Raw genomic sequence first — 72,089 nt, forward strand, 5'->3', positions numbered from 1 at the left:
TCTGTGCCAAGCACTGTGCTAAGTAACCTCATTAATCCCCAGTCAGCCCTTTGTGCTGAGGTGTATTGTCATTCTTATTTTCTGGATAAGGGAGGAGAGACGGCAGAGGCTGAGTGATGGCTGTAGGGTTGTTAGTAATTTCAAACAGGCAGAGAGGCCGTGCTGTCCAGGGAAAGAAAAGCTTGCCAGGGCCCCTTTTGGACAGGGTCCTGCCTGAACCTGTGACAGCACTAGTCATTAATTCTCTCTCCACATTTCCCTGAAGAAAGATTTGTTTTTTGTGTTCCAGTAGGACGTTGGGTGGACTTGGTGTGTGTTGAAGTACGTCAATGCCTTTACTCGTAGGTTCTTCTTAATATGGTCCTACCTCAGGGCTGTCTTGGTGAACTCTCTTTTGGGCTTAGTGGGAAAACTTGGGCCATTCTGCCAATCCCGTTTGGAATACCTGCTTGGAAAGGATTTTGGGGGTGATACCGGTGGCTAAGGAGCTCCCCATTTATCTGTTTGTAAAGAAAGAGGGATCACTCTTTTGTTTTACTTAAAAAATAGTTTAATATTTATTGTTGAGAGAGAGAGGGAGAGAGTGTCTACGAGCACATGAGCAGGGGAGAGGCAGAGAGAGAGGGAGACAGAGAATCTGAAGCAGGCTCAGGGCTGTCAGTACAAAGCCTGACGGGGTTCAAACTCAGAAACTATGAGATCTGACCTGAGCTGTAGTCAGATACTCAACTGACTGAGCCATCCAGACACCCCAGAAGGATCTTTCTAATATGTTTAAGACTGTTAACATTACTTTATAGACTCCACATGAGCATCATGGAGGTTGAAGTGCTTACCAAGGGCATCAGCAATGTCCTTGTCACTGTATTCAATGGGCACAACTAGTGCTTATACTTGACTTTAGCATAATTTGCTGCTGACTGCCATCTTTTGAATGACTCTATTCTCTTCATTTCCTGATTCTCTTCCCAGCTCTCAGGGCAGTACTTTGTCTTTCCCTGTGGGTGCTTCCAAAGATATGTTCCCTTGCCCCAGGGCACTCTCATTTTCAGAGATATTACTTCGTTATCAGGGATTCAATTAGTGGCTTCACCTGAATGGCTCCCAAGCTTCGGTCTCCAGACCAGGTATCTTCTACGGCTGGAACCCAGCTAGTGTGCAGGACTCACAGTAACCTTGAACCCAAAAGGTCTAATGCTAGACTGGTCCTCTTTACCCGAAACCCTCTTCTTGCATCCTGTCTCTGTGAAAGGTGCCATGGGGAGACTTAAGCAGGGGGACTCAGCATCATCCTTGATTCTTCCTTGTCCCACTCCCACCAAGGGCTCTTCCTTCAACCAGTTCTGTTGTTTCTAACTCTACAATGTCCTGAATCTTCTGTTTCCCCATGCTGTCACTACCACCTTAGTACATACCACCATCTTCATTAAAAATTTTTTTTAATGTTTATTTATTTTTAAAAAAACAGAGAAACAGAGTGTGAGTGGGAGAGGGGCAGAGAGAGAGGGAGACACAGAATCCAAAGCAGGCTCCAGCTCTGAGCTGTCAGCATAGAGCCCAACACGAGGCTCGAACCCACAAACTGCAAGATCATGACCTGAGCCAAAGTTCGACACTTTACTGACAGAGCCACCCAGGAGCCCAGCATCATCTTCATTTGCTGGCCGTCTGCAGTAACCTTACTGGTCTTCCCTGTGGGAATTCTTGCTCCCACCAAGCCATTCTCAGCCAGACAGCCATAGTCACTTTTCTTAACTGCAAATCTGATGATGTGACTCCCCTACATAAACCTTTTCAATGGTTGCTACTGCTCTGAGGATAAAATTTAAGTGCTTTAACATCACTTGTAAGATCCTGTATGATCTGGCCCCAGCTTTGCTATAGTCCCTCACTTCATGGTCATAATTCTCCAACTGAGCATTCTGCATCTTACCTCTATGGTCTTTAGGACATGCTAATCCGTCTGCTGGGACTATCCCCCCATGTCCTCCTATGCTTTAACTAGTGCTATGGGCTGAATCCTGTTCCCCAACCCCCCAACTCATATGCTGAAATCCTAATCCCCAGGAGTTCAGAGTGTGAGCTTATTTGAAGATCAGTCAGTTCTTTGTAGAGATGGTCAAGTTAAAGTGAAGTCATTGGGATGGGGCCCTGATCCAATATGACCAGTGTCCTTGTACAAAGAGAAATTTGGACACAGAGATGCATAGAGAAGCTGATGTGAAGATACACATGGGGAGGACGGTCATCTACAAGCCAAGGAAAAGGTCCTGGGTGCAGATCCCTACCTTGCAGCCTCACAGCCTCATAGCCTCACAGCCCTGCTGACACTGTGGTCTCAGGCTTCTGGCCTTCTGAGCTGAGAGATAATAAATTTCCCTTGTTTGAGCTACCCAGTCCCTGCTACTTTGTTATGGCAGCCCCAGCAGACTGATATACCTGGATAATTCCTGCTTATCATTGGATCTAAATCTTAGGTATCACTTGGCTGTGACCTCCTAGACTGGGCTGGATGACCCTCTTCTGTGTTTCTCTGAATCCCCTGCTCATTGGGACCTCATTCTTTCTATGAGAGCATGTGTCACTCTGTGTGAATTGTTTGTTTTTTTTTTTGTCTGTGCTGCCTAATCAACTGGGCTCTGTGACGGTGGGGACAGACATAGCTTACATATCATCATATCTCCAGAGCCTTGCGCCTAGTAGGGTAGTAGAGTCTTGTATTAGGTATGTATTGTTGAATAACGAATGACCCCACAACTTCATAGTTTTTGACAACAAACATTTATTATGTTACAGTTCTTTGTGGGTCGGGAATTCTGGAAGAGTTTAGCTGGGTGGCTCTCTTGTGAAGTTGCAGTCCGGATGTTGCCCAGTCATCAGAAGGCTTGCCTGGGGACAGGCTCCTCTTCCAAGATGGCTCCCTCACATGGCTGTTGACAGGAGGCCTTCAATATTCTGCATGTGAACTTCCCCAGATTCCTGTTTGGGTGCCCTCATGACATGGCTGCTGGTTTCCCTCTGAGGAGGTGACTCAAGAGGAAGAGCAAGTAAACTGCTATGGCTTGTATGTCCTAGTTTCAGGTGGGCCATTATTTCAGCTCTATTTGTCACCTTGTATTCATTAGAAGTGATTAAATACAGTCACACTTAATGGGAGGTGAATTAGGCTCTGGTCTCTGAAGGGAAAAGTATGAAAGAATTGTAGGTATATTTTAAAACCATCACAGGACTTGTTGAATAAGTGAAAACATTTTGAATAAATGCACCAATATAAGCTTTTCTTATTTATTGATTCAACCAGCTATTTACTGGGCTCCTTCTGATGCAGGATTTGCTCTGGGTAGAAGAAGGCTGAAAATTCCACTGAGAGAATAGAAAACATGAAAATAGAGGTCACACTGGTGCTTCATCTCTCAAACATGCATGTGACAAAGACCAAAGGGCCACTCTGCCCCAGGAGTCTTGTCATTGTGGCTCCAAGTCTGTCCCAATTCCTGGCCTTGCTTTACCTGCCTCCACTGTTTCTCTCCCACTGCCCCTGAGCTTTTCATACTAGCTCTTTTTTTGCATTTTTATTTTCTAAGGTGTATTTTGGAACCATTTTCATAATTATTTATCCATATCTCCATAGATCATCAGATCGCGGAAGACAAAGCTGAAGTATATGGTCTTTAGTGCAGAGCCTGTGCACCTTGGTCACTGAATAAGCATTAGTGGACAGTGTAGGTACAATCCGTTACATGTGAGTGCGTGCACTTCTTAATAGCTTTGGTTTATACAACGCAGGAAGCCACTGCTGCTGTCATTGCTTAGAGAGTCGAGGAATCACATGGTCCTTCTTCCCCTCCTACTTGCACTCCTCAGGCCCTGTGTGAAGTGTCAGAACCTTGGCTTCATCCTTTGATAGGCTGCTGACCTCTGACACAGACTTTTCTACCTTTATTTCCTATTAAAATTTGTTTGATGCAGGGACACCTGGGTGGCTCAGTTGGTTGGGTGTCTGACTCCTGATTTTGGCTCAGGTCATGATCTCATGGTTTGTGGGATGGAGCCCAACATCGAGCTCTGTACTGACCGCATGGAATCTGTTTGGGATTTTCTCTCTCTCCTTCAGTCTGATCCCTCCCTGGCTCGTGCCCTCTCTCTCTTTAAAAAATAGGGGCGCCTGGGTGGCTCAGTCGGTTAAGCCTCCGACTTCAGCTCAGGTCAGATCTCACATTCGTGGGTTCGAGCCCCGCGTCAGGCTCTGTGCTGACAGCTAGCTCAGAGCCTGGAGCCTGTTTCAGTTTCTGTGTCTCCTTCTCTCTCTGACCCTCCCCCTCTCATGCTCTGTCTCTTCTGTATCAAAAATAAATAAAACATTAAAAAAAAATTAAAAATAAATAAATAAATAGGGGTGCACCTGGGTGGCTCAGTCAGTTAAGCATCTGACTTCAACTCAGGTTATGATCTCATAGTTCATGAGGTCAAGCCCCGAGTTGGGCTCTGCATTGACAGCTCAGAGCCTGAAGCCTGCTTCAGATTCTGTGTCTCCCTCTCTCTCTGCTCCTCCCCCACTTGTGCTCCTCCTCTCTCAAAAATAAATAAATAAAAAATTTAAGGAAAAAAAACATAAATAAAGCAGAAACAATTTTTTTTAGTAACAAATGTTACTATTTCTAATCATCCAGATACTTTAATTTTTTTCTCTGTTTCTGCATAGAATGACACACTAAATCGCAATAAAAAGTTTTGGCCAGTTAAAATAATTGCAAAGAGGAAGTTTTTTGAAAAGTCTGTTAGAGGATATATTAACCAAAAATGGGAAGAACATTGGCGTAGATAATACCTAACATTTATTGAATGCTTATTATTTTGCAGTTGCTAATTTAAAAAACATCAATGTTTGATCTCACTTACTTCTCAGAATAGCTCTTCTATTAGCCTCATATAACGGATGAGAAAAATAATGCATGGAGAGATAAGTAACTTGCCCGCTCCTCTAATAAGCATGCATTTGATTCTGATGCAGGCACTTTGACACAAAGTCTGTGTCACTTTTATGATGCCCTTTTTCCGTGAATCTTTTTTTTATGCATATTTTTTAGTTCCAGTACCGCTGACACAATGCCCCCCTCACCTCTTTTGCCCATCTCTCCCACTGCTTCTACTTTTTATTCCTCCTTTGCAAAGATTGCCTCCTTTCATTCCCCAGCAATGCCGAAGGCTCAGAAAACTCTGATTTGAGATTTCCGGAAAATCAGAATGGAAGGACTAGAAAACATCGGTAGAACGCTGTGTGGCCAAACATTTTCAAATTCTTCTCCATTTTACTCAATGTCTTAGAGCAAGCTAGTGGCAGGTAATCAGTAGGACCTGAGGCCAGGCCGGTCTCCTGAGTCCTACCCTGTCCTCTGTTGCTCCCAGTCAACACGGAGGCATTAGAGTTTAGGTCCTGTGGGAAGACTGGGGGCAGAGGGTGGTGCTGCCACCCACTAGTCGCTGTAGGCCTCAGCTGATCATCTGTAAAATGGAGATAGTAATGGTACCTTCCTCACAGGATCACCATGAGACCTAAGTGAAACACTCCACACAGAGTTTGATATGTGCTCAGTAAATATTTTTTAAAATGTGTTGTGTGTGATTTAAAAAAATTTTTTTAATGTTTATTATTTTTGCAAGAGAGAGAGAGAGAGAAAATGTGAGCAGGGGAAGAGTAGAGAGAGAAGGAGACAGAATCTGAAGCAGGCTCCAGACTCTCAGCTGTAAGTACAGAGCCTGCTATGGGGCTTGAACTCATGAACCATGAAATCTTGACCTGAGCCAAAGTTGGACACTTAACTGACTGAGCCACCCAGGAACCCCAAGTCCTCAGTAAATATGAACAATTAATGTATCATCCTAGCCTATATTGTATTGGATACAGGGGAGGCAAATAAAAAGATTCCTTATTAGCATGTCGGTTGAGGATCTACATTTCCTCATTTTTGTATCTTAAATGAGCAACCCCAAATGTTCATTTGTTTTTATTATCTAGTATAGTGTTTTGTTTCCTGGGAATAGAAAGCTTGCAGTTTAGAAAGAGCAATTCTGACAGTTAAAGATTAAGATGTGTGTGAGTGGTGTGCACCATTTACTTGATATTTTGCAGAAAGTTCCTTACTGTCTGCTTTTGGTAATGAGACCCTGTTGGTGGAGCTATTCCGTGAAGATTGGAGAGCCCTGGCCTCTACCTAAGACAGCGGAGAGAGATGGGGGCAGTGACAGAGACAAAGAGAGGTGGATTCTTTTAGATTTTGCCTGACACTGGCAAAAACTTGGGCTGGGACAGAGGTTGGATATTTGTTGCATGAGTCATGGAGAGTGAAAGGTGAAAGAATGGGGCAAATTCTCCTTAACTATTTGGACAACTATGTGGATAAGGAGGGAAGGGAGAAGGGAATTTTTTTAAAATGTTTATTTATTTATTTTGGGGAGGAAAGGGGCAGTGAGGGAGGGAGGGCAAGCATCCCAAGCAAGCTCTGGGCTTACAGTGCGGGGCTCGGTCTCAGAACCATGAGATCAGGACCTGAGCCAAAATCAGGAGTTGGGTGCTCAACCAGACTGAGCCACCTCATCACCCTGAGAAGGGAATTTTTAGGTGGGTTTTAGCATCTGAGGAGAGATCCACAAAATAAGGCAATAATTTTCACATTTTTTTGAAGTTTCTTTGTTATGTTGCATTGACTAATGACTTTCCCTCTGCCAGAGTCTTTTTAAAATTGAGGTCAGTTAAGAATAATTTTGAGGGGACACTTGGGTGGCTCAGTCAGTTAAGTGGCCGGCTTCAGCTCAGGTCATGATCTCACGGTTCCTGGGTTCAAGCCCCGCATCGAGCTCTGTGCTGACAGCTAGCTCAGAGCCTGGAGCCTGCTTCCGGTTCTGTGTCTCCTTCTCTCTCTGCCCCTCCCCCTCTCATGCTCTGTCTCTCTCTGTATCAAAAATAAATAAAACATGAAAAAAAAAGAATAGTTTTGAGGAGACAACTTGATTACAGTTCCCTCAGATACTGATTGAAATACTGAGATTTATTTGAAGGAGGTGCACGGACCCCTGGGCAACTTTCTCTGCAGGTGATGTGTTTAGTGGGGCTGAGGTGGCTTGTGACCTTGCTGTCCCAAGGCCTTTTCTTGCGCTTCATTATCTTCCAAAGCCTTGGTGGCTTTTTCCCCTTCCCCTTTCTAATTCTTCCAAAGGGACAATTTCCTTTAGAAAATGAATTAATTCTTTTATTTTGCAGGAATGGAGTCCAATTTTCTACCTAAGCCTAGTAGCGAAACACGTAGCTAAAAATTTCCTTTGATTCTCTTATCTGCATGCAGATAATCAAAGACAGAAACTTCAGATAAGGTTCCAGGTGGCAAATGGATTATTTGAGGCATAGACCAAGTAGAAGGAGGAACTCAGGTGGCTTTATTGAACTTTAATTCCACCTTCAGTTTACCAAGGAAATGTAGAGAGGGAGCAAGGAGGGTGGGGACAGTGCTTTGTTTTTCTGCTTTTAAAAGTGCTGAAAGGCTCTTTCCCCCTCTCCTTCCCCTTTATCACTTGGCAATGACCTTTCTTTTGCAACCAAGGGTGGCCTTGCCACTCACAGTGCCTCCCAACATATGCTGCACCCCCCCACCCATCCAATAAGGGCTGTAAAGGCAAGGCCGATGTTCTTCAGAACCCCAATATGCGTATTAAGGAGTTCTTATATTGAAAGTTCCCTTGAATAACTTTAGTTGTGCTTTCCTAGCTTTTGCTTTCACTTTGTGAATCCTGGCTCTAGATTCCAGAAGTCAGATCTATCTGAATGAAGGCGCTATGGAGAATCATGGATTCTAAGAGAGGAGCAGCACGGTCTGGTGCCTAGAACTGGGGCTAGGGGCCACGCACGTGGTGCTCCCTCAGTGTTTGAAGCGACCTGGACGTGATGACCCCCCCAGACTCTGACGTGTGGGCTCGCGGCCTGGAGGCTCCGGGCATTAGTGGTTTGTTTTGCAGGTGCTCGTTGCACAGCCTTAAGATGTTCATTTCTTGACCTTTCCGCTCTGTACTTGTTCATTTTCCTTCTACTTCCTGCCCAACATCCCTGCCGCAGCTCTCCATTTTTCAGACATAAGCAGCCAAGGAGGAAGAGAATGCAGAGCTGAGAGAGCAGAGGAAACTGCTCAGAGAACACTAGCCTCCAGGGCTTAGAGTTCAGGGCGGAACACAAGAGGGCTGTTTGCTGTGTGCAGGGCACAGGAAGGGGACCTTTTTCACCATGAGAGGTGCAGAAATGTGGACTCCGCAGAAACAAGAGCCTTGTGTAAGCTCATCAATATTGTGTAAAAGCACCTCAATCGTGTGGCCTATTAGACTTTCCTCCAAAGGTGCATCCTTTTCAGAAATATGTGACCAGTCTGTACTTCCCAGGTACCAGAGAATGGCAAGGAAATGGCATTGGAGCACACGGGACAGATAAAGGACAATGCCACCCTGACACAGGTGCACACAAGTCATGCACATTTTACCAAAGCATGGAGCAGTTTTACAAAAGCAAAGAAACTGTCATACTCCAGAATCTTTAAGGAAGGATTTTTGTTTACATTTCAGTGATTTATTTTTTGTAAGCTTTGAGTTTGTGTGTTTGTTCCTGCCTCCTCCCCCAGAAGAACTGATCTTTTTCAGGGTGTGTTCATTCACTAGGTATGAACAAAATGCGTTATAAGAAAAGTCCTCTTAAGTGGCGAGGTTGAAAGATCATCTGCCTTAGAGCCATATAGACCAAAATTAGAGCTATCATTTATACTATGTGATGTTTGATAGATTTTTTTTTAAGAGAGAGGAGTAGTAGGGGCAGAGGGAGACAGAGAGAGAGTCAGAGAGAAAGAGAGAGAGAGAGAGAGAGAGAGAGAGAGAGAGAGAGAGAGAGAATCCCAATAAGCAGGCTCCACGCTCAATGTGGAGCCAGATGTGGGGCTTGATCCCATGACCCTGGGATCATGACCTAAGCCGAAATCAAGAGTCAGATGCTCAAACTACTGAGCCACCCAGGTGCCCCTCAGAACATTTTTTAACATCTGGGAGACTTGGGTCCCTATTTTAATGGAATGTGTTCTTTTGTATTTAGGTTGGTGTGTGGCATGTTCCCTAATTTTTGAAATGGAACAAACAGCATCTTCTTCAAGATTATCCCTGTGACTCAGTGGGTGAATACAAGTGCAGCGCATGGCACAGATTCTCAGCTGATCTCAGCTCCCTTTCTCTTTGTGTTTATTACACCCGACTGCAGGTGTGCCCCAGTGTACACAATAAAGGGTCATACACACTGGTTTTTATTTATGGGCTTTAGAGTAACAGTCTAAGGAACTATCAGTGAATTATTTGGCAAAGAAAAAAAATCACATTCAAAAAACCAACAGCTTCTTTTGTTCATATTCATTTTATTGATGACATGGCAAGACTTGTGAGAAATGAAGGAAACCAAGAGAGCCTCTGCCATCTGCCCTTGGTCTGTTAGAAGAACCATATGAAACTGCCATTTCTGTAGGACAAACACGATGGACTGTCAGCAGTTTCATATGGTTCAACCTGGTGGTAGGAGACAGGAAGGAGACGTTTCTAGCTGGGGATCAGGAAGGCTTAATGAGGAATGGCTGCCCGACATGACACATGGTGGAAGGTCCTTAAGTGGCCTGGCTCTGAGTACCAGGTGCCATGCACCAGGGGAGGGCCAGCACTACAGTGCACTCACAGGCTTCCTCTGGAGCTGCTTGCTGCCACTGATTTCTTGCTCTACACTTTCCTTGCTTCCAGCTCTCAGGAATGCAGCCTAGTCCTTGGGATGGGATACTCAGCTGTGTGGCATTGACCTTGGTCTTTGTCCAGCTAGCTCAGGCTCCTTCTCCTTCTGGCTGTCTTGGAAAAACAAGACTCCTGGTTGGACTGGGTCCTAGAACTCTTTCCTCAAGGTCACCCATTTGGGTGTGTGGAGTACCATTTTAGGAGCAGAGGACACTACTGCCTTCGCCAAGGTGACCCTGGGGGATTGGGAAATGGCCTGTGTGCAGCTGGGTGGCTGCGCAGAGCCCTGTCCGGGGTTAGGCCCTATGGGGATCCCTCTTTGATCCCTTATGCAGAACAGGGTTCACTCTTAGGACCCCTCCTGCCTGGTAAGATGCCTGCCCTTTGCATTGGGTCTCCTCCATGCTGACTGCACTTCCCATTGCCTGTTGCCACATCTTCTTCCTCCTGACAGAGACTGCCTCCTTCTAGCCACCACAGAGTCTGCCTCTCCCAGAGCCATGCCTGAGGAATGCCAGCTGTCCCTGCGGGAAGAGTGCCAGCCTGCTGCGTTGAGTCTCATCAGCCCAGGCCACCTCCAAACAGGATACCTAGAAGAGGAAGAGTGGAGATGGGGGGAGGCAGGGCTGTCATCCCTTCATTCAGCCATTGCCAGGTCACTGAGCTCTTCTCTGGGCCTGGTGCTAGGCTGGTTGCCATGGTGAGGAGCTCACAGTTTGGTAGGAAGCTTGGTCTGTGATCAACGTCCGGTACAGGACGCTGAGTGCTAGGAGACAGATACACACAGATGAGGGGATATCCATCTGACAGAAAGGCGAAGCTTCTAGAAGGGGAATCTGGCAGACATAGAAGGGAATTCGTTTGTTGTTCCTTGAAGCAAAGATTGGTTGTGTCAGGCAGTGTACCAGGCATGAGGGTGGGTCGGCACAGATTATGTCCTACCTTTGTGGAGTTTAGTGTCTACTGGAGGAGACAGATATCGATCAAATAAGCACAATGATAAATGAATACTTACAAGCTGGGAAGAATGGGGGAGCACGAAGAGAGCTCCTAACAGGGCACCTGGCGGCTGGGGTGGGGGGCGGGATGTGGGGGAGGAGAGGGGCAAGGGGAGTATCGTTTGAATTGAGAGTTGAACAACGGACTGGAGTTAGGTGAAATTGGCAACTAGGCCATTTTGGACAGGAGAATTATGTTGGTGAGGGCTTAGAGATTGAGGGAGCAGGGAGCAGAGCCGGAGCGCAGTGGCAGAGATGCAGGACGGCCAGGATAAGGATTTGTTTGGGCTTTATCCTAAGAATGATGGGAATCCAAGGTTGGGTTTTAAGCCAAGGGGCAGGGTGGATGCAGGGCTGGTGACAGGATCAGGTTTGAATTTAGAAAAGGCCTCTCTGGCAGCAGAATAAAGGATTACAGAGAACAAGTGCAAGGCAGGAAATCGGTGTTTATTTATTTATACATAATGGGATCCTATTGTATGGATTGTTCTGTAACTTGCTTTTTTTTCTCTTAAACTTATGTCACACTGATCTACCTCATTCATCTCAACAATGCAGCCAACCCAGTATTTTGTAGTATAAGGGGATAGGCTACGTAATGATTCAGAGTTTATTTCTAAATTAGTTCTAAGTTTTCAGTTCACAAAGTACTGGCAGGAACATCCTTGAACATGGGTGTGGCAGGTGGAATTCGGAGAGAGTCCTCCGATTCCCACTGCTGTTGCACTAGCCCAGTGTAATCCCCTCCCCCACAGTGTGGGCAAGAACCATGGAGAGGACGGATTCTAACTCCTGTGACTGAGTTAATGGACTTGGAATAGTCTAGGCAGAACTGTTTAAATTGAGAACCTCTTCAAAGTGAATCTCTAAAGGGAGAGATTTGAAATGTGAGGGGGCTGAAGGTCACATGACCCCCCCCAGGACCTGGGAATGACCTCTAGTGGTTTACAGCGGTTCACCTCGGACAGCTAGTGAGAAAACAGGACCTCCCTCATTCAACTGCAAGGAAATGAGTTCTGCTAACACCCTAAGGGAGCCTGGAAGCATATTTTTCCTGAGTTGAACTTCCAGATGAAAACACACGGGGTGACATCTTGACTTCAATCTTTTTTTTTAAATTTTTTAATGTTTTTTTAATTTATTTTTTGAGAGACAGAGACAGCGTGAGCAGGGGAGGGTCAGAGAGAGAGGGAGACACAGAATCGAAGCAGGCTCCAGGCTCTGAGCTAGCTGTCAGCACAGAACCCGACGCGGGGTTCAAACCAACGAACCGTGAGATCATGACCTGAGCCGAAGCCAGACGCTTAACGGACTAAGCCACCCAGGCGCCCCTTGACTTCAATCTTAAGAGATCCTAGGCTGAGGACCCGACAAAAATGTACCTGACTCCTGCCCTTCAAACCGTGAGATAACAATTTTGTGTTGATTTAACTTGTTTAGTTTGTGTTAACTTGTTATGCTCAGTAGAAAATCAATACCATGGGGCCCCTGGGTGGCTCATTCTGTCAAGCGTCTGACTTCAGTGGAGGTCACCATCTCACGGTTTGTGGGTTTGAGCCCTGCATCTGGCTCAGCGCTGAGCATGAAGCCAGATGGATTCTCTGTCTCCCGCTGTCCGCCCCACCCCGATTCATGTTTGCTCTCGTTCTCAAAATAAACAAATTAATAAAAAACTTTTAAAATAACTAAAAAAAAAAAAAGAAAAAGAGAAACAGTATCATGACTATTTGAATACATTTTCCAGTATTTCCATAGGACAGACTTAGAGAAACATTGCTTAGAGTTTGAAGATGTGCCCATTTAATGTTTTAATAATTATTTTCAAGTCGTTCCCAAAAGGGTCACACCAATTTCATGTTCCCCTCAGTGGAGAATAAAAGTATCTATTTTCCTATGCTCTCACTGAATTATTATCAGTTTTTTAATATTTTGTCAACCTGATGGGTAAAAATGGTACCTGTTTCTCTTAAAAAGTGTATCTTTTGAATATCTATCAATCTGTCCATCTGTCTATCTGTATTTGGCTGCTCATATCTCTTGCTTTCTATTAAGTTTGTGTGTTTCTTCTGCGAAAAACACAAAGTATGACAAGGTTCTGGTATGTGCTAAGTGCTTGATAAATGTTAAGTGATCACGAGTGATTTATAGGAGTTAAACATATAACTATTCTATTAATCTTGTATTACAACTGTTGCATATGTTTTTTTTATGTTTATGTATTTGAGAGAGAGACAGAGAGTGAGAGTGGGGGAGAGGCAGAGAAAGAGGGAGAGAGAATCCCAAGTGGGCTCTGTGCTGTCAGTGAAGAGCCCAATGCAGGGCTTGATCCCACGATCTGGAAGCTCATGACCCGAGCCAAAATCAAGAGTCAGGAACTCAACGGACTGAGCTGCCCAGGTGCCCCTCTATTGCATATATTTTATTTCAACCTGATTTTTAGGAAAAAATTCCCAGGTTTTCAATGTTGGTAACAAACTAACCAATTAAAATCCATAGGTAGAGCCAATTATGTGGGTCAAATAAAACCCCTAGTGTGCAGCCTCTATTCTCCCCCTTTCCCATTTTTTACCCACTGATACTTATCCCTGTTAAATGAGTGGGGAGCCTTTGGACTTGAACTCACGAGGTCATGACCTGAGCCAAAGTAGATACTTAACTGACTGAGCCACCCAGGCACCCCTATTGTAACAATGTCTCATCTGGCCATTAGCCTGGTCTGGTTTCCTACCTTTTTTGGAGTCAGTTTTGACATTCATATTTTCCTAAAAATTACCTTTTCATCTAGATTTGCATATGTATTGGTATAAACATTTAAATGAGGTTCTTTAACACATCTTGACTTTATTGAATCAGTCGTTATGACTCTTGTCATTCTTACTACAATTTTTCATAAAATCCTATTTTATATGTTTGTGGAAAAGTTGTTATTCATGTGATACAAAATTTAGTACACATGCAGGATATGTAGTAAAGAAAAAAAAATACAAGTACAGGGATATTCTTGTACTCCGCTGTCAAGTTCCCTTCCCAGAAACAACTGTAATTTGTTTCTTGTGCAACCTCTACCACAATTGATTTTAGAACATTTTCATCATCCCCAAAAGAAATTTTTGCGTCCCTTAGCTATCACTGCCCATTTCCCCCCAGCCCCCTCCAGTTCTCAGTAAGCACCCATCTCCTTTCTGTTTCCTGATTTGCCCGTTCTGCACATTTCATAGAAAAGGTATCGTCATTATGTGGGCTTTTGTGACTGGCCTCTTTTACCTTTGCTTCATGTTTTCAAGGTTCATTCATCCATGTTATAGCACATTTCAGTACTTCTTTTTTTTTATTGCCAAATAACATTCTACTGTGTTTACCCATTTCTCAATTGATGGATATTTGGTTCTTTCCATTTTTTGCTATTATGAATCATACTGCTCTGAACATTCTTGTACAGCTTTTTGTGTGGAATATGTTTTCAGTTCCCTGGGAGCAGAATGGCTGGGTCCTGCAGTAACTCCACGCTTACCATTTTGAGTATCCACCAAACTGTTTTCCACAGTGGCTGCACCATTGTAAATTTCTACTACCATGTGCAAGAGGACCCATTTCTTCACCTCTTTCCCAACACTTGTAATTTCCCATTTTTAAAAAAATGTTGGCAATCCTAGTGGGAATGAAGTGGCATATTATTGTGACTTTGATTTACATTTCCCTAATGAGTATGATGTTTAGCATTGACCATTTATTTGTCTATCTTCTTCGGAGAAATGTGTGCTCAGATCCTGGGCCCATTTTTCTATTGGGCTATTTTTGTCTTTTCATTGTAGCATTCCATTGCTTTCTTAGGAACTGTTTCTTACCAGTTAAGTTTCACCACCATGCTATTACCAGTTAGGTAGAACAACACTGTTCAATTGAAATGCAATGCTATATAATGCATATGTAATTTATTTATTTATTTATTTTTATTTTATTTTTTTATTTTTTTGAAATTTTATTTTATTTTATTTTTTTACTTTATAAAGTTTCATTTTTTTTAACATATGCAATTATTTTCCATCATTTACAATACAGTAGTTACAATGACACTCCAAACAGAAAAGCAAAGTAAAAAATCAAAACACCAACTTCTGTTTCATGTAATTAGACTTATACAGAAATTAGAAGGTTAAGTAACAACTGGTTAATCACCTAATTTCACAGCTATCGGAAGTGGCAATCGTTATATAGCAGCTTATCTATGATACATTCAAGATACATGATACAATATATTACTTGTTCATAAGCTACAACACAGCCTGCTTAATACCTTTCCTTAAATTCCACCTCTATACTACAATAAATGCATATGTAATTTAAAATTTTCTCTTAGCCACATTAAAAACAGCAAGAAGAAACAGATGAAATTTATTTTAATAGTAGGTTTTATTTAACAATATACATTATTTAACCCAAAACATCCAGAATAGTATCATTTCTTATGTGTATTCTATACAAAAATTATTTACATTCTTTTTTTATTTTTTAAAATGTTATTTATTTTTGAGAGAGAGAGAGAGACAGAAAATTGGGGAGGGGCAGAGAGAGAGGGAGACACAGAATCCAAAGCAGGCTCCAGGCTCTGAGCTGTCAGCTCACAAACCATGAGATCATGACCTGAGCTGAAGTTGGACACTTAACCAACTGAGCCACCCAGGCACCCCATTCTTTGTTTCCTTGTAAAAGACTTTTAAGGGTATATTTTATATTCATAGCACATGTCAATTTAGAATAGAAATAAGCCGGGGCTACCGGGTGGCTCAGTCAGTTAAACATCTATCTCTTGATTTTGGCTCAGGTCATGATCCTGTGGTTCTTGAGTTTGAGCCCCACATTGGGCTCTGCTCTGACAGCATGGAGTCTGTTTGGGATTCCCTCTCTCTCTCTCTCTCTCTCTCTCTCTATCTCTGTGTGTGTGTCTCTCCCCAACTCGTGCTCTCCCTCTCTCTCAATCAATCAATCAATCAATAAACATTAAAAAAGAGAATAGTAATAAGCCAAGTACTCAATAGCTTCAGGCAGCTATTGTACCGTGTTGTGCAGTATGTACTCAGATTGTACTATAAGGTTTACAACAGTAAAAAACTATCATTTTGCTTGCTGCCATTTCTTGTATTCCACCTTTTCATCTGTGCGCATCATATCTGGGGATAGGAAGTTGATGGAAATTCAAATCTAGTGGCCTCTTTTTGCTCTGAGCAGCATAAAGCCAGTTTAGAGATGGCATCTGGGACTGGAGGGAGCACATAGATACTAAAGAACTATTGGAGACTGGAAGGGAGGAAACTTGAACTGCCATACGTGAATGGTCGCTGCAATGAGGAAGGCGGTGATGCATGAGGAAAGAAGGGCATGGGCATATATTCCAAAGACACTGAGGCGATAACACAGAAGGGGCTCACTTGGTCAATAGGGTATGGAGAGCTAGGGAGAGGGAAGAGCCAAGAATGACTGAGGACACTGGTGAGGGTCAACAGGGGTGTGCCACCTAGAGGAACTTCCGAAGAAGGAGAGGGTTTGGGGAAGATGGTGGTGAACAGTTTGACCCCCTTGAATCTCAGATGCCTATGTGACATCAAATGGAGCAGCAGACTGGACACGAGGCCGAGGGACAGAACGACTGAGGAGGGTTTGGGACCTCTTCACAGAGACATGATAGGGGCTGCCAGGGAGGGGACGGCCAGTGCTTTGGGAATCTGCAGGGATACGAGAAAGAAGAAACAGGACAACAATCTGAAGAGAAGCAGCTGAGGAAGAAGTAGGAAATTCAAGGTAGTCTAGAGTTTAAAGAAGAAAATGAGGGATCTGTGTGAAATGCGACCGTAGGAAGTAAATAGCAACAATAATGTTGGCATTGATCACACAATGCACTGTTGCTCTTCTATGTGTGAAATCTGGGGAATGAGAAAACTCTTATTTCATGTGTAAGAAAGTGCCGATTACTGATAGAGTTTAGTAAGTTGGAAAGACAGTGTGCATTTTAAGTCTAAAAAAATTTTTTAAATTGTTTATTTTTGAGAGAGAGAGATTGTTTGAGCAGGGGAGGGGCAGAGAGAGAGGGTCAGAGGATCTGAAGCAGGCTCTGTGCTGATAGAGAGCCTGGATGCGGGGCTCGAACTAAGGAATCATGAGATCATGAACTGACTGAGCCACCCGGTGCCCCCATTTTTGGGTCTTTGAAGATAGAATTTATTGCACAGGCTGAGTCCTTGCTGTCTGGGGAATCGAAAACTTGAACACCACCCACCAATCCAAAAGCCAGTGAATGATGATAGTGAGTCCGGAGGACGCCAGTCCTGCCGGGTGGCTTCCAGGGGCCTGTGAGAGCCGTGGCGGCCTGGGGCTGACCTGCGTCTCCGGCCTCCATGCTGCCTGGGGCTCTGCACCCGGCCACACAGGAGGCCGCCTCTCCCAGGGCCTTTGCACATGCTGCTTCTTTTAAGCCTTCTCTCCTTTCTCGCCTGGCCAAGAAGACTGGATGTTTATATCACTTTCTGCTTAAAACCTTTTAATGATTTCCCATGACACACACAATAAAATGCAACCTCAGAAGCATAATCTAGAAAGCCGTGTGTTGTCTGGTCCTTGCTTATCTCTCCCACCTCAGTTCCTTCAAGCTGTCTCTTGCCCACTCAATTCTAGCCACACTGATCTTGTTCCCCTACTCCAGTAGCAGACCAGGCCATTTCCTCTGCTTGGAAAACCCTCCCCTCCACCTTATCATGGTCTCAGTTTAAACATCGGTTCCTCAGGTCTCCCTGGCCACGTGGTCACTCTGTCACAGTCCTCTGCCCATTAGCTGTTCCTCCCTCCTGGAATGTGAGTTTCTAGGGAGAGGACTGTGTGTCTTGGTCCACTGCTCTAAGCCAGTGCTCAGAGCAGCGGGAGCACATGATAAGTGCTCAATATCATCAGTTGAATGGATGGAAACACTAAGGTCACCTCTTCTAGGCTTTCTGACTCCTGCTCTACCCAGCCTGGTTTGGGCTGTGCTCTGACATGCTCACATGGAGTCTTAGTGTCTCTTGGGTCTGGTGTCTTCTACACTGGGTTGTAACTGCCTTCCTGCCTGACCACCTCACCTCTCATCTTGCCATTCTGAGTGTGTGGAAAAGCCCCCTGCCTGGAACAGGGCTGGAACTGGGGTTTGTTGGATGTTGAGTGAAGGAGGAAGGGGGAAGTGAGGGGACTCTGAGAGGGGTCCCTTATCCCGGTGAGTCTGGGGAAAACGTGCAGTTCCCGCTGAGTAGGAGGCGGCCATACTTCCAAAGTGAAGGCCCCGCCTGTGCCCCTGGGGGATGTCGCCTCCAAGTATATCTATTCCAGACAAATGCCAGTGAATCTTCCCAGGAGAACCAGGTAGTTGGCGTGTCCCTGGTGGGGTGGGCCAAGAGATACGGATTGCCCTGGAGGTTTGTCCTCTAGGGAGGAAGCTAACATCCAGACATCAGCCTCGATTTTTTATTTTTTAATGTTTTTATGTTTATTTATTACTGAAACAGAAACAGCGCATGAGTGGGGGAGGGGCAGAGAGAGAGGGAGATCTAGAATCCAAAGCAGGCTCCAGGCTCTGAGCTATCAGCACCTGAGCGGAAGTCCTACGACCAACTGACTCAGCCACCCAGGTGCGCCTGGCCAAGTTGATTTTTATCCATCTACTTTTTGGTGAAACTGTGGTACGAAATGGGACGATAATCATTGCTTGATAATCGCTGTCTGCAAACCCATTGGAAACAAAAGCAGTTTTCACTCGACCTGATTTTGCCATAGTAATCCTGAAAACTTTAAAAACCTTCGAGTTAGGGGCACCTGGGAGGCTCAGTTGGTTGAGTGTCTGACTTCGGCTCAGGTCATGATCTCATGGTTCTTGAGTTCGGGCCCGCTGTCAACCTGTCAGAGCAGAGCCCACTTCAGATCCTCTGTCCCCTGCTCTCTCCCCCGCCCCCACTTGTGCTCTCCCCCCCCCAAATAAATAAAAATAAAAGATGAAAAACTTTGATTTAAGTGCTAAACATTGTTTAAGAATAAATACCACTAAAATTTAGCTTTCTAGATTGCTTTTCTTAACCAAAAAAAAAAAAGAACAAAAAAGCAACCTGGGTCACCTGGGTGGCTCAGTTGGTTAAGTAGGTTAAGACTCTTGATTTTGGCTCAGGTCATGAGCTCAGGGTTTTTGATTTCGAGTCCCGTGTCCATCCCTGACAGTGTGGAGCCTGTTTGGATTCTTCCTCTCTCTCTCTGCCCCTTCCGCGCTTGTTCTCTTGCACGCTCTCTCTGTCTCTCAAAATAAATAAAAATAAACTTTAAAAAATTAAACAATTGATAAAAGCACCCTTAGTCATTAACCTTACCATTGTGCTTTTAGAAGTGTGCTAAGATTGCGATGATAAAATTCATTAAATAACGTGGAGTGGGAGATAGTTGGTTTTTATCGCTAAGGGGAATGACTAAGCAGAGCCTATGGAAATAGGTAATTAGGAAGAGTAAATCCGATTAAGTGAATGTCCTTTTGCTCTCCCCATTGCCTTGTCCTCCCTCACATGCTCGTTCTGAACTTCTCTCTCCCTTGTCCTCACCCCTCCTCCACTGGATTCCAAGTTACACTTCCTTGTTCCAAATTAGCGCCACGGGCTTTGCCTCGGGAAGCTGGGATCTCAGGCTGTGGATCTCGCTGTGACAAAAGCCAGGGGAAAACACAGTCTGTGGCGCACTGGGGACTTGAGAGACAACAACAATGAAATAAGATAGGCTTATTATTTATCTAGTATTTTGTACACACAAACAACTACCCGGAGACAAACACCCTCAAGCTGAGAAGGCCGTCCGCCATGGCACTTGGCGGAAGTGCCCGAAAGGGACAGGGTGTCCCTGAACTTGAGGTGGCTGGCTGCAGGTCCCCTGAAGGCTCGTCCTTGGTTGACCCCTCAGTGCATTTCTGAAAGTGTAGGCAGCAGAAGTACCTTTATTAAGATTATTATTTTTACCTTGCAAAGCATTTCCAACATCGATTCCTCCCCTCCTTGTGTTTACTTCCTTGTTTTGAGAAACTCCTATTAGTGGTTTTTGGCCAGATTGGGTGAGACAGAGCTTCCCAGAGGACTTCATTCTCACCCTTGGCAGAGCCTGCTTTTTCCTGGACAGGTGTCTTCAACTTCATCTTTGCTTCTGACTGCTACCGTTCTAGGTCTTGGCTGAGGTGGATGTCCTTCCTGCCTTTTGCCAGTGAATTAGCCAGGCTTGTCAGATGGGTCACCTGGTTGACCTCTAGGGGTACCGGTGGAAGACTCTTCCAGAGCAGAGCCTGCATCATGCCACACAAGATCATAATTTAATCTACATTTCATATTTGCTCCCGTGCCAAAAAGGAGACCCATGTTTCCAGAACTTTCCATGCAGCTTCTAATACTGCTAAGGGCTCCATTTCTTTTCTTCCTGAGATTCAAGCTGCACCATTTTTGTAAGACTTTCTGCGAAGGTGGCCTGGGATTTCCTATTTCTCTCTTGTATATGGCTTTCCCCCACCTTTCCTCTTCCTTCCTGTGGCTCAGTCGTTACCAGGACATCTTGGATAGGTTCCACCACTTGGAGCATTTTGCTAGCTACTTCTCCCAGCACCTTCAACTTGCCTTCCCCGAGTGGGTTGCCAGTGGAGTGCTTGGGTTGGCTTCAGCGCTTCTGCTGCTGTGACCACAACTGAGCAGAGTCCGTAAGTGAGGTAGGGAGGATGGAGCTGGCCATTTCCCTGAACCTGAAATCCCCCATGGGTTCACTAAGAAGTGCTGTGGGCGTGATGAAGACAGTGGGTTTCTGTAAGAGAGCGCAGAGCTTGGTCAGAGATGAAAGAAGTTAACCCAAAGGAAAGGTTGAAGGGCGAAGGCTATTGAAGGAGGTACAAGTGATCAGTGTTCTCACTTAGACACCCCTTTCCTTCATGGACTCACTATAGTAAATAAAATCAGGGAGGGAGCAGGAATGAGAAGGAAAAATTGACCGCGATCTTCCCCATCCAGTGTGCTCATCTTGTGCATCCCTCCAAACCCACCCTTGGCCCCACGTCCCCAACTCTGCAATCGTATCACCTTCTCCATGCTGTGTGCCAGCTGGGACTCTGCCGCCCTCACTGCCCCGGAGCCCACGGGGGCAGCTCCAGGAGACTGTGTCTCACAGCTGTCTTCTTTCCTCATTTCCCGGCTCTGTCACCTGACGGCCCCCTTCCCCAGCCTCCAGGTCTGCCCATCCTGGACTCTAACTCTGGCAGAGCAGGCCACGCACCCTACCCCTGATCACATGTTTGGACTCCATCATCCGTTTGGTTCTGAGCCCTTGGCAGCTTCCTCCAGCTTTGTCTACGTGTCTCCCTAGCTGTGGTGCTTGCTCCCGCTCACAATCTTTATTTCAAGTTCTGGTCTCCAGTATGGTTTCTGGTCTGATTGGAGCCCATTTCTCCTGGCCCAGTATTTTGTAGAGATAGGCAGTTCCTTTGCTTTGATGGCACTTCCCCAAGTGAGAGGAGCCAGATTGAAAGAACAGGTGCGGAATGGGGCACTGCAGGGGCCAACCCCCCTCTCACATTTCTGCTAAAATCCCTGTAGGGAGACTACCGGAGACCTAGGATCTGAGCCCTATTTGTTACACAAAGCATGCTGGATGGAGAGCAGTGAATAAGACATTTAGAAAAGGTACTAGAATATATACCAAACTAGTAAAAGGACTTATTCTATGCTTTTTAAAACATTTTTGTTAACGTTTATTTATTTTTGAGAGAGAAAGAGACAGAGCATGAACAGGGGAGGGGCAGAAAGAGAGGGAGACCCAGAATCCAAAGCAGGCTTCAGACTCTGAGGGGTCAGCACAGTGCCCTACGCAGGGCTTGAACCCACAGACTGTGAGATCATGACCCGAGCTGAAGTTGGACGCTTAACCAACTAAGCCACCCAGGTGCCCCTCTATGCTTTTATCTATAGTGTTTTATAACAACAGTGTACTGATAGAATGTGTTTTGTATACATCATTTTTTTAAAGTGGAAAAATACAACCCACCCCACCAGTGCTGAATGGGGCAACCTTTATTAGCATCTTGGGCAGCCCTAAGCTGGTTCTTGGTGACTATCAACACCATCATGGGGTCTACACCGAGGACTGTAGTCTGGGCTCTGTCAGCGAGGGGTTAGCTGAAAACCGTCTGGTGTGCTTCCTTAGGCTGTGTGGGGCTGAGGAAAGGAAGACCTCTGGGAAGGATTTTAATACATCACGTGAGCTTGGCCTCCTGGGGAATGTGAGGGGATGAAACAGATGTCGACTCCATTAACATGTCAGCGAAGCAAACCAAACATCACCACAATGGGAATTGGATTAATGTTATTGTTTTATTTTTATTGTTTAGGTTAATTTGGTGTGAACTTATTTTGTTCACGTGGACTTTACTTATCAGATACTTGGATACACATCACAACAGCGGGACCCTGGAAATACTGTCTTCTGGATTTTCACCAGAGCATGACGACTTCCCAGTTTCCCAAACTGTATCATTCATGTGTATAAACCTTCATAATTACTAATACCTGGCTCAGTTTTAATTACTACTTCCATATCCTCTTGACTTCTCTGCGGATATAACAGTAAATTTCATGTCTCATTGCTCAATTAGTTGTTGTTGTTATCTTAATAAGTGAAAGGCTTACTGGTGTCATTGACCTGATTTTTAGCATTACAAAAAGCTGTATACCTCATCTGTATTTGTTGTCAAATACCTTTGTAAGTGTATGCTTTCCTTGGGCCAATAAATCTCATTGTTCTTCCCCAGACATAGTGGAACCACATCACAATGTTGGAAGTGGAGGTAGAAATAACACTCTCCTTAAGAATCAGTCTTGCATTTATGGGGCCAATATGGTTACTGTGTTTATAGAAAACACTTTTGAACCTGTGGAATGTTCAGATGCTTGAGCTAATGAGCTGTGTTATAATGGCGTTCTTCTGGTCTTCAAACGCTACCCTGACTGACAGAGCTACCTCAACTCCATTAGGAAACCCATCAGACAGCTAGAGAGATTGAACCCTGTTGATGCAAAATGACTTCCTCAGTTGATGGTACATGTGGGCATTTTCCATTCTTGCTAAAAGGGGGGGAAAAAGACTCTTTCCTTATATGGTTGAGAAAACCTAGCAAAATATTTCATTAACACCCAGAACTTAGTCATGTCCTCAAGTCATTTATAGAAGACCTATACTTTGGCATGAAGCACAATACACAGTGACAAGCTAACTAGAGAATAAATCATAGTTGCCTGAGTTGGTCCTTACAATGTTTCTAACTTCAATTTTCTGGATCTTTAGATTCTCAACACTGATATTGACTACCCCTGGATGCCTGGAGCTCCTCAAGAGCTGATTTTCTCCTTGTAGAATTATCTTTGCTTAAAATTCCTCATGACACTGCCCCCTGCCCTCCCCACTGTCATCTCCTGTACAGGCTCTGTTTCCTAAGAGTCCCACTCAGAGCTCACTGTCCTGTGGAAAACCAGTCTTTCAAGATAAGGGTTGTAGGTCAATAATGACTTTCCCTCAGAGCTATTTTAATTTTACTGGGAGATTCCTGGTAAAAGTACCAGTGCCTTCATCTGAGTAAATAAATTTCTGGTGTTGGGAATTTGAGGTATGTGGCATGACAAGTTGGGTAGATATTTTGCCTGGGAGAGAGAGGGGTACCACTCCTCCCTGAACCGAAGAATTGAAGAGTTTTTAGAAACCATCTAGTTAAGTCACTTTGTGTCCATTTCCTCCTCATGAAAATAAACATCAATGATTATTTTATAATATTTCCTGCTCTACCATTTTTCTGATTCTATGAAATGAGTTATTTCTTGGCACCAGCGAGATAGAGGTCACCTACTTAATGTTCCTGGACACATATGGCTCACCAATTCTTAAAACTTGCGTTGAATTATTTGTATACCTATGTTCACAGTTCATAGTAGCCAAGAAGTATCCACTTGTCCAAGAAGTATCCACAGATAAAAGCATAAATGAAATGTGGTCCATCCCCACAACGGAATAGGATTCAGCCTTAGAAAGGAAGGAAATTCTAACACCTGCTACAACATGGATGGCTTTTGAGGACATTATGCTGAGGAAAGGACAAACACTGGTTCCATTTAAATGAGGTCCCCAGAGGAGTCAAATTCCGAGAAACAGAAAGTAGAATGGTGTTTGCCAGGGGCTGGGGTGGGAGCCCCGGGGAGTTATCTGATGGGTACAGGGTTTCACTTTGGGAAGATGAAAAATGCTGGCGGTTGATGGTGGCGATGGTTGTGCAATAATAGGAATGTACTTAATGTCACGAAGCTGCACCCTTAAAAATGATTAAAATGATAAATTTTATGTGTATTGTACCCTGATAAAAATTTGCAATGGATTTAGAATACTCAATGCTTGGTAACTGATCAATACTTGAACACAAACACGTCGTACCTAGTTTGTAGTTATTATGTTTTACCCTGTTGATTTGTAGTTTGATTTGTAGACAACTACTGTTAGTAATTGAATCATGATACCACAACTCTTCAGTTAGTTTGTAACCAACAGCCTCCCTAGCCATGGTTGATTTAAGAAAGACACGAGTATATAGCACGTCTTTGTTCTGCAGATCATTAAGCAGGAAGGTGTAGCACATTTTGCCAAGTATTATCACTTATCAAATGTAACAAATATGACAAAATACAGGATATTCACAGGTAATGTGACAGTATCCTCAATATTTCTATTTCTTGTGATTATAAAAAATTTTTTCTAATTTAAATGTATTTTTATTTATTTTTGAGTCAGAGAGAGAGAGACAGTGTCCAAGCAGGGGAGGGACAGAGAATGAGAGAGCGAGAGAAAGATAATCTGAAGCAGGCTCCAGAACCTGCTCAAACACGGGGCTTGAATCCACAAAGTATGAGATCGTGACCTGAGCTGAAATCAGACACTTAACCAACTGAGCCACCTAGCAGCCCTGAAAAAAATTTTTTTTAAAGGCAAGTATGTCTTGTAACTGCAAAGCACTGAGTTTAGATTTGGAATTTCTTGTCAACTCCTTCCCCTCCTCCTGTCCTTCTGTCTCTCCTCCTCCTTCTCTTCTGGCTTCATTTTTCTCTCTGGTTAATACTTTGTATGAAACATAAAGCAACTTATTAAGGGAAATACTTTGGCTTAATTATTTCTACCTCAGTAAGAGCTCTCCATGCATCTGAGTGTTGAGTCTGGAGATCTCTTCTTCACCAGCCTTGGAGCGTTGATCAATTTACACTGAGGCCAAATGTTGAACACGGTATTAAGTCATGGAACGCTAAAGCTGAAAGGGACACCATCTAATCAAAACCAGCATTTAAATTTAATTTAATTTCCCTTAATCCTCCCACACCCAAGTATCAAAGTAAAACACATATTTATTATGGGTTTTTTTTTCTTTAATAATTTTAATTTTGGGGATGTTGGGGTGGCTCAGTCGGTTGAACATCTGACTTTGGCTCAGGTCATGATCTCACGGTTCATGAGTTTGAGCCCCATGTAGGGCTCTGTGCTGACACCTCAGAGCCTGGAGCCTACTTCACTCTCTACCCTTCCCCCACTCATGCTCTGTCTCTCTCTGTCTCTCAAAAATAAATAAACATTAAAAAAAATTTTTTTTAATTTTAATTGTGGTAAAATATACTTAAATGTCCTTCAGGTTCATCCACGTTGAAGCACACATTAGAATGTCCTTCCTTTTTAAGGCTGAATCATAGTCCGTTTGCACATATGACCCACATTTTGTTTATCCACTCATCTGTCAGTGGATATTTGAGTTGTTTCTCATTATGGATAACTTTGGAAAACACAGACACATATAAAGGAAAGAAGATAAACAAATAAATAAAATTTTAGTCGGGGCACCTGGGTGGCTCAGTCGGCTGAGCATCCAACTTCAGCTCAGTTCATGATATCATGCTCTGTGAGTTCAAGTCCTGAGTCGGGCTCTGTGCTGACAGCTCAGAGCCTGGAGCCTGCTTCGGATTCTGTGTCTCCCTCTCTTTCCGCCCTTCCCCTGCTCACACTCTGTCTCTTTTTCCCTCAAAAATAAATAAACAAAAATAAAATAAAATAAAATAAAATATTGTCATATCCCATTGCCAGCAGACAATCATTGTTAACATTTTGGCACATTTTCTCATAGTGGTGAGCACTGACGTTTATGCTTAACTCTTCCCAATTGTAAGGGATGATGTCTTTATGCAGGTCTCTTTGAATTTCTGATAATGTTTCTTAGAAAGGGAGTCATTGGGTTTAAACATTTTTAAAGCATTTGAAGGATAATGCCAAAAAGCTTTCCAGAAGTAACTATAATTCTAGCACGAGGAAACCGAGGAGCAGAAAGCCTTCCTTTGTGTTTTTGTGGGTCTTTTTACAGCTGATAAAGAACAAATTTACACATTCAGCTAAGTCATTTCACATGTGCCTGCTACTGGTACCACAAACAAACAAACAAACAAACAAATATCAGATACCTGATTTAATTTCTTTTCTCCGTAACCTAGAGATTTGGTACCACACACATTTCTCTCGTCCAGGAATAAAATTATTGCTTCTACGTGCAGGTCTGGCTGGGATCTAGGATCAGGGACTAGCAAGGATTCCAGGGTTTGTGCTGATTTACATGAGGTGATGACAGCCAGAGGGAGGATGTGAGATCTGGGACTCCATGTGGGCTGGATCTACCCTCCCTTCCTGCTGTCCTGACTCTGTAGCTGAGATGGGATGTCTTCCACTTGAATGAGAGCTGTGAGGTCCCGTGCGGCATGGGGAAAAGGCTGGGCACTGGGCCCCACCCTCCAGAACTCTCCGGGTGATGTTACAATCAAGGCCAACATTACTTCTGGTCCTGTTGACTTTTTGACAACACTAGTCTGCCCAGACCAGCCAGTCTCTTTCCAGGGGCAATGTGATTTTGTTGCTGCAGGACCTCATGGAACTCTGGAAGTCTAGGCTGCCGTTCACCGACTCGGTGACCTTGGGGAACTTGCTGGCTTCTCTGAGCTTTGGTTTCCCTGTCATTTTCCTCAGTGAGAATGAATTCAAATGGCTGCATTAAAAGGGATTTGGAAACCAGAGAAAGTCCGAGTAAATATCCAGTGTTATTGTTAGTCCAGAGGTACTCGTGTAGGGCTGCAAAGATGTCAGCGTTTGTTAACTTTGAAAGCAACTGGCTCCCTCAGATTTATTATCATCATGATAGTGTACTTCAATAAATAAAGTGTTTCTTTTTTTTTAAGCTGTATTTATTTATTTTGAGAGTGAGACCGAGAGCGAGTGCGTGTGAGTGGGGAAGGGCCAGAGAAAGAGGGAGACAGAGGATCTGACGTGGGCTTTGTGCTGACAGCAGAGAGCCTGACTCAGGCTCAAACTCACCAACTGTGAGGCCATGACCTGAGCCGAATTTGGACGCTTAACCAACTGAGCCATCCAGCCATCCCCAAATCCAGCATTTCTTACTCCTACTATTGCTTGATGCCTTTCGTCTAGTGTCATTTTTCATGCACACAGTTCTGGTACATACACTGTGTCATTTAATCCCTATAGCAGACAGAAGCACCGTGAAGTAGGTGCTGCCACCTCTAATTCAGAGGAACACGCTGTCCCATGAGATTTTAGTGATTTGTTCTAGGTCACACAGAAGAAGAGAGGGGGCCTGAAATGCTGGACTTCGGCATTCAAGGCCAGTGTATCTATCCCAACCCCTCTCCCCAACCCCAGCATTGGAAGGCCCTTGGGTGGGAAGATTCTTTGGGTATTTCCTGCTTTACCTTGTGTGAACTTGGTCAAGTTACTGCATATTGAGGACCAGGAAGTCTGGAGTCCAAGGGACACAGAGATTCCTTCTGGGTCTCCATTGTGAGGTTCTTTGACGTAGCCTCTTCAGGCAGTGTTTACCCTGAGGCAGTCGGGCTTGTCATTACTTTATGTGGCCCTGCCCCCCCTCCTTATGGGAAGTATTGTGAGGGCCAGGATAGAGTCTGGGACGCCTCCTGCTGCGACCCCACCCCTCCCAGTGAAAGCCACCCCTTCCTGCAGCGCCCCACATAATATTCTTCTCTGTTGTTAATTTTGAAGGCAAGATGCTTATTATTTATTAGTCATCCCAAGACAGTCTATTTAGAGCTGTTAATTACCTATTTGGCAAACACACTTTAGTGATATGTACATATTGTGGTGTCCGACCCTGTAAACAAGACTTTATTACTATCCTCAGCTGCTCACACTACCGTATAAAAAAGTGACCTTAAGATCTGACATGTACCCCTCACTGTGGTTAAAGCCGACTGTCGACCTGTGGTAGCCATTTTCAGACTCTTCTCACGAGGAGGAAGAAAAAGGACTTCTTCTTGCTCTTGGTTGAGTGGAAAATGGAAGACTGTTGGAGGAAAGGTAAATGGTTAAGGTTTTGGTGCTTTTCCATTTTCTGACGTGTGGAACCCCTGTGGGGATCCTTGCCAGGCACAGGCGTGGAGTAACCCAGCTTCGGTGTGCTGCCAGCCTGTAATCCTGCCTGACCCCAGCTTCAGCGGGAGATGTCCAGACAGCCTTGTGTGGACTGTGGCCGTGGGAAACCAGCTGCTGACATGAGCAACAGTGCTGTGCTCTGTGGGGATGGGTGATGTGAGTCCAGGAAATTATAGGCTTCCCGGTTACCAGCCCTTCTAGAAAGATTATGGGGTGACTTACTGATCTTTAGGTGGGTCAGGGGTTTTGAGGGAAGGTTACATCTAAAGCATGTAGTTAGAGTTAAAAAGACAGACTGGAATCTCAGAGAGAGAGAGCGAGAGAGAGAGAGCATGGAGAAAACTCCAGGCAAAAAGAGACCCAGGCTCCCGTCCTGGTTCTGCCATAGCCAGTTTGGTGGTTGTGGGGGGGGGGGGTTAGGGAGGGGGGCATCTGTCCAGCTGCTCTGTATGCAGCCCCCTCCGTTGCACAGAGCAGGATACCCCAGCTCAGCAACCAAGGGGCCTGTTCAAATTTCTTCCGCTGACTGGAGTCAGGACCGTGTGTTCTGCTGTCCAGACCAGGACACTTTCTATTACTTAAAATCACTGCGTTTCGGTGATCCTTTCAAATTTTCTTGACTTCTCTGCTGCTTTAGATTTTCTCCTTTTAAAAATAATATTTTTTAAAATGTTTGTTTATTTTATAAGAGAGAGAGAGACAGAGTGCAAGCAGAAGAGATGCAGAGACAGGGAGACACAGAATCTAAAGCAGGCTGCAGGCTCTGAGCGGTCAGCACAGAGCCTGACAAAGGGTTCAAACTCCTGGATCAAGAGATCATGACTTGAGCTGAAGTCAGATGCTTGACTGACTGAGCCACCCAGATGCCCCTAGATTTTCTACTTTTGATGCATTTCATATTTGGTAAAAGAGGCATAACTAGGGGAGTTTGGGAGGTTTTAGTGTGAATATTCACATAGGCCGCATCATGTCCCCTGAAATTCGTAAGCTGAAATCTTAACCCCCAGTACCTCAGGATGTGACCTTGTTTGGAAATAAGCTCATAGCAGATGTGATTAGTCCAGATGTGGTTTAGCTGGAGGAGAGGGGCCCTTAATTCAGCATTACTTGTGTCCTTAGAGAAGAGAAAACAAACACAGACACAGGCACAGGCACATGGACACACGGACACACAGACAGGGAGGACGTCATGTGACGATGAAGGCAGAGGTCAGGGCGATATTTCCACACACAGAAAATTGCTGGCAAAATACCAGAAGCTTGGAGAGAGGCCAGTGACAGATTCTCCCTCCCAGTCCTCAGAAGGAAATAACCCTGCTGACGCCTCAGGTTTGGACCTCTGGCCTCCAGAGCTGTGCGGAAATAAATTTCTGTTGTTGAAGGCCCCCAGTCTGTGGCACTTTGTTACAGCGGCTGTTGCTGACTGATACATGTCACCCCCGGAATGCTCTTCTCAGGTGTGCCCCTCACGGGCCTCTACCGTTGGCCTTTGCCACTTCTGCTCTCATACAAATACTTAACCTTCTCTAAAGTATTTGTTTTAGTATGAAAAGAGCGTGGTAACAGGGAGAAGGGGAAAAGTAAGCACCCCATTTAATTGTAAGACTTTTAGTTGGTCTTTAAAAAATCTTTATTTATTTAGTTTTTGAGAGGAAGAGAGGGGAGAGGCAAAGAGAGAGAAGAAAAATTCCAAGCAGGCTCCATGCTGTCAGTGAAGAGCCTGATGCAAGGCTCAGTCTCCCAAACTGTGAGATCATGACCTGAGGTGAAATCAAGAGTCGGATGCTTAACTGACTGAGCCACCAGGCACCTCAGAAAAACACTTTTAAAAATGTTTATTTATTTTTGAGAGAGAGAGAGAGACAGAGCAGCAGAGAGGCAGAGAGAAGGGGACCGAGGATCTGAAGCGGCTCCAGGCTGAAAGTAGAGAGCTCGATGTGGGGCTTGAACTCATGCACTGTGAGATCATGACGTGAGCCGAAGTCAAATGCCAGGTGCCCCTCAAAAAAACACACTCTAAAGCAATTTATATGACAGTTTTTCTCAGGGACTTCATTGGCATTCTGTCTAGAATGCAAACCTACGGTCATCTATCCCTTAATCCAGTCTCAGGGTTTATATTATTTGTGAGATTTGTGTCAAATTCTACCTAGCAGAGAACATGCTCTTTTTCTTTGGCCTAAATATTGCCCCCACTTGCATATCAGAAGGGCTACCTGAGCACTGGAGTCCTTTGTTCTGTGGAGGGATGCTGAGAAGTCCCACCTCTCCTTGTGGGTCCCTTTGAAGTCTGCTCTCCTGCTTATGTCTTTGGTCCAAGCTGATCACTCAGAAGCTGTGTCACAGCGAGAGGCGAGCTGCCCCCTCCCCCGCAGCCAAGTCCTCACAGGGGTGCGCCGCCACGTGACATCAGGCACGGAAGGGTTCCTCTTGCTTTGTAGAGCCTGAAACTTAATTTTATCTACTCCACCAGAACTGTTTTGGTTGCTTCTGAGAATGAAACCCTTAGAGGAAAGGTAGGTATGTAAGCCTGCATGGTGTTGTCAATGCTGCTTAGTGACAGTGGGGCCAGAACAGGCAGCTGAGCCCCCGAGAAAGCCTCCTGATCACTCCTGCCCCCCAGATCCCCGCATCCTCATCCCCGCATCCTCGTCCCCGCACAGACCACCCAGCATCCGCTGCCAGGGTTCTTCGGACGGGCTCACGTACATCTGATTAGGTTAATCCTTTAGATTAATATACAGTTAAGATCTATGGGGTTTTTCTGGGTCAAAATCAGCCCAGTATTGACGAATTCACATTGTTCAATGTAGTAGGCTTTTCAGCTTAAAAATATTATTTATGTTTTGAGAGAGAGAGAGTGAGTGCGCACGCGAGTGAGTGGGGGAAGGGTAGAATGGGACGGAGGATCCAATGTAGGCTTTGGGCTGGCAGCTGAGATCCCAATGTGGGGCTCGAGCTCACGCAACAAACCATGAGATCATGACCTGAACCGAAGTCGGATGCTCAACCAACTGAGCCATCCAGGTGCCCCGGTTTTTCAATGAGAAAACTTTTATTTTTATTTTTCATTTTTAAAATTTTTTACACTTGATCTTGGCCAGAAGGGTGAGAAGTGATACATATTTCATTTTTTAAAATGTTTTTCTCATTTATTTTTGAGAGAGAGAGAGAGAGAGTTGGTTCTAGTGGGGGTGTGACACAGAGAGAGGGAGACAGAGAATCTGAAGAAGGCTCCAGGCTCTGAGCTGTCAGCATTGTGAACCGCAAGATCATGACCTGAGCCAGAGTCGGTGCTCAACCAACTGAGGCAGCCCAGTTTTTCTTTTTTAAACTTTTAAAACATCTTGTATTTATTTTTGAGAGACAGAGAATGTGAGTGAGGAAGGGACAGAGAGAGAGGGAGACACAGCATCCAAAGTAGGCTCCAGGCTCTGAACTGTTAGCACAGAGCCCAACATGGGGCTCGAACCCACGAATTGTGAGATCATGAGATCATGACCTGAGCCAAACTTGGAGGCTTAACTGACTGAGCCACCCAGGTTCCCCAGTTTTTCAACTTTAAAATTTGACTATAAACAAAGAAGGAATTGCAAAAGTAGAGGTCTGGTATATCTATCACCCAGCTTGCCTCGGTGGTGACATGGCACATAATCTGGGTCATTATCAAATCCAGGAAACTCATGTTGGCTCCCTAAGATCGACTAGTTTACAGGCCATACTTGAATTTTACCAACCCAATAGCTCTGGGGGATTATTCCCAGTTATTTCCATGGCAACGCATTTAACACTCTCTTAGGCTCCGTTTATTTTGTAGATGATGGGGCTTCCACTTTGTTGTTAAGGTTTTGCAAATATCCCATTCTAAAGAAAAAACTTCAAACAAGAGAATTGTGTATAGTTTTGTAGGGTGTGAAAGCTTCCCCTCACACACAGTAGAAGTACTTACTCTTAGAAGTTTGACATGAATCTCTCTTTACCTTTTTTGCATATATGAACATGTATTTATACATATATCAAATTTATATACAACCATAATATGTAATTTCTTTAAAAATCACATAATATGTAATTTCTTTAAAAATCACATAATGTGTAATTTCTTTAAAAATTTTATAGGGGTACCTCATTGTCTCCGCTGGTTAAGCATCGGACTTTGGCTCAGGTCATGATCCCACAGTTTATGAGTTCAAGCCCCGAGTCGGTTTCTGTGCTCACAGCTTGGAGCCCAGAGCCTGCTTCAGATTCTGTGGAGCTTGCATACTCTCTATCTAAAATATAAACTTAAAAAAATCACATTTTATAAACTACTTTTCTCATTAATATGTTATAAACGTTTTGTGGCCGTGACACATTTTCATTATCATTTCACTGAGCGCAAGACCGTTTCTCCACCCGGCTTGGCGATTCGCCCCACTCTTAGCTCTCCGTTTCCTCTAATCCAGGCTCCCTGCTGTGGATGACAGTGCCTTCCCCGAACACCCTGCTCCTTGTCATCCTGTCTTCCCAAAGTGACTCCGTTGTTTCTCACCAAGCTCTGAGTTTCCAGCAGGACCCCAGGACGCTCCTCAGCTGGCTGGTTCTCAGCTCTCACCCTGCTCACCACCCCCGTCACAGTGAGCCCCGTGGACTGATCAACCTTCAGCCCCTCTCACCTGCCACACTTACCATTTGTCATTTCTCACTTGCCAGACCCGGGTTTCTCCCAGGATTGTTAATTTGGGGCTCATTTATGTAATCCTCATGAACTTCTATTTCCTCATCTGTAAAAGGAGAAGGCTGAATCGCCTCCAAGCCTTTGTGGCCTAGGGCAGGGATGAGCAAACTTTCCCTGTAAAGGGCTAGGTAGTAAACATTTTAGACTTTGGGGCCATATGGTTTTGTCAGTCAGTTAACTGTCATTGCAGTGCAACAGTGGCCATAGACAACATGTAAACAAATAGGTATGGTTACTTTTCAGTAACACTTTATTATGGACCCCGAAATTTGAATTTCACATGTTTTTACATGTTGCAACATTTTTTATTGTTATTTTTTAGCCATTTAAAAATATAAAAATTAGGGAGCTCCTGAGTGGCTGATCCCACTTTGGCTCAGGTGGCGATCTCATGGTTCATGAGTTTGAGCCCCACGATGGGCTTGTGGCTGTCACGGCAGAGCCTGCTTTGGATCCTCTGTCCCCCCTCCCTGCCTCTTCTCTGACTGCATGCTCTCAAAAACAAACATTAAAAACATATAAAAATATAAAAACCAAGGGGTGCCTGGGTGGGTCAGCTGGTTAAGTGACTGAAGCTTGATTTCAGCTCAGGTCATGATTTCATGGTTTGTGAGTTCGAGCCCCCATCTGGTTCTGTTCTGACAGCACAGAGCCTGCTTGGGATTCTCTCTCTCTCTCTCTCTCTCTCTCTCTCTCTCTCTCTCTCTCCCTCTGCCTCTACCCTGCTCATGCTCATTCTTTTTCAAAATAAATAAATGAACTATATATATAAAAATACCATTCTTGACCCCAGGTAGTACAAAAATAAAGATGGCAGGTTGGATTTGGCCCATAGGCTGGTCTAGTGGAAAGAGACTGAACTTTGGGGTCAGACAGAGAAGACTTGGAGCAGCTTTTGTCACTGGCTAGCTGTGGGAATGGGACAGGTTATACAACCCTCTTACACTTCAGACCACGCAGAGTAGTTGTGAAAATTAGAGATAACTTATGTAAAGTTTCCGACATGCAGAGGGCACTCAATAGGTGTTAGTCCATTTGTCTTTCCTTTAAGGATCTTTCCAAGATAGGAATTCACTGACCCAGAGCACAAAGTCCATTTCTGTCACCAAGCCTTTCAGGCTGGCTTCAACATGTTCTCTGCCTTAACTTCAAATGTACATGTGTGTGCGTAGAGCCCTCATGTTTACAAATGGGTTCCCTGACTCTCCATGATAACAGGGAGAACATTACCTCTCACCATGTCTACCTAGGAGAGGTCTTGAATCATAGATTGTATACGAAATGCCTCAATTTAGCAATTCCTTAATCTTGCAGAATCTTATAGTACTTTATGGTGTATGTGTATTTTAAATCAGGAAATCTTAATAAAATAAAAAAATCAATGTATTTTATATATTCTGTAAAAGAGTTATTAAAGTCACTCAAAAAACCCTATGCTCTCCAAGTCCCCTACCACAAAAGTCTGGGGGTTATTGCCCCGGAGGAGGCATCTTTCCAGACTTCAGGACTCACTCACATCCCTGTCCAGGCAGGTCCCAGGCTTGGATATTTCAACCTGTTAGAGAATTCAAAGTGATTTACAGGGATTATTTCATTGGACACCCAGGATGCATTCTATTGTTTGTACGAGGACACAGGCTCAGGGAGGGTGAGGTGATGGCCCAGGTTACACAGCGAGGGAGGACTAGGATGCAGGCTCTGGACTCTGGGTCTGGTGGTCTGCCGCACAGCCAACTCCAACGCTGCTTCTAAATCTCGTATCTGGTCCCCTCTGCTCCTTCATGCAGTTGTCGAAGCTGCAGCCTACAGCTTTCCTATGTTCTGTGAGAGATCCTAACAACTTGAAGCCACGCAGTCAGTCAACTGGCATTCAGTAAATACTTGTCCACCTGCTCAGACACTCAGGAGCTGGCATTAATTGTTGCCCTCTGGTCAGCCCTACACAGAGATGTTGTGTCTGTCAGGAGGTTTTCAATTTGGGAGTACTTCCTTTTTTTTTTTTAAAGCTTTAATTTAAATTCCAATTAGTTGACATACGGGGTGCTGGGTGGCTCAGTTGGTTAAGCCTCCGGCTTCGGCTCAGGTCATGATCTTACGGTTCGTGGTTTTGAGCCCTGCATCGGGCTCTGTGCTAACAGCTAGCTCAGAGCCTGGAGCCTGCTTCAGAGTCTGTGCCTCCCTCTCTCTCTGACCCTCCCCTGCTCACGCTGTCTCTCTCTGTCTCTCAAAAATAAATAAAAAACATTAAAAAAAACAAAAAAAAGCCAATTAGTTGACATACAGTGTTATATTAGTTTCAAGTGTGCAGTGTTTTTTTTTTAAGTTTATTTATTTATTTTTGAGAGAGACAAAGCACTAGTGAAGGAGGGGCAGAGAGAGGGAAAGAGAGAATCCCAAGCAGGCTCCATACCATCAGCATGGAGCCTGATGCAGGGCTTGAACCCACAAACAGTGAGATCATGGCCTGAGCCAAAGTCGGACGAATGCTTAACGGAGCGAGCCACCCGGGTGCCCCGTGTTGTTTAACATTTCCAAAGGCTCGTGACAGCAAGGGCTCACCTTAGTCCAATTTGGGGTTGGTTTTAAGAGCAGAAGCCTCTGGCATTATTAACCCATTATTAACCCGTTATTGACTCAGGCCTAGATCTCAGAGCTGCCTCTAGTCAATCGTCTGGTTATCTAAGCTTTACAGGTCTTCTCTGCTCGTCTACAATGTGGAGAAATGAGTATCTACCTTCTAACAAAGCCAGAAAGCGAGTGGCCTGGTTTATAAAAACAGTGTTGAAAAATAGCGAGTGATATCAATAATAAGAAATTAACCAACAAGCCAGGTTGCATTGTGGTGAAGGGCTCCCGGCCTCAGCGGCCTTGTCCCCATGTATTTATGCTCTTGTCCATTGTGGAGGGGCGCTAGCTTCACCCCATGTCCTCTGTCTTTGGGACGCAGGCTGGCTGAGAAGCTTGTATCTGGAACACTGGGGCAGAGGAAAAAGAGAGCTTGGCAAACCCCATACTGACTCTTAGAGCTGGACGTGACATCTATTACTTGTCACCTTCCATTGGCCGAATCAGGTCGCATGGCTGGGCCTGCTGTGATTAGGAAGAGAAACTAACTCTCCCGTAGGCAGAGGCAGTGAATATTTTTGAACACTCTAACAGTTTACTTCAATACATATGCAAAATAACCTTGGGAGGTACTAGAAAGTGTGGTACAGAAAAGACATGTAAATGCTGAATAAACATTAACATGGAGTCTGCTTTCAGGCTTAATTGCTTCCAGCATAAACGATTCTTTCAGAATTCTCTGAGAAAAGCTTGTCATTGTCACTCTCCTGTCAGGTTTATATAAAACCAAAGATTACTGTGCATACACTCCCAACAGCTGTCGAATACAGAGTTCTATGGAAGCCAAGCTTCTGCTTATCATCTTGGAGGCGTTCAGAGGCAAACACTGATCAAAGCAAATAGCTCCTTTTTGTTAGCCACTGTAGGCCTTTAAAATGAATTTGGAGAAATTAATGGCAATGCACAGAGACTCATTAATTCAAACACACACACACACACACACACACACACACACACACACACACCACACTATTGTCAACCCTTTGGATCCTGTATCAGTCAGGGTTCCTTAATTATAAACAACAGAATCCATTCAGGGGGTGGGGGAATCTAGTAACAGCAATTAGGTAGCTCAGAAAATTTCCAAGAGAGTTTTGCGGTTAGTAACAATGGCTGAATTACATTGATTACATTGTTGGACTGTTCCAGCAGAAAACTGACTGCTGCCAACATCGGGTATGAGACACTGTTACTAGAGCCGCTGGTAGGTTGCCCAGGAAAGCTAGAAGCTTCCTTTCTCTGTACTCTGCCCCTTGCCACCGTGAATACTGGGTGACTTCCTCCTTTTTTTTTTATTTTAGTTTTTTAAGAACAATCTTTTCCAAATGAAAATCTCATGCGTGCACCACCTTCACCAAGGGGTCAAATTTTGCATCCCAATAGTGAAAAAGTTTGTTATAGCATGTGGTGCATTATGACATACCCCACATTACCTATGAAATATTCTCTTTTCAAGATGCACTCAGTGTCTGATTGTCTTTTTTTCTGTGATGATAGCAGCTATCAGTCATTATTGCCTAAATCCATCAGTTCATTGGGAGTCACAAAATGGTGATTTTTCTAATAAACTATTTCTTTAATATTTTTTAGTTGAAATAATTCAATATGGATATACTCTTCCCTTTACCTATTTTTGGGTCACTTCATTGTTCAGGTCATAATAGAAAGGCAAAATAAATTATTTTTTTCCATTTATTTATTAGTTTTTAAGATTACTCTATCATTCTCTAAAGGTGACCAATTAGTTATACAGTATGTGTATTATCATGACTTCCTGAATCAAAACATATGTGATTAAAACAGAAGTGATGTTTCAATCCATTGCAGATATTACTTTTGAAGCTCAAATCGTTCTGTCTTTTGCTAGTGGAAGCCTCTTCCATTTGGTTCTCGGGTTGACTGGACCCTTGTAGTCTTTAATGGTTCCTCGCTGTCTGGCATGGCCAGCTCATTTTGTACATTTAGTGCCTTAGACCAGAATCAGTCATTTTCCAAGCAGCCTTTGTTTCTTTAGTGAAAAATGGCCTTTCAAGACCATGATCTGGCCACTAATAATGTTTATTACTACTGGATTGGCCATTGTTTCCAGGTCTCTTCAGTGGAGGGGTCTAGGATTATTTATTTATTTATTTATTAATATTATATGTCTGTGTGTTTTTTAAACATTTATCTATTTTTGAGAGATGGAGCATGAGCAGGGGAGTGGCAGAGAGGGAGAGAGACAGAATCCGAAGCAGGCCATCAGCACAGAGCCCCATGTGGGGCTTGAACCCACCAGCTGTGAGATCATGACCTGAGCTGAAGTTGGATGCTCAACTGACTGAGCCACCCTGGTGCCCCTCTATATGTGTTTTTTAGACAAAATGAAAGCGAGGCAACTGACTGGCTCAGTCGGTAGAGCGCCTGACTCTTGATCTCAGGATTGTGAGTTCAAGCCCATGTTGGACATAGAGCTCACTTTAAAAAAAAGACAAAATGGGGTGCCTGGGTGGCTCAGTTGGTTAAGCCTCTGACTTCTGCCCAGGTCTCAGATCTCACGTTCCTGGGTTCGAGCCCCGTGTCAGGCTCTGTGCTGACAGCTAGCTCAGAGCCTGGAGCCTGCTTCCGGTTCTGTGTCTCCTTCTCTCTCTGACCCTCCCCCTCTCATGCTCTGTCTCTGTCTGTATCAAAAATAAATAAAAAACATTTAAAAAAATAAAAAAAGACAAAATAAAAGAGAAGACAAAGTACCATATGAGTTTATAGCTGGTACATACTTCCTATTCAAATTTATGGTTAAGCTTTTTCTTTTCTTTTTAAATGTTCTACTTATTTATTTTTGAGAGAGAGAGAAAGCATGAGCAGGAGAGGGGTGGGGAGAGAGAGAAAAAGGGAGAGAACTCCGAGTTGGGGCTCACAGGCTCCATGCTGTGAGTGCAGAACCCAATGAGGTCATGACCTGATCTGACTGAGCCACCCAGGCACCCCTCTCCCCATTTAAATAGTTGTGCTATACTGTGTACCTGATCTGAGCATATAACCATCAAATACTCTACTCTCTCCCCTTTAAACCTCACTTTATCTTAATTCTACAAGTATCAGTATGTCTAGTGTTCTTCCTCAATCCTTATGTCAATGTCTCTGGCCATTTTTGTTGTCTGAAGCTTGTTCTCTAGCAGATTCTTCAGAAAGGGCTATGGACTTGGCAACAGCATTTCTTCATTTCTTGAATGTTAATACCTAAACATCTTGAATGTTTATACCTTTAAGTTAGTTTTTCAGGATATAAAACCCTTGGGTCACATTTTCTTTTCTTGGGAATCTTAATACATCATTTTATTTTATTCTGGAATAAATTCTTTTCATCAAAGATGACAATTTAAGTTCCTTATCATAAAGATCACCACCTGTTCATCTTTAGGAATTTTTTTCTAGAATATTTTTTGGCATTGGTCATTCTGGGCTGGTATTTTTAGCCACTCCATGCTCTTTCAATATGTAGTTTCAATTCTTTTTTCTATTTCTTAGATAGTTTTTAAAATAAAGCTTTTAGCATTTTTTCTGCTCTCTTGCCTTGATTTTCTTTATCAGTAGCTCCAATTATCCTGTGTTGGATCTCCTTTGCATGTGGTCAATATTTGCTAATTCCTTTCATAGTCTCCTTGCTTGTCTTCATTTTTTTTTATTTTAAAATTTCCTTTAAAAACATTTTCTATTTCTCTCAAGGCATTATCTATTACATTTATTCATTCTAACTTTCTCTTCATTTCCAATTTTTGAAATGATGTTTTCTTTTATATACTATATTTCCAGAGTTCTGTCATTTCATTTCTGACTTTTTCTTAGTTTTGATTTATGTTATTCTTCTATGTTTTGTATCCTTAAAAAATTTATTTTAGGGGTGCCTGGGTGGTTCAGCTGGTTGAGTGTCCAACTTCGGCTCAGGTCATGATTTCCTGGTTCACGAGTTTGAGCTCCGCGTCAGGCTCTGTGCTGACAGCTCAGAGTCTGGGGTCTGCTTCGGATTCTCTATCTCCCTTTCTCTCTGCCCTTCCCGCTCTCTCTCTCAAAGATAAATAAATATTTAAAAATTTTTAATTTTAGCTCCCCCCTCCCCCCCATAGAAGACTACAGGTTTCACACATATCCTTCTGGTAGGTTTTCATGATTTATGGAGATTTTTTTTCAGCTTCTTTATCTTTTTTCTCATAATAACTTCATGTGGGATTTTTGTCTCAGTATTTTTGCATGGTTTATTTAGAAAACCAATTCTCCTGAACTTTTAGAAGGAGACACGGTTGACAGTGCTGCTTCTAATTTTTATCATGTGTTGTTTTCATGTAATGTTCCTGACTCTGTTCTTCTCCTTCACTTTTAACTGGATTGTTTCTTTCCTTTGTCTTTATCCACCTCAATTTTGACTCCATTTTTAGAAGCATCTCCTCAGTGTGGAGGCCTGTCTTAAAAGGGAGCCCTGCCTTCGTGGTTTCAGGAATCCACAGGAGTTTGACTTTTCCAGATCCTTACTGAGAGCCTCTTGTCCTTGCCCACTATTGCATTGGGCAAAGCTATTCTGGTTTCGGCTGCCGTTCTCAGGTTGTACCGTTGAACTCTCTTTACATACCTGTTGGCCATTTGGGAATTCTACTCTCAAGTCCAGCAGACACCCTTTTGCTTCAATCCCTTCTTCCTGCACAGGTGCCGAGACCACATAAACCATGTGACAGTTGATAATCTTGTATTTTGGGGTTTGAAGGGACATGTTGTCATCCAGTTTTGCTGCAAAAGTCAATGACAATTTGGTATTGCTATCTAATTGCTTCTGCTTTTCTGTGAGAATTCAGAGGGATTCAACAACGGTGCCCCTGCCTGCATTTTCGCAGAAGTCACTCTATACTATTTCTTTTTGAAACTTTTCCTAACATAACTGGAAAAAAGAAAATCTCATGATGGTGTACATGATTGGCGGAGGTTAAGTCACATGCCTTTGCCCTAGTTGCTGAGGAGATTGGGAGAGTAAGTTCTGACTTCCACCCTGGGGACACGGAACTCATAAAATTGCAAACGCCCTAACATAGGAAGGATATTGAAAATGTATGAACTATGTCCATTATGATCTCTATGCTGAAACTTGGCTTTGACACAGATAGGGCAGGTTGATGTTTTTGCAATATTCAAGGGCTTCAAAAGTTCCAACAGCCTGAAATATTTATCATAACGACTTTCCAGAAATGAGGGGCATTAGGTCTACTTTTAGGATAAAGACATTATCTATTAAAGACTCTAAATTTCATTTTAATAATGAAATCATGATATTTGGGAGTTTTCATTCAGCATACCTGCTCAGAGGACTAAGCAACTGGTAGTTTTATCACACAAACCAGTCATTGGAATGACTGTTTTTGGATTTATTTATTCATCGTTAATGGTCTGTGTGTGTACATAGATTTTTTGACTCTAGAACTCAACAGTAGCACCCCAAATTTACTATTGTGCTGTTTTGGATATTTCTATGGAGTGAGTAGAAGCCAGTGTCTGCTACCTCTCTTAGTGTCTTACATATTATACTATTGAGCATCATTTTTTTGGTGATAACACTACACAGTTCAGTTGATTTTGACCCTTTCCTGGCATATCCCAACTTGTTCACCTTCCCTCCGGCCTGCCACAGAGATCCTAACATGCTTTGAGGAAAACTTTCACAACTTATTAATTAAGGCATTCAGGTAAAAAAAATTAAAAAATTTTACATATCTGCCCATTAATTAAAGAACACAGTTCCTTGACAAAATATTAGCAAATTAAATTCAGCAATACATTAAAAGGATCATACCATGACCAAGCGGGATTTATTTAGGGATGCAGTGAAGGTCCAGTATCTGCAAATCAGTCAATGTGATGCATCACATAAACAAAATGTAGGATAAAAATCATATGATCATCTCAATAGATTGAGAAAAAGCATTTGACAAAATCCAACATCAGTTTATGATAAGAACTCTCAATCAGCAGGTATAGAGGGAATGTATTTCAACATAATAAAGACCATGTGTGACAAATATACAGCTAACATCGTACCAAATGGTGAAAAGCTGAAAGCTTTCCTTCAAGATCAGGAACAAGACAAGGATACCCACTCTTGTTATTTTATTCAACATAGTATTGGAAGTCCTAGCCAGAGCAATTAGGCAAGAAAAAGAAATAAAAGACCTTCAAATTAGAAAAGAAGGAATAAAACTATCACTATTTGCCGATGTCATGATATTATATACAAAAAAACATATTTAAAAAACTGTCAATAAACCATTGGAACTTTTAAATTCAGTAAAGTTACTGGATATAAAAGCAATACACCAAAATCTGTTGCATTCCTATACAAAAATAATGAACTATCAGAAAGAGAAATTAAGGCAATAATCCCATTTATAATTGAATTGAAAGGAATATCATACCTAGGAAAAAATTAATCAAGGAAATACAAGCTTTGTATATTGAAAACTATAAGACATTAGTGAAAGAAATAAAAGCAGACACAAATAAATGGAAAAATATTCCATGGCCATGGATTGGAAGAATTAATATTGTTAAACTATCCATACTACTCGAAGCAATCTACAGATTCAATGCAATCCCTATAAAAATTCCAGTGGCTTTCTTCACAGAAATAGAACAAACAATCCTAAAATATGTAGGGAACCATAAAAGATTCTGAATAGCCAAAGCACTCTTGAAGAAGAAGAACGAAGTTGGAGGCATCAGGCTCCCTGATTTCAAACTATATTACAAAACTATAGTATTAAAACAGTGTGGTATTGGTATAAAAACAGACACATAGATCAATGAAACAGAATAGAGAGCCTAGAACTAAACCCATACATATATAGCTAATTAAATTACAACAGATAAGCCCAAAATATACTATGAGGAAAGGACAATTTCTTCAGTAAATACTGTTGAGAAAATTGGACAGCCACATGCAAAAGAATGATACTAACCCCTCTCCTACACCACACACAAAAATGAACTCAAAATGAGTTAAAGACCTGAAAGCAAGACCTGGATCCATGTAACTTCTAGAAGAAAACATAGGCAGTAAGTTCCTTGATGGTTCTTGGCAATGATTTTTGAATTTGATACTGAAAGCAAAAGCAACAAAAGCAAAAATTAACAAGTGGGACCACATCGCACTGAAAACCTTCTGCACAGTAAAGAAGACCATCAACAAAATTAAAAGGTAACCTACTAGATGAAAGAAAACATTTGTGAATCACATATCTCATAAAGGGTTAATACTCAAAATATATAAAGAACTCATAGAACTCAATGGCAAGAAACTAATCTGATTAACAAGTGGGTAGGAGATCTGAATAAAAATTTTTCCAAATAAGAATAAATATGGCTAATGGGTATATAAAAAGATGCTCAGCATCACTAATTATCCGGGAAAAGCAAATCAAAACCACAATGAAATATTACATCATACCTGTTAGAATGGCTATTATCAAAAAGACTAGAAATCACAAGTGCTGATGAAGATGTGGAGTAAAGGGAAGACTGTTGATGGGAATGTAAATTGCTGCAGACACTATGAAAAACAGTTTGGAGGTTTCTCGAAAAGTTAAAAATAGAACTACTATGTGATCCAGTTTTGGGTATTTATCCAAAGAAAAGGAAAATAGTAACTCCAAAACATGCTTCCTCATTGTCATTGCAGCATTATTTATGGCAGCCAAGATATGGAAATAGCCAAGGAGTCACTGATGGGTGAGTGGATAAAAGAATTGTGATATATTTATTATATATACATGTATACGATATGTTATATGTTATAAATATATGTTATATATTATACATATAACACACATTAATATTATACATACAACACATATAGTACATTAATATTATACATATTATAATATGTATATATACACACATATATGTTGTGAAATGTTATCCAGCCTTAAAAAAAAAAGAATGAAATCTTGCCATTTGCAACAATATGGATGGATCTTGAGGGCATTACGCTAAATCAAATAACTCAAATAACTCAGAGAGAGAAAGACAAATACCATATAATCTCTCTTATGTGTGAAATCTAGGAAAAAAATATGTGTATATAAACTAAACGTATAGATATGGAGAACAGATCAGTGGTTGTCAGAGATGGGAGGGTGGGGGGTGGAAGAAATGAGTGAATTGTTTTTGTTTTGCTTTACTTTTAGTTTAAATGGAATAATAAAAAAGATAGATACACCCTTTAACCATGCAATTTTGGTCCTGAGTATGAGCTGTAAAGAAACTCTTACAGATTACAAAAGAAGAAAATATCATTCTTTATTTTTATTATCAGTAGGAAATGAATGAGTGAATCATGGGGTACCCATATAATAAAATACCAGACAGCAGTTAAAGATGAATAAATGAAAGTTACATACAACAACATGGATAAAACTTAGAAGCACAATTTTGAGTGAAGAAACCAACCTTCAGAAGAATGTACATGGTAGGACAGATTTAAAGCCTACAAAGCAATAGAATACATTGCAAATAGGTACAGTTGGATATAGAAATGGGGATATATTCATGCATGGGGAATGAGAAGCACCAACTTTAGAATAAAGGTTACTCAAAGGTAGGAAAGGAAATGGAATTAGGAAAGGAAACAAAGAAAGAGGACTTTGGATTTATTTTTTAAGCCATGGGTACCATTAAAACAGGATTCTGGAAGGTAGAGGCTTAAAGAAGCAGAGAGAATCTGAGTTCAGAAAGGGGAGGAAGTATAGCCAGATAGCATATCATATATCAACATCCATTGAGATGATTGTTTAAAATATAGTTATTGACATGAAGCACTGTTAAGAACATATTAAGTAAAAATTAAAACTATAAAACAGAATTATTTTATCCCCTTTCTGTAAGAGATAATATATATGTGTATATGGGGGAAAGTGGCTGGAAAAGAACATTCCAACATGGTCAGAGTGCTCACCTCTGGGTAGGAGAATCATAGATGGCTTTTATTTACCTCTTTGTATTTCTCTGTATATGCTATTGTTTCTAAAACAAATATGAACTTCTTTTTTTATTTAAAACTTTTTTAAATGTTTTATTTATTTTTGAGAGAGAGAGACAGAGTGTAAGCAGGGGAGGGGCAGAGAGAGAGAGACCCAGAATCTGAAGCAGGATCCAGGCTCTGAGCTGTCAGCACAGAGCCCGATGCACAGCTCGAACTCACAAGCCGTGAGATCATGACCTGAGCTGAAGTCGGATGCTTAACTGACTGAGCGACCCAGGTGCCCCTGAACTTTTTCATAAGAAATTTTTGAAGATTTTATAAAGAAACCCACCCCATCTGGAATGTAAGATGATTTTTGGCAGTTTAATGCAGATCAAACGTGTCTTATTTTCATAAGCATATATTTATTTTAACATATATTACAAAAAGAAATGAGTCTCAGCCAATGGTGCTGGAAAACACTGAACATCCTCATACAAAAAGAAAAGAAAAGAAGGAAAAAAATGAATCTAGATGCAGACCTTATATCCTTTTCCAAAATGAACTCCAAATGGATCACAGAAACATAAAACTGTAAAACTTCTGTAAAATAGCCAGTGAAAAATATATTAGTACATCAAACCCAAGATTAAGTTAATACTCAAACTTAGGGCGCCTGGGCGGCTCAATCAGTTAAGGGTCCGACTCTTGATTTCCACTCAGGTCATAATCCCAGGGTTGTGGGGTTGAGCCCCATTTTGGGCTTTGCACTTAGTGTGGAGCTGCTTGAGATTTTTCTCTCTCCTCCCTTTGCCCTTCCCCCACCAAATAAAAAGAAAAATAAATATAAAAATAAAATAAAACTAAAAAAATGGGATTTTTTTTTCAGAGCAGGGGAAGATTATCTTTTCAATAAATGGTGTTGGGCCTGCAGGGTATGTATATGGAACAATGTTTAGATCTCTGCCTCACCATACCAAAAAAAATACAACACCCTAAATGTTGAAAATAAAACAATAGAGGCTCTAGATGATAAACATAAACAAAACCAAAAATGTACATAGTTCTCTTCCACTCTTGTGTTATGATGGACTAAGTTGCACGGGAATTAAAGAAGCACGCAGCAGAAGATGACAAGTTTGGGATGTGTGACATCTGTCAGCACATGGACTCCTCATTTCTGTCCCAGCCAAGGGTTCCTGGTAGAATATGTTATTTATAGCACGGCATACAAGTGCCTGGCAATACAGCGTGGGCAGTGAAACATGACAAATGGAAGGTGTCTCCTAGGGGAGGGAAGCTTCTTTTAACATTGCCTAGCTTCCTGTTTTGGCTGCTATGTTTACTAAGAGTGTCTGAAGCATATCATTTAAAGTGTGCCTCGTCTGAAACTTTTTTACTCACACAAGGCAGGGCTCCCACTACTTTTATTTTTTTGAGCTGTGGCGTCATTTTTAAAGCTTATTTATTTATTTCGAGAGAAAGAGAGAGAGAGAACAAGCAAGGGAGGGCCAGAGAGAAAGGGAGAGAGAGAGACAATCCTAAGCAGTCTCCGCACTGACAGCATGGAGACCGATGTAAATAGATAATTGACATGGTATATTCCTTTTGAATTAGAAAAAAATGCTGTCAATAAATGTGTTTTAAAGACTATTTTTAAATGATGTATAATTAATAAACAATAAAAGGTGCAGGTCTGAAGTGTTTAGGTTGATGCTTTTGATATACACTTATGTAACCACCACCCCAACCACGAGAGAACATTTCTGTCACCTCAGAAAGTCTCTTCATGCCCTTTTTCCAGTCAAAGAAAGAATCATTGCCCTTAAAAATGACCCAGTGTTTTGTGTCTATCATCATGGGTTAACTTTGCCTTTTCTAGAATTTCATGTAAGTGAAATCATACAGTATGACCTCATCTGTACCTGCCTCCCCCCGCAAGTCACAATGTTTTTGAGATTGTTCCATTTAGCAATGCTCTGTTCCTTTCATTGCTCAGAAGTATTCCATTGTAGGACCACAATTCACGTATCCATTGACTAAGTATGAGTGACCTTGAAAATCTGAGAGGCATTAAGCCATTCTATGAATTTGGAGGGTGGCTTCCATGACAGCAGAAGATTGGGCTCTTAGTAGGGACCCTGAGGGTCTAGCTGTTACTTATGGTAAATAGCACCAAACCGATCTCTTCTTTTTATTGTTTATGTTCTCGTATTGCCATTACATTGATGGTTGACACAGTTTTCTGCTCACAGTGTGTCTGCTTGTGGTATTTCTCTTGTGGATTTTAGCTTCTGTGTTGCAGTACAATACAGATAAACCAACTGTCTTAGAATCATTTTCTAAGGAATGGTCTGAGAGGACCATGCCCATTATGAGGGACTGTGATACTGATTTTGGCTCCCCCAATGTCTTTTTTCTCCCTTCCCTTCTCAGCCACATTCTAGATGTCTGAATTGCTCCTGGATTGTATTCTCTAGCAGTTTGGGTCTCTGGGCTCCAGATTCCCCTCAGTTCTCACCACAGAGGTCCTGTGCCCTTTGGTAGCATCTCTATTTAGTAGCCCCAGACTGTATGCCTTCCATTAACCCTATGGTTCCTATGACCCTCTTGGTTAGGATTCTCAACACTGGACCTAATCTCCTACCTGAAACTTGTCCGTGTGTCCCTGAGCCCAACTTTGTGTCTCAGACCCTGACCTTAGCTTTGCCCTTGCTGCTCATCATATCAACACACACCATCTTGGCATAGACACTTTTCAAAGTGAAACTATATAGGTGCCAGGTTATGAACACTGGGAACAGCCAAGGGCACCCTGATTCATCACACCTGCCCACTGCTCTGTGCGTAGATACTGAATACTTAAACTGTCACTACAGAACTATGAAGCTGGTGATAGAGTCCCTGTTTCAGGACAGATGTAATAATGCACTCAGAAAGATGGCATAACCACAGAAAACCCCCTCTGTACACAAAGGCTATGCTTTCCATAGTAGGTTCCCAGTCTCACATCATTTAATAGGGTGATCAACCACCCCGGTTTACCCAGGACTCTCCCAATCTTAACACTGAAATTCCTGCATCCTGGGGCACTCCATGGTTGTAGGCAAACCAGGAGAGCTGGTTTACCTAAAAAGTAACAACAACTTTAAAAACATAGTGTGTTTTAATCAGAAGAACCTCTTGCATTTAGTTTCCCTGATGATATTGCAATCCCGAAGAGCATTTATTAACCCAAAGGAGATAAACTTTTAGAGATGGCTTTTTTATAGAGCATGCCCATCTCCAGGATTATCTAACTGCATGTCTGTTTCTTCAGTGCTCCGGGGTTTGGTGTAGGCCAGAGTGAGGGCAAGCTCACAGGGCTTACCTCCCTAGAGGAGAGCGGGGATTCACGTGCTCACATCTGGAATTAAACACTCTGTCATATCACAAATGTTTCAGGCACTTTGTTCCTGGACTGTATATTATTATCACACAATAGTGCACCATGGGAGGGGACATTTACTGTCTCCCCATACTCAGGACCTGCCAGCTTGTGGGAACTATATTCTGGAAAGTCTCCTAGAAGAAAGCAAAAACAAGGAGAAGGAATGCTCTCGATGCTTCTCACATGAGAGTGCACGCCCCCGATGGTGGAGAAGTGGCATCCTGGGACTCAGGGGCAGCAGGGATTTGTAGCGCTTTGTTTCGCGTGTTTTTGACCTTGGGAGAAGGACATCATTATGTTACTGAGATTTAGGCTGTTAGCAAAAAAGTAATTTCTTCTCAGCAGATATCTGAGATTCAGGGAAAATTTTTAAGAACAAATCTGAACTGTTGTGAAAGGGCATGCTGCAGAGGAAAGGGAGACTTACACCCAGGTGGAGCTGAGGCTGGGGAAATGGGCTGTGGAGACATGAGAATTAGAATCCCTTTCTAGACAGAAAGGGGTTTGTTCTCAAAAGAGTGTTGGAGACCAATATCTCAGGGAACAGCAAGTTCAGAGTGGGCTAGGAGGCTTTGGGGGGCCTAAATCAGATCCAGAAGGAAAAGTAGTACATGAAGGAAGGTGAATGGGGAGTGAAGTGAAGCAGACCTTAGACACATGTGCATGTGCACACATTTCTGTTTTCCAAGGCCACGTGCTTTTCACTCTATGAAGGGGTCTTTCCTGTTTTGGACTTTGCTCCAACAAACTGTCACAGAAAGCGCTAAATGTATGAATTTGTAATTAAACCACTGAAATTCTTCATTTCTGTTCAGGGTTCCAGAGTCCTGCAGCTCTAGACTTGAATTCTAGCTCTGTCATTTAGCAGTTTCGAGTCCTCGGCAGGTTGTGGAACCCCCAACCCAGCTTCCTGTTCTTTATAATGGGGTGACACCTGCCTTGTCTCTGTCCAGGCTTGTGGTGAGGATTAAACACGAGAATGTACATGAAAGTACTTTGAAATTAGTAGACTTCTATGCAAATGGGGTAGCAAGTTGTTTCACACTGAATTATGTTCCCCAATTCATATGCTGAAACCCTCCCCCCCCCCCAGTGTGACTATATTTGGACACAGGGCTTTTAACGAAGTAATTAACGTTAAATGAGGTCCTGAGGGTGGGACCTAATTCCATAGGACTAGTGTCCTCAGAAGAAGAGGAGAGCCACCAGAGACCTTTCCTCCCTTCTGCACAAATACAGAGAAAAGCCATATAAGCCCAGAGGAAGAAGGCAGCTCTCTGCAAGCCAGGAAGAGAGGTTTCATGGAAAACCAATCCTCTTGCCTTGGACTTCCAGAACTGGGAAAAAAAATAAGGGTCTGTTGTTTAGAGTTATCTAGTCCGTGGGATTTTGTTATGGCTGCCCTAGCAGACGAGTACAGAAGTAAATCAGAGTTTCTACGATTACAGAATACTTTTGTGTACATCTTTTTTTAAATGCTTATTTTTTGTTGAAAGGGTGGCAAAAAACTATCAAGCAGTATTTTGAAATTTGTTTTAATTAAGTGCACACATTTTTTGCATCATGAAATGTTGAGAATAGGTGTGGGTCTTGTCTTCCTGCTGCTTTGCATTCTAGAAGCAGGTGGAAATGTCTGACAGTTAAATAGAACTGCTAAAAGTGCAGAATGATTGGTATTCTTTGGGAGAAACTAAGAAACTCTTGCGCTGTTTACCCTAAGTCACCCCAATCCTGCCCCCATATGTTGTTAGAGCTTCTGGGGCCGGTATAAAAATTTTTTTTAGGTGTGATAAAAGGTTTACAATGCTGGTTTAAGATAAGAGGCTACAATTTTGTGGAAAGAATTCTGAGAAACATGAATTCCCTCCTTCTTTCCTGCAACCCTGACTTCTTGGGCCAGTAAGTCACAGACGCGACTGCTACACTCTGGTTCCCATCTGTTGCTCTCAGTAGGTCGACATGAGTTTATCTGTCTTTCCACCCCTCCTTTTTGCTCCCTAGCAACCTCTTTCCTCCCCGATCCCCACACTGACACCCTGCCTCTGCTTCGTAATTTTATCACTTGGAGTCCAAGGGACCATCTCATGTTGGTCCCTGATCATGCCTTGATCCAGAAGGGCCTTGGAAGGCTGGAAAGCAAGCATCCTCTTTGTCCTGAGTGTGGTTTATACTAGCTACTCAAGCGCTTTAGCTTGTATTGACACTTTGGGGGTTACTAATTCAGTGATGGAAAATGAGGTCTTTTCTGGTCATTTCTCTTTGCATTATGAAGTATGTTAATCTTGCCTCACTGGGGTGAGAACCCATCCTCTTTTTGAGCATCAGTCTGTCACTTACCTTTGAGAGTGATGGTTTTCAAGGTCTGGGTGGGAAGGATCAGGGCCAGTATGGCCACAGGCATTAAGGGTTTGGTGGATTGGTCTCTATGGGAGGAGTATCTCAGCGTAGACACCACTTTTCCTCTCTTTCTTTGTGGTAAAATATACATACATAGAATTTACCCCCTCAATCATTTTTAAGTATACATTTTGGGGGCTTCCAGTACATTTGTGTTGTTGTACAAGCATCACCATCACTGTCTCCAGAATGTTTCCTTCTTCCCAGACCGACTCTCTGTCTCCATTAAACACTACATCCCCTTTCCTCTCCCCCTAGTCCTTGGCAAACACTCTCCACTTTCCGTTTCTATGAATTTGAAAATTTCACTATTCTAGGTACTTCATATAAGTGGAAAAAGGACAATCTTTGTCCTTTTGTGTCTGGCTTATTTCACTGAGCATAATGTCCTTGAAGTTCATCCATGTTGTAGGCTGTGTCAGAGTTTCCTTCCTTTTTCAGGTTGAATGATGTTCCGTTGCATGTATGTGTCCCATTTTGGTTATCCATTCATCTATGGATGGACAGTTGGGTTGTGTCCATCTTTTGGCTATTGTGAGTAATGCTACTACGAATATTGGTGTGTAAAAAATCTGTATGAGTATTTGAACCCCAGGTTTCAATTCTTTTGGACAGATTCCCAACAGTGGAATTGCTGGATCATAGGGTAATTTGATGTTTAACCTTTTTAGATACTACCAAACTTTTCCCCCACAGTAGCTTAACCATTTCCCATTCTTACCAGTAATGGTAGGCATCTTTGTCACGGGTGTGGGGATTTATTTGGTACCTTCAGATGCTCAGTTAAAGCTATAATTAAATGACAGGTACACATTCTAAGAGTACCATGGCACCTGGGCCATTACGTACCAGAGAAAGATGCATTTTCTTTATTTTTTCCCATACAACCAGACAGGAATTAAAGTAGCTTTGGGTTTGGAAGGTTTTCTTAAAAAATTTTTTTCTGTTTTTTATTTATTTTTGAGAGACAGAGAGAGACAGCACAGCAGGGGAGGGTCAGAGAGGGAGACACAGAATCTGAAACAGGCTCGATGCAGGGCTCGAACCCACGAACAGTGAGATCATGACCTGAGCCGAAGCCGGACGCTCAACGGACTGAGCCACCCAGGCGCTCCGGGTTTGGAAGGTTTAATACGGAAAAATATTTGATCAAAGACAACCAAAGTCTTCATGCTCAACTCAAAGTGAACTTCTGGTAAATGAACTCTGTGGACGCACTGGACCCTTATGCCCAAACATGATATACCATTTATATGCCCAGTGACAAACTCTACTTCCTCATTTGTCCACAAGAGTTTGTAGAGTTTATTAGGAAAAATTCTTCTAAATCTCAGTATTTTCTCTGCACTTGCAATCAAATAAGTATATCCTTTTTCTTCAACTTAAAACTCTATGAAGTGTGCAGGCATTTGGAGAGAAGTGGGGAGAAAATGCCCAGGAGGTGTTTTCTGGAATGAAACAGATGATTTCCCATTATCAGATCTTCCAACCAGTCATTTATCAGCTGCCCCACCCCCACCCACCCAGTTCTGGGCAGGGTGCTGGGAGGGAGAATTTACTTCTAAGTGTTGTTTTAGAGACATTCTGAAGTGTGATTGCTTTAGGACTTGGCAGGGACAAGCAGAACACATGTCTTTATGGTGAGCCTCTGTCTGCTTTGCTCCGGGAAGTCTTTCTTGTAGCACCAACTGTGAGACAGTGTTTATGGTCCAATTGAGCACTGGACTCTCCTCCTGGACTAGAAGTTGTTTAAGGGCAGGCTAGCTGGAGGGTGATGGGTCCTGTCAGGCTGAGCCCCAGGGAGGCCTAGTCCCTAAAAAAAAGGGACCTTCTGTGCCCTGACAAGATAGCTTAGAAGCCAGTGGAAGAGGATTGAAGGCCCATGAAAGACAAACACTAATCCCGTGCTTGCTGGGGAGAAGGAAAAGGGGCAACCCTTCCCCACACCTGCCACCACCCAGCCTTGGGCTTGTTCTTCTGTGTGTGCATGTGGGACCCTGTGGCTCTGGTGCAATTCTTCTCATTTATGATCTTGATCCAGGGGGGATGTTGTCTCTGATACAGTCTTGCCACCTAACACTTTATCAAATGCAACAGTCAGCCCAATATCAATCTCTTGCTAACACATCTATTCATCTTGAAGGGCCTCATGGTGGCCTTCTGTGTGCTCCTGTATGGGTTACGGGGGGTCAGCAGTGACCCAGAGACTCCCTCCACACAGACTTGTGGCCTGAACCTCTTGGTCCCCTTGCAAACAACAGAACAGGAAATCCATGCCTGGTGAAGTGGGGGAGTGGCAGGGGAGGTCCATGGGCTTTAATTAGCTTCTATGATACTGAGTCTGTTTTTCTTTTTCTTACAGCCTATTGATGTCATATTTTGATCTTACTGTGTTTCCTTATTGTGGACCCCATTCCTCCAGTGGGCTGAATGGTTGTTCTTCTCTTGGATAAAGCGCCTTCTGACAAGGGTCTGCTATGCCCGCATCTTGTACATTTTTGGGGTGGCATTAAGAAAACACTTGGTTGAGCTGAGTGCGACCAAAGAAGATTTTAAAATATGTTTTCCTTGCTTTTTCACACCTTTGCTTTTCTACCAACTAACTTTCATGAGCTTTCTGGAATCTGGGTGACTAAGTTAACTGCATGAGGGGAGCTTTGCTTGAGGAAAATTTTACTTTTTTCTTTCCACACATTTTATACCTAAGTTTTCACTGCTTTGTGGCCAAGAAGGCAGGTAATAACCATTGGGGTTCTGAGGGCTTTTTCTTTTTTTTACAATCTCTCCAAGAATTTATTCTTCTGACTGATGTTCCTTTCTCTACCTCCTCACTTTTCAGAAGGCAGCCCATGTACCAAGAGTGTATATATATTATTTTCTTGTGATTGGTTAAGAGCAATTGCTGGTGTTTAAAATACTCTTTTGACCTTGATGTACTGGCTTGACAGCAAATTTTGTTGTGTAAGCTGAGGCAAAATAATCCATGTCTAAAATCTAGCTCTTGGTGATACTTAGCACACTGTGATATTTATATGCCAAATGCCACTAATGGTAGTGTAAATAAGACATTATGTGACTCTTGGGTGAGGGTAGACATTATTCTCAGTGCATTGTACAATACTTTCTGGCCTGGTTCAGACTCGGGGACTTTTCTCTTTGCATGTCAGTCCCAGAGACCAGATGTTGTAATTTTATCATATTCCTGTGGCATAAAGACAAATTCTTTGCCCTCAAGAAGCTTGGGAAAGAGGTTCAGAAGTGAATAGTTACATGTGTTCCAATAGTCGTTACTGTACAGATTTGGACAAGATTTGGGGAGACTGCATTCGTTTTTTTCACTGAGGAAAGGAGTGTGTTTGGGAAACAGGGTGAGTGAGGGTTGAGCTGAATCTTGACCAGAGTTTCTCATCCTCGAAACTGTTGACATTGTGCACCAGATCATTCTTTGTTGTCCTGTGCATGGTGAGATGTGGAGCAGATACCTGGCCTCTCTACAAGGTGCCAATGAAAGCAACCCTCTTCTCTCCAGGTTCTATCAATAAAACATACCTCCAGACATAGCCAGCCATCCCCTGAGGGACAAGATTGCCCCTGGTTGGGGTCACTGAGTTACTAGTGAAACCAGAGAGGAAAAGGGCTTCCCATGCACAGCCATGGATGTTGGGAGAGAGCCCATCCCATTCAGGCACCCTCAAGTACTTGGGAACTGGATGGAACTCAGTATACCTGGAGGCTAAAACATAGATGGGCCTGGTTTTGAAGTCTCCTGAGCAGAGCACCAACTAACTACTCAGGTGCAGGGACCTGCAATGGGGAACAGCACGATCAACTAGGGGTGTTATTCGGAAGCCTACAATAGGTGCCGTTAACATTATGCACCATCGGGCAGCTTCCCATTGCAACTAATTGGTCTTGCTAAGTACTCTCTAAACCTCTAGAATCCTTATTTTAAAATGCTACATTCTAAAGTTCAGTGCCTTGGGGCAAAGCCCAGGTCAGGTGTCTGTTTACGGTCAGGCTGTAGAGGGAGGACTTGGTGTGTACTCCCTAGGAGCCAGCGAGGAAGCTTTCAGGAGGAGACCCTTGTCATAGCAAGACAACCTGCTGCAAAATATCAGAGGGCACCAAGACTGCAGTCTGAGACTAGGTGGAAGGCAGCAGAAGCTATGAAGCCCTGAAATAAAGACTCAGTGCACTCAGGGTGGAGAGGAGGGCTGGCTGGAGAGCCATCAGAAGGAATAACTGGTCAGGCTTGCACCTGAGCCTAGGAAGGGGAAGGCATGGTGCAGGATGAGCCCGAGTTGTCCAGATTGGATATCTCCATTGTGTGGGGGCCCAGAGACGGGGGCTAAGAGAAGAGCCAATGCGGGTAAAGGGAGAACACAAAGATGGTAGCATCACTGGTTGGGACAGCAGGGTGATGACCTCTCCGACCACTGGAGTCTGGGGCTGGGGAGAAAGGACCAGGCTGCAGGTACAGATTTGTGAGTCACTGTATTGAGGTGGCAGTTGCAGCTGTGGGTGAGATCGCCCATGGTAGAAAGAGTGGAGAGCGTAGGATGGAATCTGTTTTCCATTCCTTGCAAGTCCTGCCCCAGTGCTCTTCCCCTGCAGTCACTTTCCAGACCTGCAGCCCACCGTGAGGGGCTCCCACCCGCCCCTCCTTTTGAAGTAAAAAACCACTTGCTAAGCAATCACCGTACTGAAGACACTTTGGGTCTGATAATTCTGCATTTCTGGTAACTTCTCTGGGTTTCACTCTTGTCTTCCTGACTCCATGGTAAGCTCATTCAGGCTGGGGCTCTCTTTTTGCATCTTCTCCCGACCTGATTCTATACCAGTTCAATCCAGAAACGATCCCCACTCTGCAGCCTACAGGATCCTTAGCTCCAATGGTGACGGGAGGACAAAGTTCTGTTCTCCTCGAAAAGCCCTACTCACACCCCCCCCCCCCCCCCCCCCCCCCCCCCCCCCCCCCCCCCCCCCCCCCCCCCCCCCCCCCCCCCCCCCCCCCCCCCCCCCCCCCCCCCCCCCCCCGCTTCCCTCCAGCCAGCACTTAGGTCTGACTCACTGAATCAACATTTCTTGGATCCACTTGGTGCATCCCAAACCAATTGCATGTGCAGCCTGAAGGGAGAAGAACCTTCTTGGCCTAACCTCTGAAGTTTGGCAGTTTAATTTACTAAAAACAAGCTGGATGTTGAAGCGACCTGTTGAAACACAAAGCACCGGGTTCATTGTTCACTTGGGGGAAAATATGAAAATTCTGTGAATGCCATGTAATTGGTGGTCAGCCCCAGAATGACCAGTTGGAGACCTTGCTAAGCCAGGCTGCTGGAAGGACAGCTCAGAGATATTGTAAAAGGTGTTCTCTCCTGTGGGGGTTATCTGCCAAGGAGGGTGCAGCTTATCACCACAGATGTTTTCGCCAGGCTGCCTCTGCACTTTAACCCTCTGTTGCAACTGGGGTCATGCGCAGGAGCCACGGGGTCTGGGTCCTCAGAGCAGCCGAGCCAGACTGGGGCCTGATGTCAGCAGCGTGCTCCGACCTGCCCACTGGGCACAGGCTGCTGAGGGGAGTCAGCGCCCAGCGGGCTGGTTCTGCTGTGTTAAGACAGGGTGTGACAGCTGTGGGGTGGGGGGGATGTGGTCCAGAGGGAGGCAGGCTTCTCTGCTCCGGGCTTTCCTCTCCTCTGCAGGGAAGTGTGGCATGGTCTGGGGCAGTCACGTTTTCTCTTCCTTCCTTCCTTCCTTCCTTCCTTCCTTCCTTCCTTCCTTCCTTCCTTCCTTCTTTCCTTCCTTCCTTCCTTCTTTCCTACATTATATGTTTTTCCTTTTTATTTGTTTTTATTTTTTTTCAGGACTAGAATTTAGTGATTCATCATTTACATATAGCACCCATTGCTCATCCCAGCAAGTGCCCTCTTTGGTGCCCTTTGCCCATTTAGCCCATCCCCCCACCCAGCACCCCTGCCATCAACCCTCAGTTTGTTCTCTTATGGTCTGCCTCCCTCTCTCTTTTTCTTTTTCCTTCCTTTCCCCCATGTTCATTTGTTTTGTTTCTTAAATTCCACATATGAGAGTCACACAGTTTTTTGACTTCTCTGTCTGTGGGTTCTGCTTACACTCTCTTCAGATTTTGCTCTGAGCGCTGGACCCTGGGTGATTGTGCTTCTTCCCCAAGCTGCCAGTTTAATAATGGTGTGAATCAGAGAGTGCGATTAGCCAGCGCCCGCAAGCACGCAGTGCCCAGGCGTGTTTCAGCTCCACCGAAGCTGCGTGTCCCAGCCTCCTGAGACTCAGGGCTTTACTGCAGGGCTGTGGCCGAGGGCTGGATTTGCTCTGACTGGTATGACCCCGTTTCCCAGTTCTCCAGATCCAACAGCTCAGGGGTGGAGAGTTAACTTTCCTGCAACTCCTTGGGGTTTCAAGCCTTCTTGGGGTATCAGAGCTGAGAGGATGGCTGTGCCCGTGCCAGAAGTCTGTCCCAGTGTCACCATGCTAATTTTAGCTTTAGAGGCATCGAGAGAAAGAAACAGCAGGGTGGGTTTCATTTGGGCAAGAGTGATTTCATTCAGGATAATGTCATTTCAAATCTGTAGGTCTTAGGCACTCTCCTATTCTTTTCCTGGGTGTCTAACTAAGTCTGCAGTTGAGAGTTCCCACAATGGGAGGTGTCCATAGCTTTTTCATTTCGTTACATCTTATTTTTGTTGGGAGGCACATGGGGGCAGAAAACAAGGTGTGCTAAGCCTGGCTTCTCTGTCCTTACCCAGAGATTTGCTAACACGCTCGAGGTGGGCCAAAGCCTCTGGTGCCTCTGTCTCTGGGGCAGAGGTGAACTTGGGCTGGTGGGTGGGGGCGGAGCAGAGAGACAGGGAGATCCGGAGCCGCAGGGGCTTCTTGGAGGGGCTAGGCATTCTGCAGACGGTTTGTATTGCAGGTAGCCCCTACCCCTTCCTTGTTTGTGCCAGTGATCTTTTTGCAAATCCTCTTCGTTCCACAGCCTCCTGCTTCTCGTTGCACATTATATGGCGTGATTGGGTACAAGTGGTAAACACCCTGGAGATGTAGGAGGCAGAGGGAGCAGGGGGGTGCGAGGCAGGGTTAGCTTCTTGCTCAGCTTGGCACTTCCTTCTCCCTCCATTGCTCATGCACCCCCCATCTTTCCTCCTCCTCAGAGGGAGACACTGAAAACTGGCAGCATTTCCGGTCCTTGCCCAGATAGAGGGGGTAGCTCTGCTTAGGGCAGGAGGCTGCCCGCCGCCTGCCGCCGCCTGGGAACTGTGGGAACACGTGGCTGCCACAGAGGCAGTGAGTCAGCATCCCACCTCTCTAAGAGGCTCTGGGAATCCGGCAAGGGTGCTCATCACCTCGGGTTAATATTAACTGTTCAGGCAGGTCCAAGACAAATCCAGGAGGAGAGGCGTGGCATCCCCAGGGTGGATGGATGGGGCGGAGGAGCCAAGAGTCCTCTTAAGCTGGGCTCTTCAAATCGCCCTTCCTGAAAGTTCGTTTTCTCTTTCCTTACCACCCCAGGATTTGGGTGAGATCCTGCAGCTGGCTTGGCCCATGTAGGGGAGGGGGCTGACGGCCCCAGCATCCTCATGAGTTTTTAGAGGTTAAGAAGGGCTTTGGGGTCAGAGCTGGGTTAGAGGTTCAAGGTCCACCGTGGATGGCTGTATGGCTGCGGGAGGGTTGCTCTCTAAAGTCTTAGTTTCCTCATCTTGGGGAAAAGGCCTCATTGCATGTACATTTCACAGGAGATTAACGTAACTGGCAGCTGTTATCTTTTTATGGCTGTTTCCCTTGACTCTTTCCCCAAGATCTGGCTTTCCTGCCCAACAACCTATAGGGTAGCTTCTCAGACACCTCTGCCGTGAAACCCGGAAATGGGATTTTATGCACCACTAGGAGCAGCTGTTTTCTGCTTCCCTCAGTGGTGTGAGGAGGGTGACTGTGTGCACAGAGGCGCAGGGACCTTGCAGGGGCTGCACTGACTCATCACAGGTGCTGGGGTGGGGGGCTGTAAATTGTTGATTCACCCTAGAGGGGGTTTCCTTAGTGACCACAAATCCATCCTTGCACCCAAGATGTCTGGATTATGGAATACCATCGGGCCTCTGACATTCGGAAGGTGCCTTCAGAGCCGTTGTTGAGCAAAAGCTCCAGCCTCAGGGGATTTGGGCTAAAGGGTCATGAAGTCAGGCTTTGCATCTCCCGTCCTTGGAGGCTTATCGTCCACTGACAGATAACCAGAGTCTTGGCCGGATGACTCACGAGGGTGGCTTAACTCCTTCCGGGATTGTTCGTGGCTAGCTCTTGGGAGACTGGGGGGGCAAGAGGGGTAAGGAGGATTGGTTTATTTTCCTGGCAAATATTTACTGAGCACCATTATGTGACAGACCCATTCTAAGCCACAAAAGATGCAATGCCCTGAGCAATACAGGCAGGTTCCCACTTTTCCATGCACCGTCCTTTCGTGAAGGGAGGACGGGGAGTAAATAGGTGTTTGAATAAATCAACAAGAGGATTCTGCAGGCAGTAAGCTGTGATGATGAAGAACTAGGCAGTGGTTCTCAAACTTGAGCGAGCCTCGGACTCACCAGCAGGGCCAGTTAAAACGCAGATGGACCAGTGACATGGGCTCAGTGTCCAGGGAGGGACTGAGAATTTGCCTTTCTGAGGAGTTCTCAGGGGATGCTGATGCTGCTGGTGCCTGGATCACACTTTGAGAACTGTTGACTCCGTACCAGTATGAAGGGAAAGGGTGGGGGCTGGTTTAGAAACAGGACAACAGAAAGATGGGGTCATGGTTCATTTTAGTTGGCTGCGAGGCAGAAAGGCTGGAGGCTGTATGTTATCTGCAGTTCTTTTGCGGAGGAACAGATGCAAAGAAACGGAAGACTTTGGTCTCCCTCACCTCTCACTCTGCTTTTGTCCTTGTCTAGATTAACATTCAGAATCTCCGTGCCCTGGGAACCTGGCCGTCCAGTTTGCCTGAAGATGCAACACTGCTCTTAGGCAGAGAGTCTTCTCATCTGTTTGTTGGTTCTCATGAGGTAGCGATTTAAAGGCCAGATCCCAGTTGAAACATTGCAGAAACATCACTGCCACCAAAGAAAAGGACATTCCTGTTCTAGTTGTAACCTGCTCCCTGGCTCTTTGGGCCCCTTCTTACCAGTCACTCACTGGGCAGATGTATTTCTTTCTTTTCTTTTTTAAAAATGTTTTATTTTATATGAGAGAGAGAGAGAGAGACAGAAACAGAGACAGACAGAGCATGAACAAGGAAGGGGCAGAGAGACAGAGACAGAATCTGAAGCAGGCTCCAGGCTCTGAGTTGTCAGTACAGACCCTGACAAGGGGCTCAAACCCATGAACAGCAAGATCATGACCTGAGCCAAAGTCAGACACTCAACTGACTGTGCCACCCAGGCATTCCAAGGTAGATGCGTTTCTGTAAAAATCTATCTGTGCCTGAAACGAAGATGAAAGCCACCACAGTCTCATACCTTATAATTTATCTGAGAGCAGAGGACCCAACTTGGTCTTCCTATCCCAGTATCTAGTGGTGTGCTTGCCTTAATGGTAAGCCATAAATGTTGTTGATTTCAAATATTCGCTCAGTCATTTATTCACAACTGGGCACTATCCTGGGTGCTGGAGGCTTCACGGCAAAGGAGAAAGATCCATCCCCTGCCCTCATGGAGTTTATGCTCTAAATAAGGATGCAGGCATATTAACAGGTAATTCCCGTGTCAAGTGTCTTACATTCTATGCTAGGAGTGGGACTGGGTGCTGTGAAAACACATAACCTAGGGAGGTCAGAACGGCTTCCAGGAAGAAGTGACATATTGCATGAGGCGTGATGGGGCTGGATAGGAGTGCTGTGGGAGTGTCATATGCGCAGGCCCAGAGGTGAGAGAGAGCACGTAAGGTATGGTCCCTGATTGGCATCAGTTTAGGATGACTGGGGTCAAGAATTTTGCCTTGATCCTGAAGGGATCAAGTGAGCAACATCTGCGACACTGAGAAAATGCTTTTATTTTTTGTTTTTTATTAAAAAATTTTTTTATATAGTTTATTTTTGAGACAGAGAGAGACAGAGCACGAGTGGGGTAGAGGCCGAGAGAGAGGGAGACACAGAATCTGAACCAGGCTCCAGGCTCTGAGCTGTCAGTACAGAACCTGATGCAGGGCTCAAATCCATGAACCATGAGGTCATGACCTGAGCTGAAGTTGGATGCTTAACTGGCTGTGCCACCCAGGCGCCCTGAGAAAATGTTTTTGAGGTTTCACTGCCTGGTGGCTATTTACACAGAGTGTGAAGGCTCTGACTTGTGCCCAGGCTGGGGAAACTCACGTGGCTCTGGGTGCTGTGTGATAGTGGCTCTGTCTGCAGGGCCTGGGCCCCAGATTTCTACTCCCTCCCCTCGTGGAGCTAGGGGGTCTGGGCAAACCAGTGTGGATCAAGGAAGAAGTTTGTTGAGCTCTTTCCCATCAAAGGGCATTCTTGGAACCAAAGCGACAACCCTCTTACAATGTGGTGTAGGGAAATATTATGTCCAAAATGATTGTTGAAATACTGAAATAGAATCGTAGTGTTGATGGTTCTGGCTCAGAGAGGCACAGATGGTTTCCTATTGAACTCCGCTCGCCTGCCTGGCACTCAGGCTCTCACTAATGACTCTGCGACCTGGGGCAAGCCAGGTAACCTCTTGGCACTTCACTTTTTTATGGTTAAAAAATGGGGATGTAGACTCTGCCTCAAAGAACAGGCTGAGAATATTGTATATAGAAAAGAGATGGTGTTTTTGAAAACATTGGGCTCCTGGAGGAAAAGTTTAAACATCCAGGATGTTGATTGTTAAAAGGCATTTAGTTGGTGTGGCAATGGTCACTGCTTACTCTGAGTGTGTGTGTGTGTGTGTGTGTGTGTGTGTATGTGTGTACATAATGGTTAACTATTTAGCCTAGAATCTGCATTTCATTTATTTCCATAAAAAGTACTTTCAGCTTGCTTTTATGTAGACTTTCTTCTTTTTTATTTAAACAGAGAAGAGTATGTTTACTATAACAAACTTCAGGTTAACAAAACATCTCAAATATAAAGAGAATGGGCTGAATGCCAATTTTTAGGTTATTTTTTAATGTGTCCTTGGAAGAGCTACACAGTTTCAGCTAAAAAGTTTGTGTTTTGTGTGAGAAGGGCATATCATCTCAGAAACTCTTTGAACCCCCTTACCTGTCTTTCTGAAATGTTTTCTCCCCCTGTAACTATTGAGATTTCCTAGCTTCTTTCTCATCATCTGGCAGTGCCCCCTTTGAAAGCACTGGGGTCTTATTTAAACTTGAAGGTACACTAATATCCTCTGTTCTGACAGACTTGTTTGCTGGCCAGACTTCCTCCTGCTACAGCTGACCTGGATTTCCTCCCTTCCACTTTGGCTTTTTTGACCCTAAGACGCAGTAAAGATAAGGCTGACATTACCTGTAGGTGAGATGTACAGAATTTTCTAATTATTTAGGGCGTTCTAGTTCTCTGGCTAACTCACACCTTTGTTTTGCAGACATGAAGGAAACTCTCCACCTGGAGAGAGGAGCCTTTCCATGGGCTTTCTCTTTTTACTCTCTCTGATTTCCTTCTGATTTCTCACTGAGGAATGTCATGGAAGGTGGGGAAATGAACGTCCACTGTAAAACATGAGCTACGTGCTTGATGCAAAGAGAACGAGGTTAACGTGGCTGATGCCAAATGCAAACTATAGTTCATGGCTGAGAGAATAATTAAGCTCATCTTTTTTTTTTTTTTTTTTTTTTGTTAATCCTGGAGTCCAATGTGCAGAGTCCTAAAGGGAAGCTAGGTGCCTTTAATCCATCTTTGGATGAAGCCTATTTGAGTCAACTCCTATTCTTCTAGTAGATGTCTTAAGGATGTGTAAAGAGAACCAAAGTTTTAAATTTCTGTATTCTCTTAAAATCCAAACTTGGTTTCAAAGAGAAGAACATTGGGAATTCAATATAATGCAAGTTATTTCAGACTGCATAAGACCAGCTCATCTCGGAGCATTGTTTCCTATTTGAGCCCATCAGTATTAAAAAAAATATTTATGTATTTATTTTTTGAGAGAGAGGCAGAGAAAGTATGAGTGTAGGAGGGAGAGAGAGAGAGAGGGAGAGAGAATCCCAAGCAGGCTCTGTGGGGCTCGACTTCATGAGCAGATCATGACCTGAGCCGAAATCAAGAGTTGGATACTTAACTGAGCCACCCAGGGGCCCCAGAACCTATCAGTTCTTAAAAGCTGTGTGCCCAGACTAGCACACCAGCCTCTTAGCTGGTCTTCTTGACTTTAGTTCTGTTTCTTCTAGGTCATCCTTCTAACCACTGCAATTGCTATATTTCTCCCAAACCAGAGACTGTCGTGCTTTTCCTCTGCTTTATCTCCTTCAGTGGCTCAGTGCCTCCCCATGACCTGCTGAACCTTTTCCAGATGTCTTTGCATGCAGTCAGTTCTCATATCGCTACTGCTCTAGGTACAACGTTCCTTTCATTGCACCTGCCAAGTATCCCATTTCTTCCCTTCCTACTTATCCTTCAGGATGTAGTCCTTCCTCTCTGAAGCCCTCTATGTCTACAAAATAGGGCATCTCTTCTCTGGGCTTCTATAGCACAATGCCTGCACTATAACATTACCACCTTGACTCACAAGTTTTTCTTGACATCTCTGTGTGCCCTACTGGACTGGGAGACTTGAGGGTCAGGACATGTCTGCTTCAACTGAGGGTCTGGTTCAGAGAGGTGATCAACAATTTTGTGTTGCATCGTGAACAGATGAATGGAATGGGATGAGATGGGGTGGCATGGAAGGGAGGATTCATTAATAAATGTAAAAGTGTTTTCTTAGAACGGGGGTGGGGGGTGCCTTGAGTATGACTACTGAAACTTAAGAAGTGTACTTAATCAGGTTGGCTGATGTCCAAGCTGGTATATCTCTGAACCTGAGTCTTTTCCATGAAGCTTTGTCATCAAAGATGGAGGACTATGGACTGGGAGCCTCTAGGAAAGAGGAGGGTTGGGGGGCAATGGGAGAGAGCTAAAGCCTAAAGAAAAGATTGGAATACAGTGAGGATATGTGGAATTTCAAGATGGAGCTGTCTTGATTTCTGTGATTTGAAAAACCACACTAGTTACCAGAACTAAAAGAGAAGATTTTCAGAAAGCAAGTTATTTTAAAGGTTGATCCCTAAGAGTGATCAGGCTGAAAGACTATAGTCTAATTTCTAATTTTAATCCCTTTCTTCTTCAGTTTTCCATTAGATTGTTAACTGATTGAAGTCAAGGGCACTGTTCAAATTTTCCAGTGATTTTAACTGTAAGAATGATACATAAAATTGTAAAAATAATTCACAAGTATACAGAATGACTATATAAGGCTCCATACATAGGATTGCCACTGGCTATAGGGAACATTTGCATGAATTAGAAAAAGCCACTCTTGCTGTCTGCCAAAAATTGTGTAGCAATACACATGTACATCTGTGATGTCTACTTACAAAGGCCCACCATGGTTAGTCGACCACACGTGGCCACCCTCTGCACGCCTCCCTCAACCCACTCCCCTCCTCATAGACAGCCAGATCTTTATCTACTCATGTATGTGTACATGGTGTATTTACACACTGACACACATACTTATATATAGAGAGAGCAGGATCAAGAGGTTTATAGAAACAGGGCTGTATTTTACATACTGTTTGGTCACCTGCTTCTTTCCCCTTGACAATGATCTTGGATATAATTTTCTCAGTTTATATAAATTCATGTTATTCTCTCTAGTGGCTGCTCTTCCATAGCATGACTGTACTTTATTTACCCACTCCTTTGTAGAAGGACATTTAGTTTGTGTCCATTTTTTTATTACCCACAATCATGCAATGCATATGAATAGTCTAAAGTATTGGTTCACAGAGCCTAGTTAAGGGTACCAGGTGTTTACATTTGGGCAGATGATGCAAAATTGTCCCCCAAAGCTTGAGCTGAATTATACTCCAGTTTCTCCACATTCTCACCAAATTTTCATCAGTTTGATGGAGGAAAAATGGATTTCATATAAATTTTCACTTTACTGATTACTGGGGAGGTGGAGCATCTTTTCATATTTTATCATCGATTTGTGCTTCTTCATCGAAATGCATGTGTTTATTCTTTATATTTTCACAATTGGCTTGTTTAATGTTTACTGTGTATGCACTGTAATCATTTACCACCTTGTTTTGTTTTCAACACACATGTCCTGTTAACTATGCACTGAAAAGAAATGATAAAGGCTGAGTGAGAGGTAATGTAGTAAATCAGAAAGATCATAGCATTTTGGAGCAGAAAGGGGTCATGGAGATTATGTTGTCCAAATGCCTTATTTTTACAGAAGAGAAAACTAGGTTTTCAGGAGGCCAAAGACATTTCATAGCTGGCTTGTGGTGGGTCTGAAAATGGATTCTAGTTCAATTATTATTATTTTTTTTCCTGTCTGTTGCCCCTTTATGAAACAGTGTTTATGAAGCATATCATTGGTTCTTTTTTTTGGTACTGTGTTTTCCAAGTCAATCTTTATTAATTTAACAGAAAGCAAATGCAAATCTGTTTATAAGAGGGAGAAGGTAAGCATTCTTAGCCACATGAGAGCCATGTTACAAGGCAGAAAGCCAAAAATGGTTTCTTATGTATATAATAAGTTTTGTGGGAAAAGAGGCATGATATGCTGAAGCTTCCAGTGGTTGTGTATTTTCTGGTTCTCAGTGCTTTCAGAATCTATAGTGAAGGATCTGCAGAAATCAGTGGATTCAGAAACCTTCCTACAACACTTTAGAGAATACTGCACATAGTCTAGGGGCATACTCTCCTATGTGCAATGTATTTGGCTTGCAGAGAAGACTGAGGAAGCTTCTTTAAAGGAAGGAAATGTATGAAGAGATAGGTGAAGAGTCTGTCTTCAAGTCAAGTTTGAGACAAAGGTGGGAACTTCCCTTCAGGACCTGAGCATGAGGACAGAGCTTTCTCACATCTCTGTGGGGGAATAGAAGATGGAGTGTTAAAGGCAGAGAGAGTCACAGCAAGGTTTTATGGTGCCCATGCAGTTGAAATTTGAGGTGGACAAGTTTTCTTGGTTCTCACACAATATTACAAGGAAGAGAGGCAAGATAGGCAAGATCAGGAATGTTCCCGGGCCTGTTGGCCATACTGCCCAGTGTAGCCTGGGGCTCAGCTTTCTGCACACAGTGGACAGGAATTTGGGAACATGAAAGAGTTATTATCTGAATACTTGTCTGTAGTGCTGGGGCTGGAGGCGTCCCTGAGCACTCAGCAATCTCCCTTCCCTAAGTCATGTGGCTGCTAGAACCCTCCAGAGTAATTCCTTATTATCACTAACTATCCAGTCAGGGTTCACTTTCTCTCAGTTACAGGATGGTGATGATTATCATTCATTATAAGACAGTTGCTGTTTTTGAATTGGGGTCTGATAAGGCTTATACAGGTTTATATAAGGTTTATACAGTGGGATTGGTGGAAATGCCTGTCTGGGGGAGGAGCAGAGAGAGGGAGAGAGACAAGCAGGCTCCCCACTCAGTGCAGAACTGTGAGATCATGACCCGAGCTGGATCAAGAGTCAAGCACTTAACTGACGGAGCCACCCCAGGCAACCCTGTCTGCAATTTCCCATTTACTTTTTTTCCCTTGCAATTTTTCAATTTTTGGTTGTTTTTGAGGAAATGAAGTCCTTTCTTCCTGTGGAGTTTCCCATACTGCTAATGTTGCTGATCACATCCCTAGGGTGGTGTTTATCACACAAACACCTGTATTTCACCTGTATTTCTGAACCTCTGAGTCGATGAGATTTGGTTACACTTGAGTTTGACTCGTTTAGGCATGCAGCCCCAGCTGGGAAGTGGTCTTATCACCTCTCTGACCTTACCTACCCTGCTCCGCCTTGCTCATTCTGTTTCTGCCCCCCTGGCCATGAACATTCTAGGCATGCTCCCTCTGTAAGGCTGTTGACACATCTACGCCCTGTTTCTAGCCTCCTTCATCCCTTCTTGATGAGGCCTGCTGTGGACACCAATTGACTATTTATGTCATCATACCAGCACTCCCGGTCACACAACAGTGTCTGACACATGGTAGTGGTCACTACGTGTGGGTTGGATGAATTAAAGAAAGGGTGGGGGTCTTCTTCCTCCAGTGCCTCCTCGGGCTACAATGACGTGAACAAACATTCACTGAAATCCATTTTGCACCAGGTGTGCTATGTGCTAAATGTTTAGCTAATGTCATCACGACAAGAACATAGGATGAGTACTGTTATTATCGCCCTCCTTCTATGAACTGAGCATGGTGGGCATGGAGAGGCGCTGCTCAGGTCCCCCTCCCAGGAAGGCCTGTGGCTCCAGGGCAGGGAGTGCTGTCAGCAGGGAGCCTCCAGCAGTCAACCTCTTGTTCAATGTCATGTGTATTCTGTGCTGTCTACAGTGATGACAGATCCCAACATGGCCGACTTTGATGGACTACATGTGCTCCAGATTTCCCCATGGAATTGGCAGAGACTTATGTTGCAAATCTGCTTCTCCCTTGCCCAACCTTGATTCCTCCACCTTCGCTCTCTGCAGGTGTTGATTCTTAATATATATCCTACAAGCCAAACCCCACCTCAGAGTCTTCATCCTGGAAACTCCAAACTGTTGGCAAGCAAACAGAGGTTTACAGGGTTAGATAGATTTCCCAAGGTCACTGTTTAGTGGGTGGTAGAGCAGAGACTTACTGAGCTGTGGTCTCTTGGATGTGATGTATTGTTTCTACAAGTACCTCCTTCACCCCACTCTGAACCCTGAAAGTGGGGGAAGACCATCAGTGCTATGGGTTAGGTCTGTTCTGGTTCTCAGAGGTTTTAGCAAGACAGCCTATCAACATTTAACTTGTTTCTACAGGGCACTGGTTTCTTAGTGACAAATGGCCGACTACACTGCAGAGTACCCATCCAGTGACTAGGAAAAGATTTAGCAGGGAGTGCAGAAGTATGATGCTCTGAAGAAGGGCCGTGTTGGTTGGAGCATTGGGGACAGGAAGAGGGCTGGGTGGCAGGATGTCAGAAGGGTGGGGAGGGACCTCAGTGGAGAACATAGAAAGCTCCTGAAAGTGATATGTTAGCAAAATAAGCATGATGCATGCAGTTGGCTGCTTGAGGGGGAACCTGGGCAGGGGGACAAGTTAGGCCAGGGAACTAGGACCACAGTGATATTGCTTGGACTGGGCTGGGGACATCAGAGACAGAGAGACAGAGACACACAATTTGGCTTTGGAGTGGAGGACAAAGAAGGAAGAAGCAAGTTAAAGACGAATTCCATGCCATTAAACTTGAACGTTTAAATTTGACTAATTTAATTTTACTAGTAACCAAAGAGATGTAAATCAGCACAACCATTCGGGTCCTCTTGATTCATCAGAGTGACCTTCTCATTGTTTCAATGAGAGTGTGTGAGATGTTTAAAGATTTGGGGAGGTGGACATTCTCATGCTGCCCACAAGGATCGCTGTAGCTTCTTAGACAGTCCTCCCACAGTTCTGGTAAGAAATTTTAAAAATATTGGTCTGTTACCATTTTTTTTAATGTTTTATTTATTTTTGATACAGAGAGAGACAGAGCATGAGAGTGGGAGGCACAGAGAGAGAAGGAGACACAGAACCGGAAACAGGCTCCAGGCTCTGAGCCAGCGGTTAGCACAGAGCCTGATGCAGGGCTCGAACCCACGAATGTGAGATCTGACCTGAGTCGAAGTCAGAGGCCTAACCGACTGAGCCACCCAGGCGCCCCAAAATATTGGTCTTTATGGGGTACCTGAGTAGCTCGGTCAGTTAAGAGTTTAACCTGGGCTCAGATCTTGATCTCACAGTCAGTGGGTTTGAGCCCCACATCTGGTTTTGTGCTGACAGAGCCTGGAGTCTGCTTGGACTTCTGTGTCTCTGTCTCTCTCTTCCCCCCTCCCCCCTGTTCACACCCTGTCTCTCAAAAATAAATGTTGAAAAAAATGATGGTCTTTGATTTCTTAATTTCAGTGGAGTGAACTGTGTGCAGAAGGAGAGAAAAAGGTGAAAAATATTACATTTCCTAAGGCGGGAGCCCCTGCGAGTCCTTGCTTTCATCCTGGAGATGTTGGTGGTCTCAGGACCATAGGCTTCACCTTATCTCCTGATCCCCACAAGTGGGTCTCTCCTCTCTGTCTCACAACATTGGTTACTTACTTTTTTATTTGTAAAACCACTGGCATCACATTGTTATCTGTTTGTATTGCCTTTTCCCTTTAGATTTTGGGGTCCTCCGGTCAGGGGCTGCGTCATGATCATGTGTGTTTCTCTCAACAAGCATGGAGAAGGCATTGATCACATATTTGATGAGTGAATGATTGAAGGGTTTACCTAGAGCAGACAATGGTTTATTTTCAAGTCTGGCTTCTCCAATTCAACACCACCTGCAGGCTACAGGTATGTGTGAGTGAGGGATGACACAGGGCGGCCATTGTCCATACAGCTTCATCCCAGTCTCAGCAATGACTCTGAGAGCAATGAGTTCCTAACTCCTTTGTTCAGTTATAGAGGCCAGCCCATGAGCTTTTTCTCCATGTTCCCTAGAGAAGTGAGTATCTTCTCCTGCTTCTGTCTGGCTTCTGCTTCAGGTCCAGGCAGAACCCCCTTCTAGCTCTTTGCCATGGAAAGAAAAAGGTCCCTTTAGATCCTTACTCCCTGGGCAGGTGCCTCCCAGGTGGGACAGAACCAACTCTTTCTTCTTTCTTTGGCCTCCCGCAGCATATTTGGGCTCCTCTTTGATCTATTGTTTCATGGATGCTGAAAGTCCCTTGAAGAATCCTCCCTTGTTTACCCAATAGCAATGAACTCTTAACAACAAACCACTTCTTACAGAATTCTCCAGTGTAGCCTGCAGGCCATGGTGTGACTGCTGCAGAGAGATGGCAGAGAGGCTTTCTGACTTAGACAGGGACGTCACCCTTTGAGGAGATGGAGGCTGCAGGGGCAGAGACCTCTCCTTTGTGGAACTGGCTAGTGAAAAAGAGCAGGGTGGGGTGATAGCTGGAAGAGGGATGAGATCAAGGGGAGATTTTGCATCCAGATGGAGGGCTTTGTCCATGCGTAAGGTTAAAAATCCATGTCAATAAATATTTTAAACTCCTGTGAAGTGAAAGCCACAAGCAACAATGACTGGAATTAAAGGGAAAAGCAAGCTATTGGATGGGCTTGGGAAGGAGAGCACAGGGGGTGAAGCAGGATGTGGGTGGTGGATGGAGAGAACTAGAGATAAAGTTCTGAAGAGAAGAGATTAGGCACATACTGTGGCAGCAAAGTTCCCCAGAAGATGATAGAATGGAGGCCATTAGATGGCATTGGAGGTGGCTTGTAGGGGTGTCACATTAGTCACTTAGGGAATTTAAAAATATACTGATGTTGGGCATTTCTCCAAGATAGGCTAATTTAATTGGCCTGGAGTTTTGTCCAGGTATTGGTCTAGGTGATTCTATTGTGCTAGCTGCTTAGGACAGGGGGCAGTATTTCTGCTGGAGGTGGAGAGGGAGGGAGGGCTGATGGAGAAATAAAAGATAGTAATATATATATAATAGCATGTATTTTCCTAGTTCTTTTTTTTTCTTCACATTTCTTGGACCCTAAAGTGCAGATGGATCCTCTCCGGATCTTATTAAAATATGAATTCTGAGTCAGTAGGGCTTGAGAGTCTTTGTTTCTAGCACACTCCCAGGGGATAACCCTGCTGCCGGACAGCACCGCACCTTGGTTAGCAAGGCATGAGGTTTACAATCTGCTTTCATGTTGACCATCTTGTTTTGCATATGAATTACAAGATGAGGCCCTTAACCAGTAGGTCTTGCCATCCTCACTGTGCAGATTAGGACACAGAGATGGAGAGAAGGGAGAGGGGCAGAGAGGGGCCCTAAGCAGCACTGTTTGGTAATCAATTTGAGTCCCGGGCTACATACTTCACATCCACTCCTCACTTAACCGATTTCCTCAGACCATACACCTGTAAGTGGTGAGCTCCGGTCTTCTGACCCAAACACTGAGCCTGATCTTTTGTATCCCAGCAGCCTCCTTCAGGACATGAAAGATCGTTGTCATTATGGAAAGGGATAGTGAGTAGGAATAGGAGCTTAGGGCCAAAAACGGCCTCTGGAGACACTGGTATAGGAAACGAGCCAAGGGATGGGGAAAGAGACGGAGCAGACATTAGAACCAGCTTGCCGTTGGCCCTTCATAAATCAGAAGTGGATCAGACCCCCTGTTCCATCAAGGGGATATCTCCAACTGTGCCTAGATGGAAGCCAAGAAGGCACATGGGTGGACTTCCTGTAGTCAGAGATGAGAAAGTTTACCATCTAGGATAGGGGTTCTCAAACTGGAGTGAACATCAGAATCACCGAGGGAGGCTTGTGAACCACAGTGTTTCCTGCCCCCAGAACTTTAGGAAGTCTGGGGTGGGGCCTGTGAATATGCATCCCTAACAAGTTTCCAGATGCTTCTCATGCTGCCAAAAACCTGACTCAGAGAAACACCAGAGCAGTACCTGGCCATAGACCCCTCCAAAGGTCAACGAGGTCAGTTAGAGCCAGAGTGGGCTGTTGATTCTGGTGCCTTTGGGGGGAAGTCCAGGGAGTGAAAGTTTAAAAGAGGGGAAAGGTGACAGTTTGATGGGCTCAGTGTGGTATAAATTGGCAAAGTCTGACTCCTTGTCCTCTTGTTTGCCTTTGAATCCACTGGGAGTGGGAGAAGTTGCTGCCTCTCCGAGTGACAGTGACGACTCCGGAGAAGTTAGACTTTCCTGGGAAAAGGTCAGCTTCTTCAAAAGGAAAGAATAAAAGGGATGCAGTGAGAAACAAGGTTTGGGATCCTGCCCTGATGAAGTGGAATAGGGGTTATTGTCCCAAAAAAAGCAGCTGCAGAAGGGCTTTCACACACCAGAGCAGGGCAGGCTAGACTTGTGGGTCCAAGGTATAGGACAGGAGCCCCAGAGAAGGCAGGGGGAAGGACAAGGTGGAAGGAGATGCACAGAGCACGATGTCAGCACGGGTGGATCCCTACTACCTACTGACAGGTGGATAGTAAATCATCCCAAATGCGATGCTTCATTCCGCTTGCCTGTAACTGGTGGTCTTTCAAACATCTGGCCATCCTATCACTAAACATCTGGCCCTCCTATTGCCTTATTTGACATCTGCCCCACCTCTACTTCTTCCCAGGATCCCTGTGAGCAGGGGGGAAGGTCCTTTTACTTTAGGCTTACAGATGAGGAAATAACCACAGAGAAAATTACATAACTTGCTTGAAGAGTTTGGGGCAGCTACAGGGTTCAGGTCTTCCTGTTCTGGGGCTCCCGCTGTTTCTGGAAGCTTCTGAGGGCCTCAGGCTCTGAGGACAGGTCTGGGTGTGACTCAGTGGACACAGCGGAACAGGGAGGTACAACTGCAGCCTAGGGATGGACCCGGCTCCCTGGAAGGGCTCTTTGCTGAGTTAGTTCAGGGAAGAGGAGGAGACCA

This window comes from Suricata suricatta, chromosome 7, assembly GCF_006229205.1.
Source record: "Suricata suricatta isolate VVHF042 chromosome 7, meerkat_22Aug2017_6uvM2_HiC, whole genome shotgun sequence".
In the NCBI taxonomy this organism is placed as follows: Eukaryota; Metazoa; Chordata; class Mammalia; order Carnivora; family Herpestidae; genus Suricata; species Suricata suricatta.